Source organism: Mobula hypostoma, chromosome 24 (genome assembly GCF_963921235.1).
Source record: "Mobula hypostoma chromosome 24, sMobHyp1.1, whole genome shotgun sequence".
Lineage (NCBI taxonomy): Eukaryota > Metazoa > Chordata > Chondrichthyes > Myliobatiformes > Myliobatidae > Mobula > Mobula hypostoma.
Window position 1 is genome coordinate 12,917,391 of NC_086120.1, and position 72,089 is coordinate 12,989,479.

Sequence of the window (72,089 nt, forward strand, 5' to 3'; positions counted from 1 at the left end):
CGGCTTTTCAATTTCAAACGCGGGGTGGGCTCGAGCCCGATGGCGGTTTGACGCGACCCCCCCCCCCACCCGCTTCGCGGAGTGGCTGGAGACACTCGCGCGTGGTCTTTAGAATGAAATAGACGCTGTATGTGTTTGTATTGTTTTATCAAGAGTTTTCACCATACGATGTTAATGTGGAAGAGTGAACAGTAAATGGTTAACCTTACTACGACTCTGTCTTCATTGGCTCCGGCTTAACTTGCTGTTTAGTCGGAGTTTCAACACACTGCCCAAGAACACCACAGGAATAGAAGCCTGACGATACATGTTTTCCAACTTGTGCCTGATGGACGGTGGGGGGAAGAGAAAATGACCAAGTTGGGAGGAGTCTTTGGTCATGTAGGCTGCTCCCTGGCTGCAGTGTAATTTTGTGACAATTATCACAATTCACTTTTAAGTGTTTTGAGGTTTAAAGTGTTACAGAAATGCAAGGTCTTTCTTACTTATAGTTGAGCAAGGATAACTTAAAGAAACAGATTTGAGAACCAGCCAAACAGAGTTCAGAATTTTTGATGAGAGTAATATATTCACTCACAAACATGTTCAAGCTGCTGTGATTCCCATTGAAATTATCCATTTTCATAAATGCAGGACATGTACTGAGGCTGAAGACTATAAATAAAGAAAAGGTTACAGCAATAACATTTAAATAATGTTTAACGGGAAAATGGTTCTGCAAGAATAATTCCAAAGATTTGTACAGTTGACAATGTAATCTCATTATGTAGATTTCAATGTAGGTTTACAGATGACCAGAGAAATAGCAATGGAACTTTTATGCGTGACTCTTAAATATATGAAGGTGTTATACACTAAAGTGATTGTTTTAATTAAATCGCAGTCCATGACATGTTGTAAAATATCCTCTCTGAAAGCACCATAATGCAAGTGCCTTGAATTTACGTCTAGATCTATAAGTGTCACTTTGCTTCACTTAGTAATACTCTTCCAGCCAGAAGGTAGGAGCCACTAAGAGTAATATTGAGGATGTAATGCAGGGTAATGTAGTTTCCATTTCTGGATCTCTTTGTTTTAATCTCAGGAGACAAAATATCCAATATCAACTAATATAAAGCTACAGACTCCATTGGCCACCTCAACTACACCTCCTCCCACCTTGTCTCCTGTAAGAGCAGCATCTCCTCTCTCAGTTTCCCTATCTCCACTGCATCTGCTTGCAAGATGAGGCCTTCCACTCCAGGACTTCTGAAATGTCAGTCTTCAAGAATTGCAGCCTTCTCCCTGTTTTAGTTAATGGAGCTCTCACTCTTGTCTCCTCCATTTCTTACACGTCTGCTCTCACACCTCTCTCTCTCTATAGACAGAACAGAGACAGAGTGTGCCTGGTCCTCACCTTTTACCCTACTGCCCTTCATATCCATCACATTGTCCTTTGCCACTTCTGCCAGTCCAATGATTTACCCTCTGCTCCCCTTCCTGCTTTCTGCAAGATTTAATCTCCCCATGGCTCTCTCATCCACTCATGGTTTTCCATGCATTCCTCCCAATCCCCTGGGTCTTTCTCCTGCAACTATACAAGATGCAGCATTTGTCCCTGCTCTTCCTCCCTCACATCAGCCAGGAACCTATACAGCACCTCCAAGTGTGGTGCAGAAATTCAATTTGCACCTCCTCTGTCCTCATCTATTCCTTTTATTGCTTGAGATGTGCTCTCCTCCATTGGTGAGACCAAGTTTAGATTAAGCATCTGTTTTGTCGAGTACCTGTATGTTGTTCACAACGGCCACCTTGAGTTTTCTGTTTCAAGTCCTTTTCCTGTTCACGCACATTCATTCCCTTCTCCACTGCCACAGTGAGATGAATTTCAAATCAGAAGAATAGAACCTTATATTCCACCTGGGCAACGTAAAGCCCAATGGTATCAACATTGAATTTTCTAGTTTCGGGTCATGCTCTCCTTTGTCACCTTTTTTGTCCCCCCCCCCATTACTTAGACTCATCAACTGGTCCCATCTACACATTACCAAAATGACTATCTAAATGTACTTCTCCCTTTACTCATCTGTCCTGTCCCGCTCAGCTGTTGCTATCTGCCCAGCATCCCTCCATTATCTAGTCCACCTATCATCTACCTGCTTCACTCTTTAACCTTACCCCTCCACTCCCCCATCTAGCTCCATCTGCCTGTCATCCTCCCCTCTTGACCCGCTTCTCCTGCTCCACCCGATTCCACCCATCACCTTTCACCCCCTGCCTCACCCCCTTCTGTAACTTCCATGTTCTGTTTATCTTCACTCTACATCTCAGTCCTAATACATGGGCTCAGTCTGAAACATCAGCCACCCCTTTGCCCCCACAGATACTGCCTGATGCACCGAGTACTTCTAGCAGTTTGTTTTTTTTTCAGCAATATAGGTTAACACTGAGTGCAGCCAGAAATTCTGTCATTTAGGTGGAATATTATGGTAGGGTTACTGCAGTCATTCTGTAAAGAAAATGAACAATCTCAGTGATCACTCTTCCCCTCCTATATAAAAAAGGCTTAACTAAAGCGGTCATTTATCTCATTGTTGCTTTCAAATTGGTGACCACATAACCATGTCAATGGATTTGAAAAGCAATTCATTACATAAGCTGCTTCTAAGAAGTGTGATAAAGCACAATATAAATGTCTGCCCATTTTGCCTGCCTTTCTATCTGGTTGTGTAGCTGTGTAATTGAAGTAGATAATAGCCCTGATATTTCATCAACCTGAATGAAATTGCTGTTGTGCTTGCATTAATAAAATACAGACACTGCCTTAATGGTGAAAATGTTGAAACATTCTCTTTATAACATGTAAAAGGGGAGGAGAGATCTCAATTCATGCTCTCCCAGTTAAGCCTTACATGATTACAAGACGTTGTCATCTATTCTCCCGTCTGGAACTTCTTGTCAAAAATAGAATCACCATAAAATGCTTCCTGTCATAATGGGCTGGGTAGAGGCGAGTGTAAGAAATATTATGAATGCAGATGAAGATTACTGAATTTAGGTTCACATGTTTCTTGGAGCATCTGTTTCTATTACCCAACATTGCATCAAGGTGAAATCTTACACCTTGGAATGGAAATAACATGCAGAAAGGGACCATACCTACAACAGCTATGCACTGCAGACAAATAGAAACACGGACACAAGGGACAATAGAAGCTGAAATAGATAGATAGATAGATAGATAGGTAGATATACTTTATTAATCCCGAGGGAAATTTGGTTTCGTTACAGCCAAACCAACCAAAAATAGAGCGTAAATATAGCAGTACAAAACCCTCCAACAGTCAAACAACAAAATGCAAACTACGCCAGATGGAAAATAAGTCCAGGACCAGTCTATTGGCTCAGGGTGTCTGACCCTCCACGGAAGGAGCTGCATGTTCGATGGCCACAGGCAGGAACGACCTCACGTGCCACCAAGTGTTGTATCATGGTGGAATGTGGCCGAAGTCCAACAGTAAAAAGTTCAATATCCAGTCTGCAAACACGTTCCTCGATCGTAATACACCCCGGATTGCACCATCCATTGTTAACCAGAACAGTAAGCACCGAACTCCTTTACGCTTACCGCTCTCAGTGCACTTCCGGTCAGCCGGAATGGTATTACCCACCAAACTCCTCTTCTCCATAAACCTCTGTTGTCTCGACCCGGTCCTCTTTCCTCGGCTTTGTGATCCCCCTCTGCATCCTCTGTGTGTTTTCCTCCGGATTTCAGCAGGGGTGTCCGCCGCTCTGCTCGCTAAACCAGCCGGTATTTGCTGGTCCGTGGACTACACAATGCGACCTTGCTTCTGTCCCGCGTGTCGGGATGTAACCATTTCCAGCGCTAAAGAAAACCCAAATAAAACTCTCTCTACCAGCATGTTAGAGAGGGTGCAGCTTCGACATGTTACCGTGAGAAAAAAAATACAAAAATAACGTAAATTAGAAAGTAAGAAGAAGAAAGTAAGAATAGATCGGAACGGCTGTACCAGGCTGCATGCACGACTGGTGGATGCGCACAAAATCTGGAGCAATAACAAACTTCTGGAGGACCTCAAAGGGTCAGGCAGCATCTGGAAATGCGCAGATGGACATTTTATCTAGAATAGATGGGAAGATGAGAGGTGGAGGTAATGGAGAGCTGCAGGAGTGGTGTTGGGTCTGAGTAGGAAGAATTTAGTAGAGCAGGTGTAAAGAGTCAGTGAGAGAGCAGTTACCTGAAATTAGGGAATTAAATATTCATGCTTATAGGTTATGAACTAGCCAAGTGGAATAGGAGGTACTGTTCCTCTAACCTTATTTGGTCTGGAAATGGAAATCAGGCTTCGCCATTCAATACCCCTTTCTAAATCTGCTGACCAGATCTGAGGCACTTACATTAGGTGCATAAGTGAGGCCAGCATAGGACTGGTCATTCAAGGAGTCAAAATGTTTATTCTAAAACTAGCAGAAGTTGATAGAAAAGGTATTAGGGCAGGGTACTAAAAGGTTAAAGGAGTTCGGTTGGGAGGTAGAAAGACTTAGGGACAGAATTTAAAAGTCTGAGAGCATTGTAGCTCAGGGCACACTAGAAATCAAAGATCTCCTCAATATTCTGGGACATAAACTGGTTGCCCTAGCAACAGAAAACAGATTCTTGGGGAATCAAGAATTGATGCAATGCATTATTTTTCTTTCCTGTGAGAATGTAAAGCAATCTGTTGATGAGCCATTGGTCTGATAGTGTATATGTTCTGATATCGATCAATTTTACCTCCAAAATAACAAATAAGGGAGTTATATCTTTTTATTTAAAACTTCCTCTTGTCTTCAACTACTTCCACCCTGCCATAACAAATAAACTCTTTTTAAAGCATGTTAATAGACCAGCAGACTCAAAACACTGGAGAAACTTGGCTGGTCAGGCAGCAACTATAGAAGAAAATGAAGAGTTAAGGTTTCAGGCTGAGACCATTCTTCAGGACCCCTGATGAAGATTTTGTTGTTCCAGATTCCCAGCATCTGCAGTCTTTCTTGTGGCTCCATGTTAATTGCCCAAAATGTCATTAGTGCCTGAAATGTTTCCATGTCCTCTTTCTTTTCATGTAACCTAATTAAAGAGGAATTGCTAATTAAATGGAATATCATCACAGATTAGAGTCACAGAGTTATAGAATTATACAGCACAGGAACAGGTCTGTCAGTCTGCCTTGTTCATGTCAACCTTTCTGGCCATATACACTAATCTCATTTGTCTGTATTAGGACCACATGCTTCTATGTCTTGCCTATTTAAGTATCTGTTTAGATACCTGTTAAATATGGTAATTTATATGAGGAAAAGCACTAGGAAAATATTTTTGCTCTTTCTTAAATTCTCAGTCCTTTAAACTTAAATTTCATTTATTCAGCTCAAGTATGCCATAGTTTTCCATGCAGTTGACCTCTTTGATCATATTGGTCAGTGGGCTGGTGAATAAAGGGCTCCACTTGTCTACTCATAGGACTACAGCAAATGGCTGGTATGACGCATGTAGCATTTAAACTGCAGTTTAAGGTGCGAGTGAAAATTATTCAATACATTTGTTTGAGTTCATAGGTATTTTGGAATGTCACCACCTATTTATTTCAAAAGTAATGGCTCCCTGTAACGAATGTAGAAACTGATCTAATACTATGTATGTTACAGCCAATAGTTCACTTTTAGAGTGTAGGTGGCATTGGCAAACCATTTGAAGTCTGTTCTCATAGATTGTAGCTTCATCTTAACTTCTCAATTAAATTACAAGCTTGCATTAGCATGATAAATACATATGCAAGTATGAATAAAATATGCAATGCAACAACAAACGACAAACAGATTGAGATAGTTTTATCATAAACGTGCTGCATGAAGTTCATTCTACATTCATTCAACAACACTTGTTGTTTAAAATATAATTGTACCTACTGGCAGTAAACTGCATGACTGTGGTTGAAATGTGCAAATTACAAAGGGTTACACCGCATAAAATCAGGCCTTTCTGCCCAACTTGCCCATGCCAACTGAAATGCCAAACTGAGCTAGTCACGTTTGTCCCAGATCTCTAATCCTTTCTAATCCATGTATCTGTCAAATTGTACCTGCTTCTACCACTTCCGCTGAAGCTCAATCAATATGCCCACCTCCTCAGTTCCTACCTTAAACTTATCACTTCTAGCTTTAGATTCCATTATCCTTGGAAAAAAGCATGAACTTCTACCTTCTGTATGCATGATTTTATGAGCCTCTATAAGTTCACCCCTCAGTCTCCGTGCTCCAGGGAAAACAATTCCAGACTATCCGGTGTCTCCTCATAGCTCAAGCCCTCCAGTACCGTCAGCATTCTTATGAAACTTTTCTGCACCGTCTGTAGGTTAATCACATCTGTCCTTAAGCATGGGGACCATAACTGCACACAATACTCCAAATATGGTCTCGACATAATCTTGTACAGCTGTACTGTAGTAGGTGAAAGCCTGAGGCGTATACACACACACACACACACACACACACACACACACACACACACACACACACACGTATATAGCTAGGGTGTCTAAGACTTTTGCACAGTACTGAATATTATCAACATGAGAAAATCTGCTGATCCGCTGCAGATGCTGGAAATCCAAAGCAATCCACACAAGATACTGGAGGAACTCAGCAGGTCAGGCACCATCTATGGAAATGAAAAAAACAGTCGAAGTTTTGGGCTGAGACCTTTCTTCAGGACCTATAATGTATATTATGTATTATTTCCATTTACCAAATAACACTTACTACTACTGAGCCAATACAAAGCTAAGTACTTTTATTTCTGTTTTCTAACCACCTTCTTATTTTAACCAATATACAGTAATGTGCAAAAGCCTTAGGCACCGTAGCTATATATACTGTATGTGCTGAGGATGTTTGCAGAGTACTGAAAAATATCACTCGAAGTCTTGTACCCATTGCCCCAACTGATGAAGCAAACATGTCATATCATTTCCTCACTACCTTGTTTACCTGTGTTACCACTTTCAGGCAACTAAGCACTTATATCCCTAGGACTCTCTTTTCTACAACAACATTCCCCAGGGCCCTGCCATTCACATATGAAATTGATGTGCTCATTGTCAGTATAAGTTTACATACAAACAAAACCAAAGCAAATGCTCTGAACTAGGCAGAAATACCTTCTCTAACAACTATGTAACAAAATTGCACAAAAATTCTTTTATGAAACAGTCTCAATTATACAGAACATAGAAAAATGGTTAACAAGTGCGGCTTTATATATGAATAAAAAACCTACCATAGTCTTCATTGTTTCACTCTCTGGAAAAAATCTCTCACTGCCCTGGGAATCCATTTATGTGGTACACTTCAAAGGCTGACTTTGTAAAGTATCCTGTGATTCTATTATCCAGTGAGTGAAAAGAAAATTCTGCCTGACTTCCCTTTGTATTCTTAACCTTCTCATTTTTGACCTTCTGTTCGTGAACCCATTCCCTTGATCAATTCTCTGCAAAACCTCAAAAGCATCACTTAGGTCAAACTCAAAGGGCAGGGAGCCCTGCGGATTTCCACCAAATCAGCTCAGAAGATTACAAGTCAAGTACAAAATTACATCCAGAGCAAACTAGGTTCCTGTGATTGTTTGCATTGGTTTAAAATAACTCTGTTGGAAGCCTGCTCCACTTACAGCAGTGACCAAGAATTGAAAAATTAATCAACATTCTGAGTTGCTGCTAATGGTCAGGTTGTGGGATTTTATCCAATAAAGCTACTTGTTTTTAAAGTGCAAGAAGACTAATAAATGTGTTTCAAAAACTTTAACTATACATATAATTAACCAACAATCTCATTACTATATATTGAGGTAAATAGTACATTGCTCCTTGTATGTTAATTTTATGTTGTTTGAAGTAACATGAATTATATACCTTATTTTGCAATAAAATGGTTTTCACTACATTAACAAACCTGCAACTAATTACCCCAATTAAATATGTTAAGAATGCTTTTAACTAGCACAGTTTAGGCACAATCTTGTGACAGTGAAAAGAAGGAATCTTGATCAATCCTGATGAAGAAGAAAGTAAGGGACATAATTGATACAGATTGATAAATAAGGTGGGAGAAAGCAAAAACAGTGCCACCATGCAAATGAGCCAGATGATTTGTCCTTGTGCTATTAAATACCACCTAAATCTATTGGGTCTTCGCAAGGGCGAAAGAAGAGGTGCATTCCCTGGAAGAGCAAGGTATGGGAGTTGACTATTAATCACAAAGCTCTGCGGCAATTCCTTTGACTTGCCAATAGCAGTGTTGGGGTTAGGAAGTTGGTTCACAGAAAAAAAAATCCTATGAGGATAAATTTCCTGCCTTTAGCCCTTAAGGGGTGACTGGGAGACTTAGTTCACAGAATGTAATTTATGGAGTATTTCAAAGGAAGCTTTTGATGTTGTTCAAGCCTTTCAATGCATTGCCTGTGAAAGCCATATTCTTGAGTATTATACTCAAGATGACGAGAAAGCAGCAATGAAACAAAGGGTATACTCCAAATCAGGGGAAAGGGAATTTGTGCCGATGGGGAAAAGGAATTCGTGTAGCTGGGGAAACTGTTGACATGGATGTGATGGGATGTGTTTCTGCTGTGCACTCTATGACTAGGAGTCTCTATTTGAGTCTCAGTTTGAACTAACTCTCCGACTGAGTCTTCTAGCTCTTTTGCAACTGATGAGTCAGTAGATCTGCCAAATCTATGATACTAAGGAATGTCTTCTTAGACCACTGTATTACAAGTCCACAGCATCAATCATTGTGGTAAATATGCTGAGCAGCTAGAATAACCCATGTGGAGAAAACTGCAGACCAACCAACATCTCAACTATCTAAAAGATTGTTATTCAGGGTGTTGAAGCGTTCTTCAAAGCAATTAATGTCTCAGACTTCTTGTGTACTGTGCTATTGGTAGTCCTAAGTGTGGACGTCTGAGATGGTCTCCTGATACCCTGAGCAGTGCTGTCAATAGCCAGTTCTACTCCATTTCTTGAATAACATCAGACCATAAGGTATAGAACATAGAACATAGAACAATACAGTGCAGGAACAGGCCATTCAGCCCACAATGTTATGCCGAATCAGCTAAAAGGAAAAGCAAAAACACCTAAACTCTAATGCCTCCTACCTACACCCTGTCCATCTTTCTCACTTCTATGTGCCTATCCAAATGTCTCTTAAAAGCATCTAATGTATTTGCCTCCACCACCATACCAGGCAGTACATTCCAGCCATCCACAACTCTCTGAGTGAAAAAAACGTGTGTCCCCTGAACCTACCCCTCTTATCTTCAATGCATACTCTCTGGTACGAGGAATTTCAACCATGGGAAACAGTCACCATCCATGCCTCTCAAAATCTTATAAACATCTATCAGATCTCCTCTCAGTTTCTAACATTCCAGAGAAAGCAACGTAAGTTTCTCCAGCCTGTTATGATAGCACATGCCCATCTAAACTAGACAGCTTCCTGGTAAACCTCTTCTGCATACTCTCCAAAGCCTCAACATCCTTCCTATAGTGGGTGACCAGAACTGTATGCAATATTCCAGATATGGCCTAACCAGAGTTTTATAAAGTTGCAGCATAACCTCTTGACTTTTAAACTCAAAGCCTTAAATAATAAAAGCAAAAATTTCATAGGTCTTCTTAACCACATTATTGACCTGTGCAGCCATTTTCAAGGAGCTAAGAACTTGGGTCCCAAGATCTCTCTGCTCAGCAACACTGTTAAAAATCTTGCCCTTAATAGTGTACTGTCTCCTTGCATTTGTCCTACCAAGGAGCAACACCTCACATTTATCTGAATTTAATTCCATCTGCCATTTCTCTGCCCATATCAGCAACTGATCTGTATTATGCTCTATTCTTTGTCAGTCCTCTACACTATCCACATCTCCACCAATCTTAGTATTATCCACAAACTTACTAACCCTCCTATCTACATTTTCATCCAGGACATTTATGTACATCACAAACAGCAGAGGTCCCAGCACAGATCCCGGTTGAACACCATTAATTACAGACCTCCAGCTTAGAAAAATAGAGGGCGATGGGTAACCCTTGGTAATTCCTGAAGTAAGTACCTGGGCCAAAGGGCCTGTATCATGCTGTAGATATTCTATGTTTCTATGAATAAGTCCATTCAATTACTACCTCACTACTCTGTACCATCTATGCGCAAGCCATTTCTGAATCCAAACAGCCAATCCACCACAGACCTCATTCATCTTAATCTTCTGAATTAGCATCCCATGAGGGACTTTGTCAAATGCCTTACTGAAATCCATGTGGACAACATCCACTGCCCTACTCTCATCAATGTCTCTCTTCACCTTGTCCAAAACATCAATCAAGTTGGTAAGACACGACCTGCCACATACAAAACCATGCTGGCTCTCCCTAATTAGACTATGGGTTTCCAAATGCTCATGTACCCTATCCCTAACAAATTTCTCCAATTGTTCCTCTACAACTGATGTGAGACTCACCAGTCTACAGTTCCCAATATTTTTCAAAGGTTCAAGGGTTTTATTATCAAAGTACGTATGCAGAATACAAATCTGAAACTTGTCTTCACCAGGTAGCTATAGAATACAGAAAACCATGGAAGTAGTTGAAAGAAAGACATCAATCTCTCCCCCCCCCCAGCATGAAAAGGCAAAGAAACCCCTCCCTCACACAAAAACTAACAGATCATCAAAGTCTGCAGTCTGCCAGTCGGCAACAAGAAAGAGTGGGTGAGAACACGAAAAAAACATAGAACTGAAAGAGGACGATATTACCTAGAGTTAGTTTGAACTACAATCCAATCAATAAATATCAGAATTTCAACATCTCCAAGAGTATCAGGACTTCAAGAGCAGTGACTGGCCTCTCCAACTGCAGCCACTCCCTTCCTTCTTAAATAAAGGTACAACATCAGCCACTCACCAGTCCTCCTGGAGCTCACCTGTGGCTAGAGAAGAACCAAGATACCGGTCAAGGGCCCATCAATCTTGTTTCTTTCCTCCTTCAATAATCTGGGGCGAATCCCATCAGGCCCTGGGAACTTACCCGCCTTAATACTCATTACAACCCCCAACACTTCCTCTTCCTTGATCTCTAAACACCCTAATGTATTTATACACTTAGCACTGATGTCCTGATCTTCCATGTCCTTTTCCTTGGTAAATACTGAAACAAAGTACTCATTAAGTACCTCATTCATAGTCTCTGCATCCAAGCAAAATTTTCCCCCCTTTGTGCTTGAGTGGCCCCACCATGTCCCTAGTTGTCTTCTTGCTCTTGATGTATGTGTAGAATGCCTTGGAATTCACTTTAATCCTACTTACCAAGAACCTTTCCATGGCCTCTCCTGGCTTGCCTAATTCCCTTCTTTGGTTCTTTTCTGGCTTCTTTACAGTCCTCATGTGCTTTGTTTGACCCAAACTTCCAAAGCTTTACAAATGTTCTTTTCCTATTTCTTCTTGACTAAATTTGTCACCTCTCTGAATATCCAAGGTTCTCTTATCTTTCCATCTCCATCCTTCCTTCTAATAGGTTCATATCTAGTTGCAGAATTTAACTGCCCATTGAGTCTGTTCATCTATTCAATCATGGCTGATTTACTATTTCCCTTAGCCCCATTCTTCTGCCTTCTCTCTATAACTTCTGACATCCTTACTAATCAACAACCTTTCAACCAATGCTTTAAGTATAGCTGATGACTTGGGCTTGAAGGCCATCTATGGCAATGAATTCTACAGATTCACTAGCCTCTGAATGAAGAAGTTCTTCCTCCTCACCTCTGTCTTGAAGCGATTTACTTTTATTACCAGACTGTGACCTTTGATCCTATTGGAATACTATTGGAAATATTGCCTCCACACCCAGTCTAACACGGCTTTTTGGTACTTGGTAGATGTAAGTGAGATTCCCCCTCAACCTTCTAAACAGGCCCAGAGCCATCAAACACTCCTCATATGTTAACCCTTTCATCACTGGTATCGTTCCTTCTATCTCCTCTGGACCCTTTCCAATGCCAGCATATCCTTTATTAGACATGGGGCCCAAAATTGCTCACAGTACTCCAAATGTGATCTGACCAATGCTTATAAAGCCTCAGCATTGAATCCTTGCTTTTATAAAGATGTCTGCAAATGAGATGTACTCTTAAAGGTTTAGCACATTGGTCTCTCCCCCCGGAGAGAGTGCCTCCTTGGTATCGTATTGAGCACTCTGCTCTTTCTCCCATCCCTCCATTACAATGTTTGGATGGAATGGATGGATCCGTTATTTATTTATATATACACATTCTTTCTCTCACTTTCCTTTTTCTCCCTCTGTCCCTCTGACTATACCCCTTGCCCATCCTCTGGGTTCCCCCCCTCCTCCCCCTTTTCCTTTTCCCTGGACCTCCTGTCCCATGATCCTCTCATATCCCTTTTGCCAATCAACTGTCCAGCTCTTGGCTCCATCCCTCCCCCTCCTGTCTTCTCCTATCATTTTGCATCTCCCCTTCCCCCTCCCCCTCCCACTTTCAAATCTTTTACTAGCTCTTCCTTCAGTTAGTCCTGACGAAGGGTCTCGGCCTGAAACGTCGACTGTACCTCTTCCTGGAGATGCTGCCTGGCCTGCTGCGTACACCAGCAACTTTGATGTGTGTTGCTTGAATTTCCAGCATCTGCAGAATTCCTCATGTTTGTGTTTTTGATTACAGCTTGTTTCTCCAGTTGATCTAGTGAAACAGTGCCCCCAATTACCATAGCACCCATGAAGCAATAAAGTTGTAAACTCTGTCAGATCCACTCTACACTTCTGCTTATTCGTTTGTTGTCAATGTCTTGCCGTTGCTGTCCTGAGATCAGTTAATCTGATCTAAGATCACTTAAGGTGGTGATGTCACTCACTCTCACTCACACGAGAGTTTGATAGTGTACATCCAGGTGCAGATCCATGGTCTCGCGAGACTATCAGATGCTCCACACACACACATTGTGCTTTTACAAGCTACTGTCGGCCTGGCACGTGCATTATTTTGGCCGGCATGAAAAATGGATCAATTTCTAGTGAGAAAACGACCTCATCCAGAGGAATCAGTGGTGTCTCAACCTGAGCCTATCTTAATTGAAAGTGACATGCAGAAAGAAGTAAGTGGGGATGAGGATGACAGCAGTTCACCGAAGGAGTGTGAGGGCGAAGTAGAAGAACAAGAAATGGAGGGGGATTTGGAAGAGAACTTGGAAGAAGCTGCTCTTAGTGCTAGTGGGAATACTGTTAGCGATGTTAGCCAGCAGCCTGAGGAAGGACACCGTCGGCCAGCATTGAAAAAGTACCCTTTGCTTCTCGCAACAGTTTGGCAATCAGCGAAGGAGTTTTATTCGTGGCTGGTTTGACTGACTGGAATATTCAATCACGAAATATACTAAGTTCTGCTTCGCATGCAGGCATTTCCTGTGTGGAGGACATGGGTTCCATTCTGAGTCTACCTTCACTGTCACCGGTTACCGCAACTGGTGGAAAGCTACAGCAGCTTTCAAAACCCACCATGTAAGTGCAGCTCATAAGTTTGCTGTGGAGGCACAGGCCAAATTCAGATTGAGAAAACAAGACGGTTCAAGATTGGGAAATATGCTTGACAAAGGAGATGCAAAGATTGTCCAAAAAAATCGTGAGTATATGAGAGCAGTGGTTGAGTCTCTAGCAAGGACAGACAGTGAATGACACAGTGGAATTTCTAGCTCCAATGAGACCCTACCGCGATGCATTTATAGATTTATACAAACTAATCTGCATATCACTGACTCTACCTGTGACATCCGCCTCATGCAAACGGAGTTTCTCTTGCCTCAGATGCCTCAAAAACTACCAGTGGAATAGCAGCGGCGATGCTCGGAACAGCAACTTGGCCCTGTTGGCCATAAACAGCCGGAGGACCAAAGCACTTGACATCCAGAAAATCACTGATGCTTTCACCACCAATCACAACAACAGACGGATGATGCTTCTCTGAAAACATCAATGGTGAGTGCAGTTGATTTTTTAAATTTGGGCCAAGACTAATGCTGATTATTATTATTATTTTGTGGTGGATACCTCATCGTGCTTATGTTTCCTGCAAACCCTAAACTACTGCATTTACTGCTATTAAGCCTACTGGTTTTGCTTAGACTTCCAAGTGGTGATTCTGTTGATTTTTGTTTTAAATTCAGTAGCTGAATTAATTGAGGTATTGCATGGTCAGAGTGTGATTTGTCCATCTCCTGGTAAAGCCTGGGTTGTCTCCAATGCTGTTGACACTGTCACAGTTCACTTCTACATCCGTTGTTTGCCTTTTTTGACTTTAATAACGGTGTATCTTTTGGCATTGTCTGTCTATGTAATGCGAATAGCCGTGGACATTGTGGGTTAGTGTTGTGTTTTTCAGTTGAAAAGCACTCATTTGACGCTGATTGTGGGATTGGTGCGTGATTCACGTGGTGCGCTGTGGGTCGGATGCTCTGTTGGTTTGTTTGTTTATGCTCAGTGTAGCCCGGGTTGTCTCCGATGCTGATAACACTGTCAAAGTTCACTTCTATATTATATTTATCAATTGCTGTTGCTTGTGAATCAACGGAGGCGTTTGTAGTAGGCACATAATGCTTGAATCTGACTTTTGAATGCCACGTGTCTGGCCTTGTGAATACATATTACCAGATAGCACATCCCTCAGCACCATCACTGAAGAATCAGCCCCACCGTAGCACCAGCTTGAAAAAATCTCTGGTGCCACCACTGACCTGAGCGTGTGCCTTATTCAGTTTAAGATCCTACACCGTTTCTATTGGACTCCAGTAAGGTTACATAGATTAGGCTTGAAAGACACCCCTGAATACTGGCGCTGTGAGGTTGATTATGAGGACTTAGTACATGCCCTCTAGTCCTGCCCCAGAATTCAAGAATTTTGGATTATGATACATAAATATATTGGTGAAGTTTCAGGTATTCAACTTCCTTTCTGGGAGACACACTTGGGTTACTTGGGGGATAAAATTGGATCCAGACATGTGTAATGGTAGGAAGACAAATTATACTTAGAGGGTGGAGGAAATTGGGGGACCATCATTTCAGCAGGGGGTCACAGAAACAACCAAAGTGGCAGCTTTTGAACACATGTCTTAAAAACAGTTTGATAGATTGGACATCTATACACAAAAATGGGGCAAACATTTAGGTTTCCTGTGGGGGACATAGTGGTGAAGCATATTGCTGAATGGTAGACTTTTATGTTATTGGAGGTCTAATAGACACACTTGGTTATTACATGGATATTTATTTCTGCCATGTCTGTTTTTATTTTATGGATAATTTCATGTTTTGTAAGCTATGGTTTATATAATATTAACACTGACTCAAGGGTTTGGGGAAAAATTTTCTAGAAATAAAATTTGATATTTTAAAGTTCACTGATGTTAGTGATGGGTTGGTACGAGTCACATATGTAACAAGGTTATCCCTATCCTGAAAAACAGCAGCTGGTGAAAATCGGTGCTTCTTTCGGCATCAATTCATGTTTGGCAATCTATTTTCTGTCCATTGATCCAATTTTGTTTACATTGTTGATCTATCTCTTAATGCAGGATTATAATGCAAACAACACACATTGACTTGTCTTAATTAAAAGACTCCAAGACAGTCGTTTTATTGAAACTCAACCAACAAGTACAGACAACAAATTCTCCTTAGCTTGTGATTTTAGCAAGATAAAAATGGTAGAGTTTGGAACAGCAGTGGCGAAGATCTTGCTTTCTACTGGACTTTTGTATAAGATGATGAGAGGCATTGATCGTGTGGATAGTCAGAGGCTTTTTCCCAGGGCTGAAATGGCTAGCACGAGAGGACACAGTTTTAAGGTACTTGGAAGTAGGTACAGAGGAGATGTCAGGGTTAAGTTTTTTATGCAGAGAGTAGTGAGTGCATGGAATTGGTTGCCAGCGATGGTGGTGGAGGCAGATACGATAGGATCTTTTAAGAGACTCCTGGACAGGTACATGGAGCTCAGAAAAATAGAGGGCTATGGGTAACCCTGGGTAATTTCTAAGGTAAGGACATGTTCGGCACAGCTTTGTGGGCCGAAGGGCCTGTATTGTGTTGAAGGTTTTCTATGTTTCTATATCTTTCTGGTCACTGACAATATCCAAGGCAACAAATCACCAATCATTGACGTGCCATCTGCTGTGCAGGTCAACAATGACAAGTAATGTTTAAAAGATCACAGGATATCTCACAAGAAACATTAATGGGCAAGATCTGATACCTGGGCTGACACAAATTGATGTTCATGCCAGATGATGAAAACAAAGTCATATGTTTTAAGAAGGTCCTTAAAGGAGGAGAATGGTGTAATTTAAATCTCTAAGGGAGCAACGAAGTGATGGTGTAGTTCGTGTTGTTGCCTCACAACTCAAGGAATGCAAGCTTGACTTTTGACTTGTGGTGCTGCCTGTCTGAGGTTTGCACGTTCTCCTTGTAACTGTATGGGGTCCCCAAGAATGCTCCAGTTTGCGTCTATATCTAAGGTGAATTGGCCATTGTGAATTGTCCTCTGTGAGTAGGTGGATGGTAGAATCTGTGTGCCATTAAATGACATGAAAGAAGGGTTACAGGGGAAGAAGTGGGAGAATGAGATTGATCTGAGCACTATCAGGATTTGATCACTAAATAGTCTCCTTCTGTGTCGTGTAGAAACGAAGTGAAGGGATTGTAGACTTTAAAGAGCTTATTACTGAATTTACCATGTGGACATTGAATGCACAGTCATCAGTAATGGAGTGATTAAAGTCAGTGATGTATTAGATACCAGCATTGAAGGAGTGCAGAAATTCCAAAAAGGAATGGCTCATACTCCCCAGTCTGCCTTCTCACTGCTTCTCTTCCTTTGCTTAACTGAAAAGGCATCCTCTGTAATAAACTGAGCTTCTGGGAAACCAGCTATTGTCTTTGCAAGAGAGCAGCTTGCAACATTAGCACTTATGAAAAACCTACATCTTTCCTGATCCCAGAGTTTCATATACCAGAATCAGGCAATCACCACAGGCATAACGTATTCGCTTCAATATGACCAGTCACTTTGCAGTTGGAGAACCTGGCCTTGGCAATTAGCCCCAGGGTTTTTCAAATCATATTGATGTGCTAATTAACAAATTAACAAGTATTAAGAAAGATGACCAAAACTAGAATGTAAAGATTAGTTACAAACTCCACTTAAAATCCTATCAGAAGAACAAACATCTTCCAGGTTTTAAATCATACAAAAAATTGAGTAAAGCATCAGTGAAACACAGGAATTTGTTCTAAATTCACTGTTCTGTTTTTCAATCAATTCAGAACGGACATCTTTGCAAATAGGCTTCAGAATAGCATTGTAATAATTGTTAGGTGTCATTTCTGTCAAGAGAGGTATCAAAAAAGGAACTGAAAAAGAAAGAGGACTACACAAAGAAATATCTTTCATGGCCTTTGGGTGTCTTAAAGCGTATTATAGCCAATTTAAAAGTATTTGCAACTGCTGTTCCACATTGCAGTGATAAGAAGTAGCAACAAGATAGAACTTTATTTGAATTGCCAGCAGTTCCATGCTAAGTTGCAGGTGTGAAGAATCTTGTGACCTCTACCAGCACAGATCTCCAAAATCTATTTGCCAAGCTCTGCTGGAGATGAGAATCAGGAGCTGCACACAATGAGTCGCCACTTACTGGAGCCATCTTGAACACCTCAGCAGGAGAGTCAGGAGAAGGTTCTAACAGGTATATTTCATTCATATCTGTAGTCCAGCATGCCTTCCACATTTCCTTTTTCTTAAAGGGGATCTGCACACACGTCCTGAGTCTGCAGTCCAGGGTCCACCAATTTTGATGATTGATAGATTTTTAAAAATCAGCTTAAAATAATATTGCTTATTGAAGTACCCATGACTGTGACTGTGGATTTCTTGACTGCATACCATTTTCAGAAGCCCAGCAGCAGAACATAATATTGCAAACTCCTGCACTACAGAACATTAGAAAGGAACAGGCAATGGTTGTTCAGTCCCTACTGCCATCTCCACCATCCAATAATCATTGCCCACCAACTGGGACTCCAGCCTTGAACTCCAGGCCAGGTCTTTACGTGCTGCTATTGTGACTCCCGTCTCCCTTTCCCCTACCACCACTCTGCAACCCCGTCTCCCTCAGATCCCACCGTCAGCTTCTGGGCCCTCAGAGGCTCCATCTTCCTCTCACCCCAACCCTCCCCTCTCCACTGACAGCCCCAGCCTTCCCCCTCCCCACTCTGATCCCAGCTCTCATCCGTGCCGGGTCTTTACCATTCCTTCCGACCCTCAAATGTCTGAGGCAGAACGCTCTGTCCTCAGTAAGGGCCTCACCTTTGTTCCCCTTCGCCCACACAGCAGCGAGTTCCACGTTCGCCATGTTGCGGAACTCTTCTTCCGCCGTCTCCGTCTCCGAGCCTACTTCTTCAGCAAGGAGTCTTCCACCCCTACCGATGACCCCTTCTCCTGTCTTCAATCCTCCTCCTTTTCATGGACACCCACTCTGGTCTTCTGCCTGCTCTGGATCTCTTTATTGCTAACTGCCGACGGGACATCAACTGTCTCGACTTCACCGCACCTTGTTCCCATTCCAACCTTACTCCTTCCGAATGCTCTGCTCTCTACTCCGTCCGCACTAATCCTAACCTTATTATTAAACCCGCCGATAAGGGAGGTGCTGTTGTAGTCTGGCGTACTGACATCTAGCTTGCCGAGGCACAGCGACAACTCACTCATACCTCCTCTTATTTACCCCTCGATCGTGACCCCACTAAGGAGCACCAGACCATTGTCTCCCACACCATCACCGACTTTATCCGCTCAGGGAATCTCCCATCTACTGCTACCAACCTTATAGTTCCCACACCTCGTACCTCCCCTTTCTACCTCCTACCCAAGACCTACAAACCTGCCTGTCCTGGCAGACCTATTGTCTCAGCTTACTCCTGCCCCACTGAACTCGTTTCTGCATACCTCGACACGGTCTTATCCCCCCTTGTTCAATCCCTTCCTACCTATGTTCGTGACACTTCTCATGCTCTTAAACTTTTTGATGATTTTAAGTTCCCTGGCCCCCACCGCTTTATTTTCACCATGGATGTCCAGTTCCTATATACTTCCATCCCCCATCAGGAAGGTCTCAAAGCTCTCTGCTTCTTTTTGGATTCCTGACCTAATCAGTTCCCCTCTACCACGACTCTGCTCCGTCTAGTGGAATTAGTCCTTACTCTTAATAATTTCTCCCTTGGCTCCTCCCACTTCCTCTAAACTAAAGGTGTAGCTATGGGCACCCGTGAGGGTCCTAGCTATGCCTGCCTTTTTGTTGGCTTTGTGGAACAATCTATGTTCCAAACCTATTCCAGTATCTGTCCCCCACTTTTCCTTCACTACATCGACGACTGCATTGGTGCTGCTTCCTGCATGCATGCTGAGCTCGTTGACTTCATTAACTTTGCCTCCAACTTTTACCCTGCCCTCAAGTTTACCTGGTCCATTTCCGACACCTCCCTCGCCTTTCTAGATCTTTCTGTCTCTATCTCTGGAGACAGCTTATCTACTGATGTCTACTATAAGCCTACTGACTCTCACAGCTATCTGGACTATTCCTCTTCTCACCCTGTCTCTTGCAAAAATGCCATCCCCTTCTCGCAATTCCTCCGTCTGTGCCACATCTGCTCTCAGGATAAGGCTTTTCATTCCAGGACGAGGGAGATGTCCTCCTTTTTTAAAGAAGGGGACTTCCCTTCCTCCACCATCAACTCTGCTCTCAAAAGTATCTCCCCCATTTCACGCACACGTGCTCTCACTCCATCCTCCCGCCACCCCACTAGGAATAGAGTTCCCCTGGTCCTCACCTACCACCCCACCAGCCTCTGGGTCCAACATATTATTCTCCTTGACTTCCGCCACCTCCAACGGGATCCCACCACTAAGCACATCTTTCCCTCCCCCCCCCCCGCTTTCTGCAGTGATCGCTCCCTAATTGATTCCCTTGTCCATTCTTCCCCCCATCCCTCCCCACTGATCTCCCTCCTGGCATTTATCCTTGTAAGCGGAACAAGTGCTACACATGCCCTTACACTTCCTCCCTTACCACTATTCAGGGCCCCAGACAGTCCTTCTAGGTGAGGCGACGCTTCACCTGTGAGTTGGCTGGGGTGATATACTGCATCCGGTGCTCCCGATGTGGCCTCCCGATATTGGCGAGACCCGACGCAGACTGGGAGATCGTTTTGCTGAACACCTACGCTCTGTCCACCACAAAAAGCAGGATCTCCCAGTGGCCACACATTTTAATTCCGCATCCCATTCCCATTCTGATATGTCTATCCATGGCCTCCTCTACTGTAAAGATGAAGCCACACTCAGGTTGGAGGAACAACACCTTATATTTTGTCTGGGTAGCCTCCAACCTGATGGCATGAACATTGACTTCTCTAACTTCTGCTAATGTCCCACCTCCCCCTCGTTCCCCATCTGTTACTCATTTTTATGCACACATTCTTTCTCTCACTCTCCTTTATCTCCCTCTGTCCTTCTGACCATACCCCTTGCCCATCCTCTGGGTTTTTCCCCCCTCCCCCTTTTCCTTCTCCCTGGGCCTCCTGTCCCATGATCCTCTCATATCCCTTTTGCCAATCACCTGTCCAGCTCTTGACTCCATTCCCCCCCCCCCACCGTCTTCTCCTATCATTTTGGATCTCCCCCTCCCCCTCCCACTTTCAAATCTCTTACTAGCTCTTCCTTCAATTAGTCCTGATGAACGGTTTCAGACCGAAACGTCGACTGTACCTCTTCCTAGAGATGCTGCCTGGCCTGCTGCATTCACCAGCAACTTTGATGTGTGTTGATTGTCCATTGATGGTCAGTTTTGAGCTGCATGATCTGTTCTATCACTTTCATTTACAGAGCTACATTAGGAAACTAATGATATCTTCCATTTGAAGACAGGGTTTTAGACCATAAGACCATAAGACAAAGGAACAGAAGTCGGCCATTCGGCCCATCGAGCTGCTCCGCCATTTTATCATGAGCTGATCCATTCTCCCATTTAGTCCCACTCCCCCGCCTTCTCACCATAACCTTTGATGCCCTGGCTACTCAGAGACCTATCAATCTCTGCCTTAAATACATGCAATGACTTGACCTCCACTGCCGCCCATGGCAACAAATTCCATAGATTCACCACCCTCTGGCTAAAAAAAAATTCTTCGCATCTCTGTTCTGAATGGGTGCCCTTCAATCCTTAAGTCATGCCCTCTCGTACTGGACTCCCCCATCATGGGAAACAACTTTGCCACATCAACTCTGTCCATGTCTTTCAACATTTGAAATGTTTCTATGAGGTCCCCCCTCATTCTTCTAAGCTCCAAGGAGTACAGTCCAAGAGTGGTCAAACGTTCCTCATATGTTAACCATCTCATTCCTGGAATCATTCTAGTGAATCTTCTCTGAACCCTCTCCAATATCAGCACATCCTTTCTTAAATAAGGAGCCCAAAACTGCAGACAGTACTCTGAGTGAGGTCTCACCAGCGCCTTATAGAGCCTCAACATCACATCCCTGCTCCTGTACTCTATTCCTCTAGAAATGAATGCCAACATTGCATTTGCCTTCTTCACCACCAACTCAACCTGGAGGTTAACCTTAAGGGTATCCTTCACGAGGACGCGCAAGTCCTGTTGCATCTCAGAACTTTGAATTCTCTCTTCATTTAAATAATAGTATGCCCATTTATTTCTTCTACCAAAGTGCATGACCATACACTTTCCAACATTGTATTTCATTTGCCACTTCTTAGCCCATTCTTCCAATCTATCCAAGTCTCTCTGCAGACTCTCTGTTTCCTCAGCATTACTGGCCCTTCCACCTATCTTTGTATCATCAGCAAATTTGGCCACAAAGCCAGCTATTATATAATCCAAATCATTGATGTACAACGTAAAAAGAAGCGGCCTCAACATGGACCCCTGTGGAACACCACTGATAACTGGCAGCTAACCAGAATGGGATCCCTTTATTCCCATTCTCTGTTTCCTGCCAATCAGCCAACGCTCTATCCACGTATGTAACATTCCCGTAATTCCATGGGCTCTTATCTTGTTTAGCAGCCTCATGTGTGGCACCTTCTCAAAGGCCTTCTGAAAATCCAAATACACAATATCCACTGCATCTCCCTTGTCTAGCCTACTTGTAATGTCCTCAAAAAATTGCGATAGGTTTGTCAGGCACGATTTACCTTTAAGGAAACCATGGCTGAGTTCTGCCTATCTTGTCATATGCCTCCAGGTACTCCGTAACCTCATCCTTGACAATCGACTCCAACAACTTCCCAACCACTGATGTCAAGCTAACAGGTCTATAATTTCCTTTTTGCTTCCTTGCCCCCTTCTTAAATCAATTTCAAGCTGTGCCATGGTCACTTACACCAGTGCTTTGATGGACAAGTGCATCTTCCACAGGGAGAAAGGTCAGGACGAGATCAAGTAGGTTTATCCCTTGAGTTATTTCATAGATTAACTGATGTCTGACAGCTGTTTTGTAAAAAACTTAGTCTGTTCTGTGACTGGAAGTGATGCAAAGCCACTCTGGGTGACAAACATTGAAATGCCCCATCCAGAGAATGGGCTGCACATTCATAAAGCCAGCAGAGTAAGATCTAACTGTTTTGAAGACTTGGATTCAAACTTGACCTTGGTGCTTTCTGCACAGAGTCTACACATCCTCTGTGACCATGGGTGATTCTTTTGTGTGCTCCAGTTTCATACCAGTCCCCAAAGATGTCCAAATTGATAGGCTGTTGGCCACTGTAAATTAGCCCTTATATGTAGGTAAGCCAGAGACATTGTGGTACTGTGAGAGGAGTTAATGAGAATGTAAAGAGAATTAGAATAGGGTTAATGTCAGATCAGTGTAAAATGGCGGTTTATAGTCAGAATGCCCCCAATGGGTTGAAGGGCCTGTTTCTGTGTTGTGTCGCTCCATGACTTCATGACAAGATTGAAATGAAGTCTGGAACATACCTCAAACTGGGCATTGGTGAGCAGGTAATTGTTGAGTAATACTGATAATAATACCTTCCATCACCTCACTGACAGAAAGTAAATTGATTTAAGTAATAATGAGACGGATTGGATTTGTCCTGATTTTTGTAAATCGGACAAAAGGTGTTTGTCTTCGACATTAATTATCTTGACAAGCGGGTAAGTTCCTATTCTTTCCTAATTTCCCACCCTCAAGTAAATTAGGAAAGAAGAACCCTTACAAATTTTAATGCCCTCAAGCCCTCTTCACAAATGCCATCGAATTCTATACATAGTTCCCGCCTTCTCCTTGTGTCCATATGAATTTTTCTTCTTCAAATATTTATCCAACTTATTTCTAAAAGGCTGTTATGTATTCTACTTTCATCACTGCTTCTGGCAGAGCCTCCCATGTTACAGCTGCCTGTACACAGAAAATAAAATTTCCCTTGCAGCTCCATCTGGTTATGATTTTTAGCTTATCCTCCCCATGCATATTTGGCCATTTTAGGTTCTGTATTTCTCTGGCTCTGACCACTGACAATGTCTATAATACTATTACCATTTATTCTTCTTCCAGGCCACCTTGTGCTTTCTGCATTTGTTCTTGTCTACTTATCACTACAACGGTGATCCCTTTTGAAATTGAATCCCTCCTACCTCCACAACTACCCCTTTTGTTCTTTCATCTGCAACTCCTATTCTCAATGTTCATATTTATAGAGTCGCGGTGTAATACAGCACAGAAACAGGCCCTTTGGTCTCCCTGCTACCCACAATCAGTTTCTTCCTTCCAAATGCTTATTAAATGTTCCTACCTCAATCACTTCCTCAGGAAGCTCATTCCAGCTACGCAAAGTTCAAAGTACATTTATTGTCGAAGTATGTATATTATACACAACCTTGAGATTTATCTCCTTACAGGCAGCCATAAAATCCATTTAAAAAACTGTCAGAAACCCAATGTGCAGAACAAAACACAAAATTATGCAAACAATAAAAGTAAGCAAATAACATTCAGAACTGAAGTTATAGACAATAGACAATAGACGATAGGTGCAGGAGTAGGCCATTCGGCCCTTCGAGCCAGCATCACCATTCTCTGTGATCATGGCTGATCATCCACAATCAGTATCCAGTTCCTGCCTTATACCCATAACCTTTGATTCCACTATCTTTAAGAGCTTTATCCATCTCTTTTTTGAAAGCATCCAGAGACTTGGCCTCCACAGCCTTCTGGGGCAGAGCATTCCATATATCCACCACTCTCTGGGTGAAAGAGTTTTTCCTCAACTCCATTCTAAATGGTCTACCCATAATTCTTAAACTGTGACCTCTGGTTCTGGACTCACCCATCAGCGGGAACATGCTTCCTGCCTGCAGCGTGTCCAATCCCTTAATAATCTTATATGTTTCAACAAGATCCCCTCTCAGCCTTCTAAATTCCAGAGTATACAAGCCCAGTTGCTCCAATATTTCGACATATGACAGTCCCACCATCCCGGGAATAGTCCACAGCCATGAAGCTAATCATCATTGCAGCCGAACCAAAGGCCCATTAGTAGCCGGCCATAGCCTCAGTTTAGTGCAGACATGAGTAAACCTTGCAGAGCAGTGAGCTGAACTCTGGCCCCGAAATCCTAAACTTTTCAATCTAGCCCAGTGCTTAATCTGACCAAACTTCAGTGGTTCTGCACTCTCAGACATGGGCCCGGCCTCTTCGATACGCTCTTGGGCCTGGGCCCTACTCCCTTGATTTGGCCTGTACATGACCTTTCCAACTTGGCTCAGTGTTTAAATCAGTCAAACATTGGGTCATTTCTCATTGTTGGACCTAGGCCCTAATGCTTCGATACGCTTTCAGGCCTGGGCTTCTCGGGCTCGATTCAGCCCATACTCGACCTTTCCAATCTACCCCAGTGCTTAGATTGTCCAAATAGCAGGTTGTTCCTTGTATTCAGGCCCTGGCCCTGCCACCTAGAGTCTGCCTCAGCTCAACTCACCTTGCCATGCATTCTCATTCCCCGCTCACAGGCCCGGGCTCCAAAGCATTGATTTGGCCCATCCTCACCACACCACAACCATCCTGCACCTTCTAGACTCATGTATGCACTTCAGAAAATGCCAGACCATACAAGCTGTTTAAAAGCTCGACTCTGAAAGGGATGTTATAGGCTATCGACTGCAGTGATCATTTCTGAGAAAAAGTGATTAACATATTACACTACCTTCTGTGTAAAGAAGTTGCCTCTCAAGTTTCTTTTAAATTTTTCCTCTCTTATCTTGTATCTGTACCCTCTAGTTTAGGACTCCCCAGCCTTGGAGAAAAGATTACGACCATCCGCCTTGTCCCTTCCCCATAGTACTTCTTCGTGGTCACCTCTAATTCTCCTGCACTTCAATGAATAAAGGTCCATCGGGGCCAACTGTTCCTGATATCTCAGTCCCTTTACTTCAGGCAACACCCTCGTAAATCTGTTCTGCTCTCTGAACTCTCTCCAGCTTGACAATATCTTTCCTGTAACAGGGTGACCTAAACTGTGCACAATCAAGAGCGACTTGCGACTTACGACTTACATAACTACGATAAAATATTCCTACTTCTGAACTCGCTGCCCTGACTGATGAAGGCCTTGCTAAGTGCCTTCTATGCTGCCCTGTGCACTTGCAGGACTGCTTTCAGTGAACTGTGACCTTGTACTCCCAAGTCCCTCTTTTCCCACAACACTCAGCCTGCGATTTACTGTATAAATCCTACCTTGGTCTGACTGTCCACCAAAGTGCATCACCTCATACTTGACCAAGTTGAAATCCATTCATTACTTTCCATAACTGATCAAGATTTCTATGCAAACCATTTTAACCCGTTTTACTATCAACAAGAACCCCTCCCCACAAAGATTTCCAGAAGAGCGCACCATATCAAGCTTTACCAGTCTGGTGAATGGCGCACAGTTCACTCTGCTTCCTGTTCCATAGGTGCTGCTTGACCTGCTGAGTCTTTCACAAAATTCTGTTTTTATATCAGGCTTGCAACATCTGCAGCAATGTTCACGTATAAATCATCTCAATGACCTTCCTGAGGGATCAGAGTTCCTCATGAATGCTGCACATGTCAGCACTCTTGAGAAATAAAGCCTTACACTAAATCTATTGCCTTTATTGTAGCTGAGAGCAAGACTCAATCTCAGGCTTCTTCCTTTTTTTGTGTTGTGAACTGAGCCCCAACTAAATCCTTCTTATTCCTTGCCTTGTGTTACTAATACTCATTTTGTTGCCTAGGAGGCTGTATGAAATTGGTTTTAAAATGCACTTGCCGCCTAGCAGAGCCTCTTGTATAGTCCTTTCACGTATCTCCCAAGATATTAGTTTGAGTTTTGAAAGGAAGTGTATTGCCATTAAAAATGCAGCTTGATTCTTGTTAATATTTTGCTTGTATACCTGTTTCAAGCATTTTTCAGCTTCTAATATAGGGAGTTTAAAGAGAACTCTGAAGATTTTTGGACTTGCTGAATCTAGCTGTAGGGTGATATACCATATATAACCCTCTAGGCTCATGATTCTATTGTCAATGAATTTGTTTAAGAAAGCTAGATGGAGACAAACAGACACTTTGAATAGAAAGGGATAGACACAAACACTGTTAAGCATGATGGTCTCTTGAAGCGGACGCAAGATTCTGTTTATCAGACGTTCACTGTCCCTCACTTTCTCCTTCCCACTTAAACTACTGCCTTTCTCTTTCACTCTCATTCCCTCCAGCAACAGACAATCTGCTCGAGAAACTCAGCAGGGTGAGCAACATCTGCGGGGGGTTGGGGGAAGCTAATATTGGATGGGGCAAGGTCCCACTTCAGATCTTTAGCAGATGCATTAATCTGTCTTTACTTCCAGCAATTCGCTGTTTTATTAAGGAGTATTTCACTTCATTAAATTCATGCACTACTGCTCGATGTGTATGGCCATTAAAATAAAAGGAAGATGCTGGCATTTGTAGAGTTTTGAAGACAACATGATCATTCCAAGTTTCTCAGACACCATGAACCAAATGATCTCCAACAGTTTTACCCCAGCAGAAGAGAAACATTTTTGAATATAAAGTTCTAAATCTGCTTTTATCACTTCTCTTCATAACTAACTTTGCCTGAAGATATATTCCAGTGGTTGGAAATGCTATAACATTTGGAGCGTACCAATGCTTCTGTCGTAAGAACATAAGAAATAGGAACTGGGGTAGTTCCTGGGACCTCGGTCTGTCCCACTATTCAGCAAGCCATCACTAGATTTAGTTCATTCACAAGAAGCCATGGACTGTAAAGTGTGATGTGCAGGATTAGGGGCCAAGTAAGGGGCTTGGTTTAGGGAGTGGGTAGATGTCAGTGATTAGGATTGCAGGTAGAGTGAGGGTCCGTGGTCAGAGCTTGGGCCAAGGTGAGAGGTCAATTGTCAGAATGGGTGCCATGGTCAGTGATCACAGTCAGGTTGAGGCTAAGGGGTCACTTGCCAGAACAAGACAAAATTGGTGGTTAGATTCTCATCCCAGGAAATGGGCAGTGAATGCTGCAAGTACTAAGGGCCACAATATAGCTTGGTTGTGTTGGTGACTGATAGGAAGCTGAAGGTACCTGGTGCCTTGAACTATTGTAGGGCAAGGATGTTCAAGATTTTAGACAATAGGTGCATCACAAAATTAGGCCCTAGGCCCTTAAAAGATTGCTGTGCTGTTTATTACATGAGGTAGTTTCATTGAAGAGATAACTAAGTCAAGGGTTAGGGTTGAGCTGAAATATTGAATTATTAAGGAAGAGGGCCACTGATCCAAAGGTTTCAAAGGTCCATTTATTAACAGAGAGATGTATGCAATATACATCCTGAAATGCTTTTTCTTCACAACCATCCACAACAACAGAGGAGTGCCCCAAAAGAATGAATGATAGTTAAATGTTAGAACCCCAAAGCCCCCCACCAGCTTCCCTCCAACCCGCACGTAACAGCAGCAAGCAACGATCCTCCCTCCCCCCCACCAGAGAAAAGAAACATCGGCACCCACTACCAAACACTCAAGCGTGCAGCAAGCAACAGCAAAGACACAGACTTGCAGTACCCCAAAGACTACTCATTCACCCAGTATTCGACATACCACAGCCTCTCTCTCTCTTTCTCTCTCCCTAAGAAGGGAGAAAGAGAAGTCTCCGTTTCACAACAAGAGGGGAGACATAACAAACAACTTGCTGGTATACGATGTTAAAAGTCCATTACGTCACTTTTCCTGAGCTTTGTGCCCAAAGATCTCAGGTCTTCGGGCACACAGCCTTATATTTCCTGACTCCCACAACACACCAGTCTCCTGCCAGGACACAGACCTTTGATCCCCTCCGTCTCCAGAGCCACAAGATCTTAGCCCTCCGAAGGTGCGCTGAGTACTTAAGCGTTGCCCTTTGCGTGCCGAGTAATGGCCAGTCATGAAACCCCAAGAGTGGGTCCTATTCCCGCAATGAAACATAGTCAGCGTGTAACTGCAGGTCAGGGTCTTCAAAAGAACCCTGAAAGAGAAAAATGGTGATATTAAAGATGGAAATAGAGCTGTCTCTGAAGATGCAAGAAGAGGAGTCGCCGTTAGGTGCCATTGATTCTCCGAAGCTCCTCCTCCCCAAGGGGAGAAGGTTAAAGTTTGAGAACATCGGTCGCATTAGAGGGGTACAAGTGATAGGGGGCATGTATGAGACTTACTTGAGAGAAGTAGTTGTATCCCAGGAGTGAACAATGATCATTGTTATGAGAATGCATGAGCTTGTTTCCTTGGCAATGAAGTGTTACATTGAATAAGCATCATCTGACATGGATGTGATGCTATAGTGACATCAGATATGCACATGCAAGCAATGGTAGAAAATAACCAGCTGAAACTCAAGAGTGATATGATGTGATGTTTGACTGGATACAAGATGCTATATATCTGCAGTCTATTTACTTCTTGTTGTCTTCTCATAGCCTATTTTATTGCTGAGTTTAAAAACATTTTCCTCACTTCCTTACATGAGGCCTTGAGCCAATGGTGAATGTCTCCCTGAAGTTCCTCGCAAGTCTGCAAGACCACCTCATAGTCAGTAATCCACGTAAACTACTTCTGTAAATTAAGTGGGATTCATTATATAACCATTAACGGAGGATGGAGAAGATATAATTAACTTTCCCATTGAATCTGATTCATTCAAATAAAGCTAATTAACTTACAATGGCTTCCAATACTCGCTCCTCAGCAACACGCAAGTATTTTCCCAGCAGTTGCAGATTAAAAAAAGAAATGATAAAACCTGAGATGACCTTCTCCATCTGAATATTGTTGTTATATTTTGTAACTTCAAAACAATAGATTAATTAAAGGAAGACACGAGAGTCTAAGATATGGTTCAGGCTTCATCTTTAAGTGAGGCGCACAAGTGTCACGTGGTAGTGTGATGATGTATGCAATAAACGTATTTTTACATGTAACCTGCTATTAATTATTTAAACAAACAAGGATGCTTTATCAACCAATACATATACAAGATTACTCGAACTTTATTGAAATACTACACACAGTTATCAGACAAAATTTAGCACTGATTCATAAAAGGAAATATTAATAATCCACAGAGCTTTCCATAACAATTTACTCTATTTTAAAACTTTATGTTGTTGATAAAACCATCCCACATGTTGGTGCCCCTTTCTAATGTAATACAACCTTCTATTGAAAGAGAAGGTTCTTAGCAGCTAACTCAGTCCTATGCTTTCATTTCTTATAGGTTTCCTAATTCCTCCTAATTTATCCAGTTAAAGCAATCTTTGCACAAGAACTGATTACCATTTTAAGGGAAATAGTTTCAGATTCCTTGTTTGTCTGGAATAAAGTGATTTATTTTCTAAGTCCAAAGTGATAACCAAAGGTTTATAAACTGAATATCAATATAACAGCTCTCCTTTAAATCTCTCCCAAGCTTTTACTTCCCCACTATTATTTTTTTAATTTGTGCACTATGAGAGATCCTAACACAACGGGCTCCATGGCAGACATTTAGTTTACAGTTTCTGCAAAGGCTCACAACATTACCGAAGTGCAAGCAAAGCATTGCTGATCCATTGATGAAAAAAGCTGTTAAAAAATAGGGTGTGGCAATGCAGCGGTTAAATTACTAAACTAGTAATCTAGACAAATAATTTGAATATTGGTGCAAAACTCACACTGACACTTATGGAACTTAAATTCAGTTGGCAGTTCTTTCTTTGAAAAAAAATTAGCTTTAGGAATGAAGGTCGTAATCTTACTGTATTGTCGTAAAAGCCCAAGAGGCTCATTAATGGTTCTCAGGAGAGTAAATCTGCCATCCTTATCCTGGCTCGTAAGAATATGATTCCAGACCCACAACAATATTGTTTATTTCTAACTGACCTCACACTCCACTCAGTAATTTTACACTATGAATAAAATCGGATGGACCATCCAGTACTGAATTCAGACATGACAAAGTCGGCCCTGGCTCAGTCTTCTTGCAAAGATCTGCTCACAGACAGAAAGTAGGATAAATCCAATCTAACTAATTTGCACCCAATCAATCTACTCGGAATTGTCAACAAATTGATGGCATTATCAAGTGACACTTACCAAACATAATGATGCCACATTTGTGTTTTTCTAGGACCACTTCATCAAGCACCAACACAGAACAACAAATTTGAATTCCAGAGATGACACGCGAGGGAAAGTAATAAAAATGGAAATCACTAGAAATCTAAAATTAAAAAAAACAGAAAATATTTGGAAATACTCACTGGGTCAGATTGCATCTGTGGGAAGGGATCTGTTTAATCTGAAATGTTACCTTTGTCTTGTTTTCCACCGTTGTAGCCTCCAGGCCTAACTATATTCAGATATTTACGAAATTAGCTTCCTTCCATTATTAAAGTCACAAGTGGGGGATGTTTGCTGATTTTTGCACAGTGGTTAATTCTGTATAGCTAATCAATTATTTCAAACTTCTGTACAAGACCTGAACAACATTTTGGCATGTGTTTCTACGTGGCAAGTAATACTCATGTCATAGAGGTGGCAAACAATGATCATCCACCATCGGTACAGCATGAGCACAGATTAAGTTCCTCCTAAACCCATAACCTCGATGGCCATAGTAGATGATGGTAGTCTATACATCATATTCTTAGTCCCCTCCAAGTCACACAACATTCTGATCTGGAAATACATCACCATTCTTTCCTCATTTCTGGATCCATATTTAAGTATCATCTACTCAATATCGTTGCAGGAATGTCTTCATATGAAGAACTACAGCTACTCAAGAAGGTGGTTCACCACCAACCCTTCAGGTGTCTGATCAAGTCCAAGGGCTGTCAAGCCAACTTAAGGGCAACTATAGTTTGCCCCATGATATTTACCTTTTCCGTTAGCTCTGGGCCTGAACAAGGAACTCTCGGTAAGGAATCCTCCTCAAGCAGTCTTCATCAGTAGTTAGCACAGATGTCCATTTTGTAACATCTACCTGTCCAAGTACATTTAAAATATTGCTAATGTACTTGCCTCAACCATTTGAACGTAAAGCTGGCAATATTTTCTTTCCTTTATTCATTCACAGATGTTAGGGAAAATTAAACAACCACTTGAGGTTCGGATCTGTTACAACCATCAAAGATTTATTGTTCTGCAGTGGGCAGATAAGTATGTATAGCTGACTCTGACCTAGCCAATCTTATCATAAGGCTATGTCTATCATTGGCTGTTCTCTATTGTTTAATTTTTATCAGAGGTCGATAAGGATCAGCCGTGCTGGTTGGTCTGCAGATTTGTTTCCTGAAGACATTGTATGCACTTTGACAATAATCCAATCATTTCATTGTTATCATTTGTGCTGGAGAAAGTGAAAAGGATGTTCACCAGGATGTCACCAGGTCTGGACAACTTTAAATATAGGGAGAGATTGGATAGACTGGGCATGTTTTCCCTGAAATAAATGTAGCTTGGGGTGGCATGGCAGAAGTATGTAAGAGTTGGATTGCCATAGATAAGACAAATGGCCAAAATCCTTCTTACATGGTAGGAATATCAAAAACAAAAGCATTTAACTTTAATGTGAAAGGAAAGTTTTAAAGTTTTGAAGGGGAACTTTCTAACATACTGATTGATGTCCAAATTCACTGCCAGAGGAAGTGATAGAACCAGATAAAATGACTGGGCAGGGAGGCATTTAGACAGACACTTGAATTTACAAGATAGAGAAGGAGACAGTCCTAATGTGGGCAAATGGGATTATTGTAAATGGGCAAAAAGGTTGTCATGGACGTCTTGGGTGGGAGTTGTCCATTTGCACTGTACAATTCTATGGTACTATTACTGAAGCAATTTCTTTGCATTCTAGATATATTAAATCATTTACATTTACATCCTCAACTTGATCTGGTTCTTTGGATCCGGTTCTAAATACATGTCAAGTAATTTAAATAATGCACACCTTTAGCATTGGTAAAAGTTTGCAGATAATGTGCAAGAGGCAAGAGAGAGAGCTCCAGCCAATATCTTGCAAGGCATAAGGCTTGAGAATAGAGAGAAGTGTTGGGGGTGGGGGTGTTGGAAATGGAGCCATGGTGCATTTTGAATACAATACAGCCTGGAACAGAAGGTTGATCACTGAGCACAGAACTCGATGAATTGTTTATGATGGCCCAAAGCATATCCAGGCCTGAATTCCAAGCCAGTTTTAGTTGACCTTTGCACCCTCAGTACCATCTTGGGATTTTGCAGTGAGGAAGGTTTTGTAACATGGAAAACCTGTTGAGGGTAAAGCCAGGTTAAGCTGGTGTAGTCCAGAACTTACCTCTCTCTTTGACAAACAATAAATTCAGTTTATGATCTGGCTCTATGCCGTAATCCAAATTTTATGCATGCTTCACTGGCAGTACAACATTTATTCAATAAGCCAGTGCATTAGAACAATAGCTGTAAGACATAATTTATGGTACAAACCACTAAATGGAAAACTATTTGAGAACAGAGGTACTTTCATTCAGATGATTAGTCTGTAGGCAAATGGACTGGAACAGTTTGAAAAGGTATCCATCCACTATGTAATGTGTGGATCTATTTCTTTTAGAACAATGACCCCTCTTAGCACAACATATTGATCTGTTGTCTGCACATGCACTATTGTCTATGCATGCACATTATTCTCTCTCTCATTGCAATGTGAATATCTCCTGCGTGCATGCTTTTATTTAGTTGATATGCAATTGTGCACAGATACAACAAATTGGTGAAGAGTACACACCTGAATATCAGAAAATATCAGGAACTGCACCAACAGTTACAGGACAAACCAACGAAAGTTAAAACAGCATGAGAAAGCTATCATGGATGTTAACAGAGGTGTGAGTACAGCATAGTACACAGTGAAAGATGTGATGAGTTTAAAATGAAAATAACGCAGTGATAGCTTCAGTCAGGAAAGTTGACAAATTTCATAGCGCTAATGAAGACTGGGAGTCGTTTATCGAGAGGGTGGAACTGTATTGTAATGCCAACAACCTGGAAGAGCAAAAGAAAGCCCCTACACTTCTTAGCTTAATGGGTGCAAGAACCTACAGTCTCTTACACAACTTAGTAACCCCTGCAAAGCCAGCAAGCAAGACTTTCGATGAAATTGTTACAATTTTACAAAATCACTTGATCTTTAAACTACTGGTAATAGCTGAGGTTTTAGATTTTACAGAAGGAACTACTCAAAAGATGATTGCCTTTCTGAATGTATTACAGAAATGCGCAAACTTTCCCAGTACTGTGACGCCAGAGATGGAACTTTCTAATGCATTAAGGGAAAGGCTTGTATGTAGCATGCATTGTCAAAGCACTCAAATAAGGCTACTGCCTGAAAAAGACAACCTTGGAACGGCATTGTGCATTGCAATATCATTAAAGAATGAGGCAAAGAATGCAGCAGAACTGTAGATAAAGAGGTTAGAATGTGAAATGCACAAAAAGTCTCTGAATGGTGCAAAAAGCCAAAGATATTATTGATGTGGCAAATCCTCTCATGATACAAATGACTGTTGGTTCAAAGAAAGAGTTTGCAGAACATATTACAGAACATATTACAGACAAGGTCACATAGAGAGAATATGCAAGGCAGACAAAAAGCACAACCAAGTGAAAAGTCTCAAACACAAAACTAAGCAACATAGAGTCTGACAAGGGTGAACTGTCATGGCTAGAACTGCATAGAGTAACAGAAGTAGAACACAAAATCATCTGGATCACAATAGATGTGTCTGGTATGAAACTAAAAATGGAGATAGATACAGGGTCAGCTTTGACCATTATTCCAGAAGCTGACTACAACAGACTGTTTTCTAAGATTCTATTACAGAAGATCTCAGTGATGCTAAAGACTTACACGGGTGAAAAAGTGTCTTCCAAATGCAAACTGAAAATAAATTTGACATATGGAGGCCAAACACAACAGACAGAGCTTTGTGCTTGTAAAAGTGGAGGGCCAGCACTTTTTAGACGTGAGTGGTTGAGAAAAATCAAACTAAACTGGCACTCAATTAAAGCTTTCAGTGTGACATTTGCAGCCCAAACAGTAGCTTAACACTACTGAGACGGTGTTTGAGAAGGGGACTGGTAAACTCAAAGTCATGAAGGCCAGAAGTGAATTGAATGAAGCAGCAACACCAAGATCCCATAAAGCATATCCAGTGCTTACACACTACATCCTAGAGTGGATGTTGAACTTCAGAGCTTGATCTGGAATTCTCTCCAAGGTTGAGCGGAACAATTGGGCTATGCCCATTGTCCCAGTGATCAAGAAAGGGAAGGCCGGAGACGTTCGCATATGTGGGGACTTCAAGGTGAGCATCAACAGATTGCTGCATACTGTGCAGTATCCCCTGTCACGAATAGAAGACAGTTTTGCATCTTTGGCAGGCAGGGGGAGAGGTTTTCAAAGATTGACTTGTCACAAGCTTATCTGCAAATGGAGACTGAGGAGTCAAGCAGGAAGCTTCTCACAATCAACACTCGCAAAGGACTGTTCCAGTATAATCATCTCATCTTCAGCGTCGCAGCAGCTCCAGCAATTTGCAAAGGGCAATGGACCAAGTGCTCCAAGATGTCCAAGGATCACAATGTTACTTGGATGATATCGTCGGGACTGGCAGAAATGATGACTTGGGTAAAGTGCTTACCAGGCTGAGTGAGTACGGTCTATGTGCAAAGAGAGAGAAACGTGAGTTGTTCAAGAATGAATTCTCATATTGTGGACATGTCATTGACAAGCCTGACTTACAAAAGTCACAAGGGAAAATTGAATCAGTGCTACAGGCACCCAAACCGGAAAATGTGTCACAACTCAAGTCTTACTTGGGCCTTATAAGCTACTACCACCAGTTTCTCCCAAACATTACTACAGTGCTGCATCCATTGAACACAATGTTACAGACAGGAACAAAGTGAGAATGGTCAGAAGGATGAGAAAAAGCATTCAAGGAAACAAAGAGACTAATGACATTTGATGAACTGCTCACCTATTGTGACCCATCCCTGTCCATCAGATTGGTGTGCAACACATCCCCTTATGGCATTGAAATCATTCACATTATGAAAGATGGATCTGAACGCTCAGTTGCGTTTGTTCCAAGATCACTGGCAAATCAACCAAGAGGCCCTTAGTCTAGTATGGGGAATGAAGAAGTTCCACCTCTACCTCTATGGCCAGAAGTTTATGTTAGGTACATATCAGCAGCCCCTTTGTCTATTTTCAATCCCAGCAAGATAATTCCAATTCTGACTGCGACCTGGTTACAATGTTGGGAACTATTCCTAGGAAACCACTCTTACAGCATAGAGTTCAAGGGTACCAAACAACACTGATGGCTTGTCACGTCTTCCACTGCTGGCAACTGAAGAAGAAAATTCTTCATTGGTGGACCAGTTGCCTGTAACAAATCCTGAAACACATTGGGAAACAAGGAATGACCCAACGTTGTCAAAAGTCTATGAAATAATCATGCAAGGGTGGCCAGATATTAGTAACCTTATGTTTCCAGAGCTCTCAGCAAGAAGAGACCAACTGTTGGTATGTTAAATAACACTGATGTGTAGGTCTTGTGTTGTGGTTCCTCTAAACAGTGCAACAGATTGTTAGAAAATTCACATGAAGGATACCTGGGTACAGTCAAGATGAAGAGTCTCACCTAGAGCTACGCATGGTAGCTGGGAAGAGATAAACACACTGAAGACTTGGCTTAAAGCTGTTCAGGATGCGAAAAGGTTCAAACTGCACCCCCCACAGGCAAGGTTACACCCGTGGGAGTGGCTGTTATCACCACAGCAAACAATACATATTGACTATGCTGGGGCATTCATGGACTCCGTGTTTCTGATTGCTATGTATGCTCATTCAAAGTGACTGGAGGTCATACCAATGAAGTCCTTGACAATGACTGTCCCACTCTGAGGATTATCTTTACCAGAACTAGCTTACCAGAACAAATTGTGGTGACAACGGACCACAATACACGTCAGAACAGTTCAGACAGTTCATGAAGAAAAAAGGCATCAGACATTTCAAGTCAGCTCCTCACCACCCAGCAATGAATGGGTTAGCTGAAAGGTTTATCCAAACTTTCAAGAGGTCCATTAAAGCTATGGATAAGGGAGACATTTCTCTACAGCACAAGATGGACAATTTCCTTTTTGTGTATTGGAACTCTGTTCATGCAACAACAAATCAAACACCTGCAATGCTGTTCATGAACAGGAATCCGAGATCTTACACAGACCTCATGTGAACACCTGGTAGGATACATAGCTACAAGAAGTAGAACACTGATGTACACAGTAGATGTTGGAGATCAAACATGGAGATGTCATGTGGACCAGGTACTGGATGCTCAACCAAAGAACACACCTAAGTCAATTGCATCCAACAAGACGGACACATTACAGTCACCGGAATTATCTTTCAGTGATGATGTCACTGACTGCAAAGTCAGAAACTGACTTATCTTAGACAAACAAAATCAGAATCAGGTTTATTATCACCGGCATGTGACGTGGACTTAGCAGCAGTTCAATGCAATACATAATCTAGCAGAGAAGATAATAATAATAACAATAAATAAAATAAAACAATAATAAATAAACAAATAATTTACATATATTGAATAGATTTTTAAAATAACGTGCAAAAACAGAAATACTGTATATTTGTCATTGTCCGGTCCGTGAAATCCGGATTCCGGTTCACGGTCCGGTCCATCATTCCTTATTCCAGGTTTTCTGGTTTTCCCTTTTTCTGTTGGGTGCTCTGATTGAGGCTGCTGATTCACATTTTGGGCTGGCTACATAAAGAGCTCCTTGGTTCAGCTTCAGCTGCTAGATTGTTCCTGTCCAAACACTCTGTCTGAATCCCTTCTCTGCTCCTTCCTCCTGAAGCCTTGCCTTGCCTGAAGCCTCACCTTACCTGTAACTCTTGCCTGCAACCTTTGCCTGCACTGCTGTCAAGTTCAACTGCTGGAGCAAGATAAGAAACTGTCTATTGTTGTTTTGAACTGTCTCTGTATCCACGCCTTTGCTAGGTAGGTCAGGCTGTTTGCTGCTACCTTGTGTTAGGAACTGCCTCTTCGTGCCCTTGCCTCTGCTGGGTAGATCTGGCTGTTTGCAGCTACCTTGTGTTGGGAACTGTCTCTTCGTGCCCTTGCCTCTGCTGGGTAGGTCTGGCTGTTTGCTGCTACCTTGAGTGAAGATCTGTCTCTCAGCATTTTGTGTATGAGTCCCGGCCCTATGTCCTGTTCCCAAGGAGGGGTCCTGTCTTTCCCTTGGTCAAGGCTCTGCGTTCCTGTCTCTCCCTCGGCCAAGGCTCCGTGTTCCGAGATTCCTGTTTCCCAAAACCACGTCATGTATTCACCTAGTTCTGGAGTCCGAGCCCAAGTCAAGACCTAGGTTCTGGTTCCTTGTCCAGTCTCTGGCTCGGAGTCCAAACCCAAGCCTTGTCATGTCTCGCCTCGAGGGAACCCGAGCCTCATCATGTCTTCGCCTCGAGGAAACCCAAGCCACAAGGAACCCAAGCCATGTCCAGTCCTGTAGCCACGTCATGTCTTTGCCTGGTTCCGGGGTCCAAACCCGAGTCAAGACCCAGGTTCTGGGTCCTTGTTCAGTTTCTGGCTCGGAGTCCAAGCCCAGGCTCCTACTTCTCAGTTCCTTGTCCTGGTCCCCTTGCCTAGCCAATATCCTAGCCCAAGTCTGTGCTCTTGTCCCAGCTCCTTGTCTGCATCCAGTAACGTCCCAGCTCTCTAGTCAAGTCCTGTTCCTAGTACTTCAGTGTCTGTCTTGAATTTGGGTCCGCTCCCAGCGCTGCCCCCCACTATGACAGAACAGTCCAGCCAGACATGGACCCAGCGACACAGACACTGTAGTTTAACTCTCGTTATCCTGGGTTCTCTCCTGTTGAATGTCCCCCCCTCCCGCCCGTAATGTCCATAGTCCGGGGAAGCATTTTGGGTCACCAGGAGGCTCCCATGGGGGGTGGGGGGTAATGTCATGGTCCGTTCCTTGAGGTCCAGAATCCGGTTCATGGTCTGGTCCATCGTTCCTTATTTCAGGTTTTCTGGTTTTCCCTTTTTCTGTTGGGTGCTCTAATTGAGGCAGCTGATTCACACTTTGGGCTGGCTACATAAATAGTTCCTTGGTTCAGCTTCAGTTGCTGGATTGTTCCTGTCCAAACTCTCTGTCTGAATCCCTTCTCAGCCCCTTCCTCCTGAAGCCTCGCCTCGCCTGTAACTCTTGCCTGGAACCTTCGCTTGCACTGCTGTCAAGCTCAACTGCCAGGGCAAGATAAGGAACTGTCTATCGTTCTTTTGAACTATCTGTGTCCACACCTCTGCTCGGTAGGTCTGGCTGTTTGCGGCTACCTAGTGTTGAGAACTGTCTCTTTGTGCCCTCGCCTCTGCTGGGTAGGTCCGGCTGTTTGCCGCGATCTTGAGTGGAGATCTGTCTCTCAGTGTACTGTGTATGACTTCCAGCCCTACATCCTGTTCCCAAGGAGGGGTCCCGGCTCCGTGTTCCAAGTCCCTGCGTTCCTGTCTCCCCCTCGACCAAGGCAAGGCTTCCGGCTTTGTGTTCCGAGGTTCCTGTTTCCCAAAACCACGTCATGTCTTCACCTAGTTCCGGAGTCTGAGCCCGAGTCAAGACCCAGGTTCAGGGTCCTTGTCCAGTCTCTGGCTCAGAGTCCGAACACAAGCCTCGTCATGTCTCGCCTCAAGGGAACCCAAGCCTCGTCATGTCCTCGCCTCGAGGGAACCCAAGCCTCGTCATGTCCTCGCCTCGAGGAAACTCAAGCCACGAGGAACCCAAGCCTCGTCATGTCCTCGCCTCGAGGAAACCCAAGCCATGTCCAATCCTGTAGCCACGTCATGTCCTTGCCTGGTTCCGGGGTCCAAGCCATAGTCAAGGTCCAGGTTCTGGGTCCTTGTCCAGTATCTGGCTCGGAGTCCAAGCTCAGGCTCCTAGTTCCCAGTTCCTTGTCCTGGTCCTGCTTGCCTAGCCAATATCCTAGCCCAAGTCTGTGTTCTTGTCCCAGCTCCTTGTCTGCATCCAGTCACATCCCAGCTCTCTAGTCAAGTCCTGTTCCTAGTACTTCATTGTCTGTCTTGCATTTGGGTCTGCTCCCAGCCCCACCCCCCAATATGACAATTTTTTTTAAAAAGTGAGGTAGTGTTCAAAGATTCAATGTCCATTTAGGAATCGGATGGCAGAGAAGAAGCTGTTCCTGACACAGAGTGTGTGCCTTCAGGCTTCTGTATCTCCTAGCTGATGCTAACAGTGAGAAAAGGGCATGCCCTGGGTGCTGGATGTCCTTAATAATGGACACTGCCTTTCTGATACACCGCTCCCTAAAGATGTCCTGGGTACTTTGTAGGCTAGTACCCAAGATGGAGCTAACTAGATATACAACCTTCTGCAGCTTCTTTTGGTCCTGTGCAGTAGCCCCTCCATATCCGATAGTGATGCAGCCTGTCAGAATGCTCTCCACGGTACAAGTATAGAAGTTTTTGAGTGTGTTTGTTGACATGCCAAATCTCTTCAAACTCCTAATAAAGTACAGGAACCATCTTGCCTTCTTTATAACTACATCAATATATTGGGACCAGGTTAGATCCTCAGAGATCTTGATACCTATGAGCTTGAAGCTGCTCACTCTCTTCACTTCTGATCCCTCTCTGAGGATTGGCATGTGTTCCTTCGTCCTGAAGTCCACAATCAGCTCTTTCATCTTACTGGTGTTGAGTGCCAGGTTGTTGCTGTGACACCACTCCACTAGTTGGCATATCTCACTCCTGTATGCCCTCTCATCACCACCTGAAATTCTACCAACAATGGTTGTTTCACCAGTAAATTTATAGATGGTATTTGAGCTATGTCTAGCCACACAGTCATGTGTATATAGAGAGAAGAGCAGTGGGCTAAGCACACACCCCTGAGGTTTGCCAGCAGAGGCGGCGCTAAGGTGGTGCTAGCTGGTGCTATAGCCCCAGCAGAAATTACAATAGCACCATCGTAGCACCACCAAGAAATTAACTGAAATTTCACATACAAATTGCAGCTGCCTTGCTTTCTCTGTACAGTTTTGAGTACAGCTTGTTTTCCAGTTGATCTAGTGAAACAGCGCCCCCAATTACCATAGCACCCACGCAGCAATAAAGTTATAAACTCTGTCAGATCCACCCTACACTTCTGTTTATTTGTTCATTGTCAACGTCTTGCCGTTGCTGTCCTCAAATCAGTTAAGCTGATCTAAGATCACTTCAAGTGGTGATGTCACCCACTCTCACTCATGCAGGAGATTGATAGTATACATCCAGGCACAGATCCATGGTCTCGCGAGACTAACGGATGCCAGACACACACACTGTGCTTCTACAAGCTAGTGTCGGCCTGGCACGTGCTTTATTTTGGTGGGTTGAAAAATGGATCAATTTTTAGTGAGAAAACGACCTCATCCAGAGGAATCAGTGGTGTCTCTGCCTGAGCCTGTCTTAATTGAAAGTGACACGCAGAAAGAAGTAAGTGGGGATGAGGACGACAGCAGTTCATTGAAGGAGTGTGAGGGCGAAGTAGAGGAACAAGAAATGGAGCAGGATTTGGAAAAGAACGTGAATGAAGCTGCTCTTAGTGGTAGTGGGAATACTGTTAGCGATGTTAGCCAGCAGCCTGAGGAAGAACCCCGTTGGCCAGCATTGAGAAAGTACCCTTCGCTGCTCACGACAGTTTGACAATCAGAAAGGAATTTTATTCGTGGCTGGTTTGACTGACTGGAATATTCGATCACGAAAGATATTACGTTCTGCTTCGCATGCAGGCGTTTCTTGTGTGGAGGACATGGGTTCCATTCTGAGTCTACCTTCATTGTCACCGGTTACCGCAACTGGCGGAAAGCTACAACAGCTTTCAAAACCACCGCCATGTAAGTGCAGCTCATAAGTTTGCTATGGAGGCACGGGCCAAATTCAGATTGAGAAAACAAGACCGTTCTAGACTGGGAAATATGTTTGGCAAAGGACATGCAAAGATTGTCCAAGAAAATCATCAGTATATGAGAGCAGTGGCTGAGTCTCTAGCAAGGGCAGACAGTGAATGACACAGTGAAATTTCTAGCTCCAATGAGACCCTACCGCGATGCATTTATAGATTTATACAAACTAATCTGCATATCACTGACTCTACCTGTGACATCGGCCTCATGCAAACGGAGTTTCTCTTACCTCAGACGCCTCAAAAACTACCTAAGGAATAGCAGCGGCGATGCTCGGAACAGCAACTTGGCCCTGTTGACCATAAACAGCCGGAGGACCAAAGCACTTGACATCCAGAAAATCATTGATGCTTTCACCACCAACCACAACAACAGATGGATTGTGCTTCTCTGAAAACATCAATGGGGAGTGCAGTTGATTTTTTTAAAATTTGGGCCAAGACTAATGCTGATTATTATTATTATTTTGTGGTGGATACCCCATAGTCCTTATGTTTCCTACAAATCCTAAAATATTACATTTACTGCTATTAAGCCTACTGGTTTTGCTTAGACTTCCAAGTGGTGATTCTGTTGATTTTTGTTTTAAATTCAGTAGCTGAATTAATTGAGGTATTGCATGGTCAGTGTGTGATTTGTCCATCTCCTGGTAAAGCCTTGCATCTGTTGATTACCTTATTTGACTTTAATAACGGTGTATCTTTTGGCATTGTCTGTCTATGTAATGCGAATAGCAGTGGACATTGTGGGTTAGTGTTGTGTTTTTCAGTTGAAAAGCACGCATTTGACGCTGATTGCGGGATTGGTGCATGATTCACGTTGTGCGCTGTGGGTCGGATGCTCTGATGGTTTGTTTGTTTATGCTCTGTGTAGCCCGGGTTGTCTCCGATGCTGATAACACTGTCAAAGTTCACTTCTATATTAGATCTATCAATTGCTGTTGCTTGTGAATCAACAGAGGCATTTATAGTAGGCACATAATGCTTGAAACCGACTTCTAAATGCCACGTGTCTGGCCTTGCGATAACATATTAACATAGGGTACATCCCTCAGCACCATCACTGAATAGTTCAGCCCCACTGTAGCACCAGCAAGAAAAAAATCTCTGGCGCCGCCACTGTTTGCCAGTGTTGATCGTCAACGAGGAGGATATATTATCACCAATCCACACAGGCTGTGATCTTCCGATTAGGAAGATGAGGATCCAATTACAGAGGGAGGTACAAAGGCCCAGGTTCTGCAACTTCTTAATCAGGATTGTGGGAATGATGGTATTAAATGCTGAGCTATAGTCGACGAACAGCATCCCGATGTAGGCGTTTGTGTTGTCCAGTTGGTCTGAAGCCATGTGGAGAGCCATTGAGATTGCGTCTGCCGTTGACCTATTGTGGCGATAGGCAAATTGCAATGGTCCAGGTCCTTGCTGAGGCAGGAGTCCACTCTAGTCAAGACCAACCTCTCATAGCATTTCACCACTGTCGATGTGAGTGCTACCGGGCGATAGTCTTTAAGGCTCTGCCAAACCTAATGCCACTCCACAGATCCAGAGGTAATATACTGAAAGAAACAGAGTGCCACCCAAAGGATTGAATCTTTGGAACTGTGAAGTTGTTATGGAGTATTACTGTGAAAACATGTTTATTTGGAATATGGGTTTGTGGAAGGGAAGTTGAATGTTTTGTACATATGCAGTTTTATATTGCATTAATCTAAAGGGGGAGAATCCGTGTCCACAATATGTTGAATTGGGAAGAAGAACAGCCAAATGTCATGGTACATATTGGTACCAACAATATATGTAGGAAAAGGGAGGAGATCCTAAAAACAGACTACAGGGAGTTGGGAAGGAAGATGAGAAGTGGGACCTCAAAGCTAACAATCTCGGGATTACTGCTTGTGCCACGTGACAGCGAGTATGGGAATAGAATGAGGTGGAGGATAAATGCGTGGCTGAGAGATTGGAGCAGGGGGCAGGGATTCAGATTTCTGGATCACTCGGGCCTCTTCTAGGGCAGGTGTGACCTGTACAAAAAGGACGGGTTGCACTTGAATCTGAGGGGGACCAATATCCTGGCGGGGAGGTTTGCAAAGGCTATTGTGGAGAGTTTAAACTAGAATTGCTGGGGAGTGGGAACCAAACTTAAGTGATGAAGGAAAGGGAGGTTGGCTCACAAATAGAGAAAGCTTGGAGACAGTGCGAAAGGGAGGATAGGCAGGTGATAGAGAAAGGACGCACTCAGACCAATGGTTTGAGATGTGTCTGTTTTAATGTGAGTAGTATTATGAAAAAAAGTAAATGAGCTTAGAGCGTGGATCAGCACTTGGAGCTATGATGTTGTGGCCATTACAGAGACTTGGATGGTGCAGGGGCAGGAATGGCTACTTCAAGTGCCAGGTTTCAGAAAGTACAGGGAGGGAGGCAAAAGAGGTGGGGGTGTGGTACTCTTGATCAGAGATAATGTCACGGCTGCAGAAAAGGAGGAAGTCATGGAGGGGTTGTCTACAGAGTCTCTGTGGGTGGAAGTTAGGAATAAGAAGGGGTCAATAACTCTACTGGGTGTTTTTTATAGACCACCCAATAGTAACAGGAGCATCGAGGAGCAAACGGGGAGACAGATTCAGGAAAGGAGTAATAATAACAGGGTTGTTGTGGTGGGAGATTTCAATTTCCCAAATATTGATTGGCATCTTCCTAGAGTGAGGGGTTTAGATGGGGTGGAGTTTGTTAGGTGTGAACAGAAACGTTATTTGACAAAATATGTAGATAAGCCTAGAAGAGGAAGGGCTGTACTTGATCTGGTATTGGGAAAAGATCCTGGTCAGGTGTCAGGTCTCTCAGTGGGAGAGCATTTTGGAGATAGTGATCACAATTCTATCTCCATAGGAGAGGAATAGGAACAGACAAGTTAGGGAAGCATTTAATTGGAGTAAGGGGAAATATGAGGCTATCAGGCAGGAATTTGGAAGCATAAATTAGAAACAGATTTTCTCAGGGAAATGTACGGAAGAAATGTGACAAATGTTCAAGGGATATTTGCATGGCATTCTGCTTGAGACAGGGAAAGGATGGTAGTGTACAGGAACCGTGGTGTACAGAAGCTGTTGTAAAACCAGTCAAGAAGAAAAGAAGAGCTTATGAAATGTTCAAAAAACTAGGCAATGATAGAGATCTAAAATATTATAAGGCTAGGAGAGCCAGAAGGAGCCATGAGAAGGCCTTGGCAAGCAGGATTAAGGAAAATCCCAAGGCATTCTACAAGTATATGAAGGGCAAGAGGATAAGACATGAGAGAATAGGACCAATCAAGTGTAGCAGTGGAAAAGTGTGTATGGGACTGGAGGAGATGGCAGAGATACTTAATGAATACTTTGCTTCAGTATACACTGTGGAAAAGGATCTTGGCGATTGTAGGGATGACTTACAGTGGAATGAAAAGCTTGAGCATGTAGATATTAAGGAAGAGGATGTGCTGGAGCTTTTGGAAAGCATCAAGTTGGATAAGTTACTGGGACCAGACCGGATGTACCCCAGGCTACTGTGGGAAGTGAGGGAGGAGATTGCTGAGTCTCTGGCGATGATGATGCATGCAGAGATCAATGAGGATGGGGGAGGTTCTGGATTATTGGAGGGTTACGGATGTTTTTCCCTTATTCAAGAAAGGGAGTAGGGATAGCGCAGGAAATTGTAGACCAGTGAGCCTTACTTCAGTAGTTGGTAAGTTGATGGAGAAGATCCTGAGAAACAGGATTTATGAACATTTGGAGAGGCATAATATGATCAGGAATAATTAGCATGGCTTTGTCAAAGACAGGTCATGCCTTAGGAGCCTGAGAGGTTTTTTGAGGATGTGACTAAAAACATTGATGAAGGTAGAGCCGTAGATGTAGTGTATATGGATTTGAGAAAGGCATTTGATAAGGCACCCCATGCAAGGCTTATTGAGAAAGTAAGGAGGCATGGAATCCAAGGGGACATTGCTTTGTGGGTCCAGAACTGGCTTGCCCACAGAAGGCAAAGAGTGATTGTAGATGGGTCATATCCTTCACGGAGGCCGGTGACCAGTGGTGTGCCTCAGGGATCTGTTCTGGTACCCCCACTCTTTTTGATTTTTATAAATTATTTGGATGAGGAAGTGGAGGGATTGGTTAGTAAATTTGCTGTTGACACAAAGGTTGGGGTTGTTGTGGATCGTGTGAAGGGCTGTCACAGGTTACAGCGGGACATTGACAGGATGCAAAACTGGGCTGAGAAGTGGCAGATGGAGTTCAACCCAGGTAAGCGTGAGGTGTTTATTTTGGTAGGTCAAATATGATGGCAGAATATAGCATTAATGGCAAGACTCTTGCAGCGTGGAGGATCAGAGGGATCTTGGGGTTCGAGTCCAGAGGACACTCAAAGCTGCTATGCAGGTTGGCTCTGTGATTAAGAAGGCATACGGTGCATTGGCCTTCATCAATGATGGGATTGAGTTTAGAAGCCGAGAGGTAATATTGCAGCTATTTAGGTCGCTGGTCTGACCCCACTTGGAGTATTTTGCTCAGTTCTGTTTGCCTCACTGCAGGAAGGATATAGAAACCATAGAAAGGGTGCAGAGGAGATTTACAAAGATGTTGCCTGGATTGGGGGGCACGTCTTATGAGAATAAGTTGGGTGAACTCGGCCTTTTCTCTTTGGAGTGATGGAGGATAAGAAGTGACCTGATATAGATGTACAAAATAATGAGAGGCATTGATCGTGTGGATAGTCAGAGGCTTTTTCCCAGGACTGAAATGGCTAGCATGAGAGGGCGTAGTTTTAAGGTGCTTGGAAGTCGGTACAGTGGAGATGTCAGGGGTAAGTTTTTTACGCAAGGAGTGGTGAGTTCATGGGATGGGCTGCTGGTGGTGGAGGTGGAAACAATAGGGTCTTTTAAGAGACTCCTGGATGGGTACATGGAGCTTAGAAAAATAGAGGGCTATGGGTAAGCCTAGGTAGTTCTAAGATAAGGACATGTTCAGCACAGCTTTGTGGGCTGAAGGGCCTGTATTGTTCTGTAGGTTTTCTATGTTTTCTGTGAAAGTGTAATGTGTGGATCTATTTCTTTTAGAGCAATGACACCCTCCCATCTGTTGTCTACACATGTGCATTTTTCTCTCTGTCTCTCTGTCTCTCACCAGTTAAAGCAATGTCCCACATGCGGGCTTTTGTTTAATTGATATATAGCTGTCCATAGACACAGTACTCTTCTATGTAAAGAATTCCTGGAATGACTACAGGGGACTCAGGCTATGTCCACACTCGACCGGATAATTTTGAAAACATTGGTTTCGCGTAAAAATGATAGGTGTCCACACCAAGTGTTTTTGAAAATACCTCCGTCCACATTAAAATGGGTATTTGGGTGCATCTCCTCCTACTGGGCATGTGCAGGACACATCTACAGAAAACAAGCGATATGTTTGGTGCCGAATCTCGCTGTGAAAGTGCGTGTTTGTGCAGGTACAGACTAGAAAAACTTAAAAGGGAATTGCCAAATGCCGGACAGCTGTTGGCTCTCATGCAGGAGGACTTAAAACTAAAAAAAACAAATACTGGACCTTATGGAGGCAACTGACAGGGAGTTCACAGACAGTATGACCTGGCTGACGATGAACATTGAAAAACTGACTAACTCTGTTGCATTAATAAAGCACCTTGTTAAATGTATAAAACACGCCTGCGTCAGTGTTATCATCTATTTCCATACAATGTTACGTTAGGCTGTTACACATCTATTGTCAGAGAAGTACTTGCATAAATCGGTAAACCACCTTCATACAAGCAAGGACAGAAAACAGGGCAAAATGAGTATACTTTTTTATTCAGTAAGTTGTGGGTCAAAGTATTTGAGTACATATCTAACTCTTCTGGCTTCAGTCTCATTGCCGTCTGTTCTGAAATTGTTAGGTTGTGTGGGAGGTTGTGTTCAAGAAAACAATGAAATGCTGCACTGCTGCCGCCATCTGTTCAGGCACGTCATGACAGCGTTTTCAGAAATCTCTGGTTACCCCATCCACACTACTCTCAAATTTACACACTCCGGATGGTGTTTTAGAAAAAGCTCCGTTCTTGGGGGAGGAAAATGCCGTTTCAGTGTGGACGGAGAGCCAAAACGAAGAGAAAAAGCTTCGGTTATGGATTTATCCGGTCTAGTATGGACGCAGCCTTAGTTCCCTGGAACTTGTCTTCAGAAAGAAGACACAAGAGACTGCAGGTGTTGGGAACTGAAACAAATTTTTTCTGGAAGAACTCAGCAGCACAAGCAGCATCTGTGAAGTCAAAGGGATGGTTGACCTTTTTGGATCAAGACCCTGCATCAGGCTGCACTACCAGCATTGTCCCACAATTATTCTTTATTCTTGACATTATTAATTAATGTGAAGGGTGTAGGTAGGAAGGAAAGGTCAAGGGTCCATATGAAGGAAGATATTTAAATATGTGCATCTAATTCAATGATGTTGATTAAGAAAAGAAGTTCAGTGGGGGTGGGGTCGGAATAAATTCTGTGCAAACGAGGATAATGCACTTCCTCTGCTTTGCATCAGTTATCTTACTAACCTATTCCTGCTTAACCTCAAGACAGTTATTGATTACAACTGATTGCATTCATATGATAAAGACACTAAGTGTACAGTAGATCTGTGGCAATGTAACTGGACTGGATAACCAAGGACCTAGTCTAACCATCTGGAAACATGAGTTTAAGTCCCAGCACAGCATCTGGAGAAGTTGCTGTATATTCAATTAATTGAAAATGTTTGCAAGTAATGATGATCATGAAACTACTGAATGTTGATATGAATGTCGTCTGGTGTATAAATATGCTTTATTGAACAAAGCTGTTTTCCTTATCTGGGCTATGTGTGAATCTAGAACAGCATGTCTGTCACTTTTTCTCTAAAGATGGTTGAGCAAATTAGAGTTCAAAGGTAATTCTGGTCTTGCTGGTGACATCTATATACTGTGAATTCATAAATGGATACTTTAATAAATACTGATGAATCAAAATATAAATAGAAGTCTATATGATTAGGATATAATTATTTTGCCAGTGCAGTACAAAGCCTTGGAGACTTCAAAGATCAAAGACCAATATTCCTGGTGATGAGAAGGCTGACCTTAATGGGCAGTGTTCTAAACACTGACATAAATGGGGGAGAATGAGTTCCTTAATATCCTGCTTTAACTCATTGTCCAGTGGTGTCAGAATAGGAAATTCAAGTTTAGACATCAAATGAGGTCCTGCTCAGGGCTGCAAAGCAATGTTTGTTGTTGTGCTTGTCTCTGGGGTGCCAATACTCCTACGTGAGTATCTGCCTTCTGCAATGGGAAGAGGCAAAACAAGATGTATTTATCTTTGTCCAATCAATAAATATATCATCTGTTAATAAGACCATAGGATATAAGAGCATAATTAGGCCCATTGCTTCAGTATTTAATCATGGCCGATTATTTTTTCAACCTCATTCTCTCACCATCTCCCTATAACCCTTAATCCTCTTAGCAATCAAGAAACTATCCACATCTGCCTTAAATAAACCCAGTAACTTGCCATCTACTGCCCTCTATACCAATGAAATCCATAGATTCACCTTCTTCTACCTGAAGAAATTCCTACTCATCTCCATTTTAAAGAGACATTCCCTTATTTGTAGGCTGTGCTCTCAGTGAATAGACTCTCCAAATAAGGGAAGCATCTTTTCCACATCCACTCTGTCCACGCCTTTCAGTATCTGACAGATTTCAATGAGATCCCTCTTCACCCATTAAATATAGACCCAAACCCATCAAGCTCCCCACCCCCATATGTTAAGTCTTTCAGCCCTGGGAAGATTCTTGTGAATATTGTTCAGAATATCTCTTAAGCTGTGTAAGAAAACTATTTATCAGAACAGATTTATTTATTTTAGGCATGGATGAGTGATTTCCCAACTCCATGGGGTATACATTAAAAGAATCTGTTGCAGGGTCATCCACCTGAAATGTTGGCCATTTTGCTCCATCCTCAGTTTTGGTCTGACCTGCTAAGTGTTTCCTGCATTTTCTGTTTTATTATGTATTATTAGGATTGGAATTGGCAGGAAAAAGAATTGATATCAAATGTTGAAATCCATAAATTTGCTCATATGAAGTTTTAAAACCCTTAAAAAGCTCCCTGTGATACACACCATTAAGCAACAATCTACTCAAATGTATTAATGCTTTGCTTACTCAGTGAATTACTGTATGTCTCTGACATCACTGTACGATAGGGATGACTCCAGCCTGAGAAATGAGTTTGTACTTGTATGGTACAATAGCAGAAATTGAGCAATTAATTTCAGTAAGATTAAAATGCAAACACATGAGAGCTCTAAACCGCCTGAGGCTAAGAATTAGTAGGAAGTGTGTTCATACTTTCTTGCAGTGGAACTGATCAGTGCATTATCATTCTAAACCTCTGCGGGTTCAATAAGGACAGAAGTCATGCCACCACTATAGTATGCTGCACCCGGGGCTCTGAGCACCTCAGCTTAGGCAAGTCTGTTAGGTTGTATTTTTTTAATATCACTTCTAACAGATGTTTTAAATGTTCTGAACTCCCCTCTCTGTCCCAAAAACCATCCAAATGATCCTAAGAAAACCTAAAGAAAACAAATAAATCTGAGCCGAAACCTCAACGGAGACCTCAGTTCAACTTTATCTTTCTTCACCGTATCTTCAATGCCTTGCCTATTTAAGTGTCTGTCAAATTGTCTCTTTAATGAAGAAATTTCATCTGATTACACCCCTTCCCCTGGCAATGAGTTCCAGATATTAACCATTCTGTGTTTGAAAAAAAAATCCCTTCTGAACTCTTTTAAAACTCCTCCTTCTCACTTTAAATCTATGCCTTACTGTTTTGATACCTGGCAAAGAGATTTTAATTATCTATCCTATCTACATTTCTCAAAATCTAATATTACTCTATCAGGAACACCTTAGCTTCCTTTGCTCTAAGGCAGGGGTTCCAATCTTGGGCCTCAGAAACCTCTTGTTTATTGGTATTAGTTCATGGCATTTATAAAAAAGGATTGGAAAGCATTACTTTAAAAGGAAAGCAAGCGCAGCCTATCCAGTCTCTCCTCAAAACTAAAGTCCTCCAATCCTAGCAACATCCTGGTGAACTTTGCCTACGTTCTCTCCAGTTCAAGCACATTATTCCTTACTATGGTGACCACAACTACACACAATACTCCAAATGAGGTTTCCCCCTCATGTTTTATTTTCTTCCTCTCCAGGCATTAATGGGAAATCAGTTAGGAAATTTGTGAAATGGGACAATAGATTACCTACCACCTGCTTTATATAAAGACACTAATTCAAAATGCATTGTGATGTATAACAAACACATAGAGTGGACATCTGGACAAGTAACAAGATTTATCTTGGAAGCAACTGGATGTCCTTCTAAGGAAGCTTTCATTTTCTCAATGTGTGAACTAAGGGAGAGACAGAGACACCTTTGTCATCTATATCAATTATTGTGAGTTTGCTGGCAAACCAGTCCATTTATTAATTCCACACTTGGAAGTGTTGTGTGGAGACTCAACTGTGACACTATCACATCTTCACTCATTTCATAACCAGCATTTGATGTGAGCTGACAATGTAAAATGCACAATATCAACAGTAAGAAATCACTTATTCTCTTCATTCATCCTCCACTAATAAATTACTATTTAATTATTACAGTAATGTGGCAGATTAGTATTCAGTGTGGTAATTACAGCAACATTAGAGCTATGAAAATAAGCAAATGTCAGTTTTTTACAAACAGAATTGCTGTCCTCAGTTTTCAATTATGCCAGTGTTTGTGATATAGTACTGTTCTCGACCATAATCATGCATTGAGGCAAGTTCATGATCAAATACTTGAGCAGAATTTCATTGGGATGCTGTGAGAGGATCTGTTTCACTTCTTAGTCAATAGTTATATTGTGACCACATTGTTTCAATAAAAGGAGTAAATCTACCCCTTTTCCAGCAAAGCAGAAGATTATGCACTGAATTCATTTTTAAACTTTGATTGAATGGTGTGTGATTCTGTGTTAACTCGTATTTCTAATTAAATCAGACTTACAGAAGATCAAAACGTAGTTCTAGCCATACAGACAATTCAAGCCACTAAAACTGTCCACTTTCTCATGGTGCAACCTTCTTACAATATATTTCTGGGGCCACTGGATCCTACTTCTGAAATATTTAGCATTATGGGGACAGAAATGAGCAATGCCAAAGGGGGTAAAAAATCTTTATAAAGAAGATGCTGGTTAATTGGGCCATTGGATAATTGGGACAGCAGCTTATTTGGGACAACTCTTAAAGAACAAAAACAAATCAAGAAAATACCTGGGATTCCTTTTGTATATTTGGGACACCATACTGCTTAGTTGGGGCAGGAGATGGTCAGTCATGTGCATTTCTCTGGCTGTTAGACACTGCACCATGCTTATAGTGAACAGTTGCCTATGCTGTTGTTATGTTTTCCATTTGGGCTGATGGACGCCGATTCAAAAAGCAATGATTATTGTTAATTTTTTTTTTATTTGAGCAAAAAAATGTTGAAATGATTTGACACTAGCTGAAAAAAATTACCCTACTGAACCAAATTAAACGCCATCCACCTAACTCGCCTCATTGTCAGCTGACAGAGATAACTGGAGTGCTGAAATCTACAATCGCATGCTTGATACATCAAGATAAAATGCGTGAAGAGTGGGCATTACGTGAGGGACAACAGGAATCATTCAAAAAAGAAAAGCATGAAGGTAAGGATCCAAATGTTGAAGAAGCCCTCACGTTTTCCAATGGTTTTCCATTCTAACTAGACAAAGTGTGCGTGACAGGGACCAGTGTTAAAAAAGCAAGTCAGAAGAGCTATCTAAGAAGCCTGGTCACGAAGATTTTAAAGCAACAGATGGATGGTAGTCTTGATGGAAATGTCGGCACCACATTAAATTCAAGAAAACACATGGTGGAAAGGTAGTGCTGATGCTGTAAGTGCAGAAACATGGAAATCTATAAAATTCCTGACTTGCTTCAAAAATTTTGTGCAGATGATATCTCCAGTGCTGATGAAATGGGCTTTTCTTTTATCATGCCATGCCAGATGGTTCCCTTTGCTACAAACACGCAACACTATCAGGATCAAAGAAAGCAGTAAGTCGCATAAATGTGTTGTGTTGTTCAGAGATGTCAAGAACTGATTAAAAGAAATTGTTGGTTATTGGGAAAAGCATTAAACCTCAGTGCTTTAAGGGCTATGAATGGATAGTTTACCAATCGAGTGGTATGCTAGTGTACACTCAATGAATTCCTCCGTCGGTAACCATTGCGAATTAATGCACAGTTTTATAGTAAAGGAGTCACATAGACAGTTTTAATTTGTTCTGTATTTCATTTAAATGCTTAATTTGTTGCTCAGTTAAATGGTAGTTTGTCATTTTTATCCCTTTTTAACTATTTCCATGAAACTTCGGATAAATGGGCAGCGGCTTAATTGGGTCAAAATCTACTGGTCTTGATGTGTCCCAATTCACTGGAATCCACTGTATATGTACACACGAGGTATTGCAAATGCTGGACATCTTGACCAATACATACAAAATACTGGAGGAATGTAGCAGGCCAGGCAGTGTCTATGGAGACAGATAAATAGTCAACGTTTTAGACCGAGATTCTTTTGGTCATAAGCCAGAACAAGAAGGTGGGAGAAGGGGAAAGAGGAGTGTGGTCTCATTATGGCAGTAGAGAAGATGATGGACAGACATTTTGGTATTGGAATAGGAAGTTGAATAGAAATGGGTGACTACCAGGAGATCCTGGGTGTTGTGATGGACAGAGCAAAAGTGCTTGAAGCAACAATCTCCATTGGTCTCACCAAAGCAGAGGGTCCACACTGGGAGAACTGGATACAAAAAAATTACCCTGACAAACTCACAGGTGAAGCATCACCTCACTTATTTGGGGCTCTTTATGTATGTCAAATATATAAAGGATATCAAATACTAGAAGGCATGCATTTAAAGCAAGAGACAAAAAGAGTTAAGTTTAAAGGAGAGTGGAGTAAGTTTATTACACAGAGAATGGTAGGTGCCTAGAACACGTTGCCAAGAGTGGTGGAAGCAGATAGGATAGTGGTGTTTGAAGTGCTTAAATGGACCTTGAATATACAGGGAATGGAATGATCTGGATCATGTGTAGGCAGAAGAGATTTAATTTAGCATTGTATTTGGTACAGGCACTGTGGGCTGGCAGACATGTTCTTGGGCTGTACTATTCTATATTCTGTATCCTATGAGGAAAAAGCACGATTGTCTTCTCCAACAATTAAAGGATCCTTTAGTACCCCAAGGAACAGTAGTTCGGGTCATTATATCCAGACACTAGTGCTCATAGAACCACCCTATGATCTTTTCAGACAGAGTTGCTTTCTTATCTAGTGTTGGGTCTATCTTCAGATCTCTGCTTCAGAGATTTGCCAGATTCCTCTACTTTGGACTTTGTCTTTGTGGATGAGGACTAGAGGAAAAGACGGTGAATAGCAGGTTTTCCAGATGGGGCATGTAAAATAATGTTGTTATTGTTTTTATTACGAGGTGTAACAGCATAAAATCTAGAAAAAAGCAGATGCTGGGTAAACAATAGGTTTGTGGTGTTAATGAGCCAAAAGCCTGACACTTCTCAGAGGTACAACCATTCTCCTGGATGAGTCATAAAGATGGTCCTAATGCCTGTCATGCTCCTAATCCTTGCATGTCAGCTAATGCACAGCAAGTGTTACCTTGTTTGATACAGAGCCCCCTGGGCAACACACTGAAAGAATAAGGAGGATTAGGAGCATTACTTTGTGGTCCTTTGTCTTGTCACTTTAACATTCCAGTGCTCAAAGATCATGCCACTCATAATTTAAAATGTAAGAAAAAAGCAGCTCACTGTTTTAAGAATGATTGGATGAGCTGTACAAGATTCACAGTAGTTTGCAGGGAGACTAGTTACATCTTATTGATATCACAGAACTCCCACAGAAAATGGATAATTCCATTCAGTTCCAATAACACAAAGTCTGCTCATGCTATTTGTTCCTCTTAGAAATTTTTATCTCCAATTCCTCAATTGATATTTATCATCTGTCCTTTGGAATTTCTTTAAATTGTCCCATTGAACGATCAATGTTGTAACTTATCCAAATGGAAGCCAAGCAAGTTTCTTCCATTTCAATAAGCAAGAGTTTGCAAAAAGTGCATTTACCCACAAACTATGCGAGCCCAGAAAATGCAAGTGTTGTTGAATTTTAACATCCACTTAAATCCTGTCAATCAATCAAACCATTTGAACAAATAATATTAATGAGCCCCTGTGAAGACTGCTTACGATGTTTCACCTGAATGGAAGAAGCTATGTTTCAGTACTCTGTTTTTTTCTGGAAAAACTGAATTCCATTATTTAGTTTGCTTGATTGGGGAGCTCTCCAATTTCCTCTGTCAATTCTGCTCAGTAGATTGTCTACATTGTCATTCCTCCTGTCAATGAAGATGTCACTGAGCTAGATTATGCATAACCCCAGTGAATATTATCAGCAAAGGTCAATCAACCTTAAATTAACTTATCTCTACAAATGTGAAGTACAGTACTTCATTTTTATATGTTGTTACAATGTTGGCAATGCCACTAGGTACAAAGTGATTTTTCCCCTAATTTCTTGAGAAAGTGGTGATATTAATGATTGAACTAATTGTCTGAGTTTCTTAAAGTTTTGGTATTCCCAGAAGGGATATTTGGGGAAATTCTAGGGTATGAATGAAAAGCTATATACTGTATCTCTAAATCAGGATGGTGTTGGCTTTGGAAGGAATTTAAAGCTGATGACATTTCTGCTGTTCATCTTTCTCAGTAATATAGGTCTTATTCAGAATAAATACTTTTAGTGAGTTGTTGCAGTGAATACTGTCAATGATACGTACTGTAGCAGCACTGGGGCTCTTGTGGAGCATTGTGTGTGTCAGGGAAACCGGATCAGATCACATATAACTGAGTGCTCACACCTAAATTAATGATGAGCACTATGCCACAACTGCAATGCACACCCTTGTATGGTAGAAATTCTTTGAAAGATAAGGACCCACATTTTCCATTGCACTTGCAGCTCCAGTATATCTGCTGTTGAGAAGTTTTGCTTGAACTTCCAGATGATGCTGGGCCTTGAATGCAGATGGTGGATGGTGCAGATTCCAATTCAGATTAGTTCATTGTCATAATGTACAGGGTGTGATGGAATTATTGCACACATGAACATCACAGAGGAAACAGTCTCCAACAGTAAATACTGCAATGAGAACAAAACAACAGAATGACAAAACAATAGTGTTGCAGTTTGAAGCAGAAGGTTGATTAGAAATGGTGGAGCTTGGTTGGTCTCCATACTGATTGGTTTAGACAAAAAAAAACTGTCACTATTCAGAGCCAACCTGGATATTTTCCAACTCTTGCTGTAGACTGGCATGGACTGCTTGACTATCAGAAAAAAATTGTAAATTTGAGCAAGTGCAATCAATCATTGTTAACCAGCAGCTGCACTTATGATAAAGAGATGCTCAGTGATGAGGCAAATGAAACTAGTTGGGTTGAGATTTCGTCGTGGTGGCTGATGGAGAAACAGCAATCTGCCATTGCCCCAACTTTAATTATCTTACTATTTCCAACCTGTCTTGAAACTTTTTTTAAGTGTGATATTCTTTCATTGTGGCTGGAAGGAGTGCCAGAGGTACTAAAAAGGATGATTTTCCTGCCTCTTTGGATTCTATTATGGAATTGCTGCAGTCATACACGAGAAGCCTCTGAGAAATTTCAACAGTTCAGCACTGAATTTAAACAAATACATGGTAAATTGGACTCTATTCAACAAACTCTTAATGTACACGACAAACATATTAAAGATAATGAGGAAAATTTGTTGGCTCTGGAAACGGAAGTGGATGAATTGCAGAAGCTTTGTGAAAAGCAATCAAAGTCCAACGAAAATTTAAGACAGAAGATTAGAATAGAAGTAGAAGGAACAACTTGCAGGTTCTGGGTCTCAAAGAACTAATCAAAGGTAACCATCCTATGGAGTCTTTGCAAACTTTTTGCAAGAATTATTTCCGGAGATTTTGACGTCTGTGCCTATGATCGATCGAGTTCACAGATCTCCTGCATTTAGATCTCCTAACCAAGATCATTAATAATTTGCTTTCATGAATTTAAAACAAAGGAACTCCTTAATTTGTGAATCTCGTCGAAGAGGCATGATTGACTATAATGGTCGCAAGATTAGAATTGTTGAAGATTATTCACCTGAGGTTATGCAGGAACATGTTAAATTCGAAGAACTTATGTCCGAGCTTTTTAATATGGGTTTCAAGCCTTCCCTTCGCTACAAAGCCCGACTCAGAATCGCACTTAAAAACAGTTCTTTTGAATGGTTCCTCTCGAAAATTGAAGCACAAAAGTTTTTAAAATCTGAAGGTTAAATCCGAAGGCTAACTGTTTAGTTTCTCCTGACATGGAGATATAAGATTAAATGAGAAACTTCTAATTCACAAATCCTGTCGAAGGTGCATGTCTGGTTATAGGGTGGAATATTATTATTCTCGAAGGTTATTCGCTTGAGGTTATGCAGGAGTGTGCTAAGTTTAAACAAGCTCTGTTAGAAAAAGCTAATTGCTTAGTCTGTTTTTCCATGAGGATATAAGATTAATGTTCAATGTCTATCTGTATGAATAATTGTATCTTTTACTTTTGGTGATCCTTTGTAACTAATTTCCTTTCGTATTTTTTAACACTGTATTTTTGATATACGAGAGCTGAATCTCTTGTTTGGGTATTGTTTAGTCTAGGTTAGAATGTAAATAACCTTGAAACTAATTGGAGCGATCACCAGGTTTTTTGGGGTTTATTTTGTAGATGCCGACTTTCTATTGGTCGGTTTTCTTTCTTCGGGAGGTGGGCGGGGTTGTGGCTTTTTTCCTAGAAGTTGTTTCGAATTTTTAGCCAACCTGTTGCTTGGTCACCATTTCTCAAGGTTTATGGCTTGGTTTTTAACTTACATTTTAACCTTTCCTTTAAATAATATTAATATGGATCAGACTATTAATTTACTCAGTTTTAACGTGAAAGGCTTAAATCACCCTGTTAACCGTAATAAGATTTTTGCTTGTATTGAGAAATGTAAGATCCCTATTATTTTTTCACAAGAAACTCACATACGCAAATGTGATAATCTACGGTTTTTTAGCTGTCGGAATGGACTTTGTTTTCACTCTTCTTTTCAGGCCAAATCTAGAGAAGTTTCGATTCTTATAGATAATACACTTTCCTTTGTCCAACATAAATACTAATGGACGTTTTGTTGTAGTCTCAGGAAAACTAGATAATAAGTTAATAGTATTTGCCAATGTGTATGCCCCAAACATAGATGACCCATGATTCTTTGAATGTTTTTTTTCATTTTTTACCAGATCTGAATCTTTATTCTTTGGTGATGTGAGGAGATTTTAACTGTTGGCTAGACCCAATTTTAGACCGATCATCTTCTAAACCAGTGTCTCTTAATAAATCCACTTGGTTTATTCAATCCTTTTCATTGAAGTGTGATATAGTTGATGTTTGGCATTTCTTACATCCCTTAGACAGGGAATATTCATTTTTTTTCCCATGTTCATCACACATATTCCAGCACTGATTATTTTTTTTGATAGTCAAATGATCTCATCAGTTTATTCCTGTGAATATAAAGAGATTGCTGTTTCAGATCATGCTCCTATATTTTTATCGTTAAAACTCCCTGGTGTTATTCAAACCAACAGATTCTGGCGTTTTAATACAGCTTTGTTATCTGATAAGGAATTTTAAAAATTTCTAGAGAAGCATATTACTTTGTTTTTTTTTGAAGAGAATTAAAAGGAAGGGACTTCTAATCTTATTGTATGGGATACTTTCGAGACCTATATTAGAGGACAAATTATTTCTCATACTGCCAGTGTTAAGAATAAAGCTAATAAAGAAAGAATTGAATTAGCCAATCAATTGAAACAATTAGATCAAAAATATGCTATGGCTCCAGATCCTGTCTTATATAAAAGATGTGTTGAAGTTAAAACTAAATATGATCTTCTGTTAACATATCCAATTGAAACTCAACTTCTTAAAGATAAACTTAATTTTACATTCACAGAGATAAATCAGGCAAAGTGTTGGCCAACTAATTAAAAACTACAGTAGTTAAATGACAAATTAAAGAAATTTTCAAAACTAATGGTGATAGGACAAATTATTACTCTGAAATAAATGATACCTTTAGAGAATTCTATTCTAAACTTTATAGTTCTGACTCCCCTAAAGATAACACTATAATGAACAATCTTTTAGATCAATTAAATATCCCCGTACTTTCTGCAGATAATTGCAAACAGATGGATCAACCTATTTCTTATGAGGAAATCACCGAGGCTATACGTTCATTACATTTGGGGAAGGCTCCGGGTCCAGATGGATTTTCTGGAGATTTTTATAAGGCTTTTTCTTCATTAATTATACCGCAGTTACACTTAATCTTTCAAATTGGGTAGTTTGCCTCAATCTTTTTATGAAGCTTCTATCTTGCTTATCCTAAAAAAGAACAAGGATCCAGCTAAATGTTCTTCATATAGGCCAATTTCATTACTTAATGTAGATACCAAAATTCTTTCTAAAGGTCTGGCTCGTAGGATTGAAAATATTTTACATTCTATTATTTCTGATGATCAGACTGGATTTATTAAAAACTGACATTCCCATTTTAATATACGCTGTGTATTAAATGTTATTTACACTCCTTCTCAGGAGATATTGGAATGTGCAATATCCTTAGATGCTGAGAAGGCCTTCGATTGGGTTGAATGGAATTATTTACTTAAAACCTTAGAAAATTTTAAGTTTGGACCTGATTTTATTCAATGAATTAAATTACTTTATTTATCTCCTTCTGCTCAAGTTCTTACAATTTTCAAAATTCCAAACCATTTAAACTTCCCAGTGGAACTAGCCAAGGCTGTCCGTTGAGTCCTTTGCCTTTTGATTCAGCTTTAGAACCCCTTGCTATTGTTTTTCAAGAATCTACTGATATCTGTGGTATTTGAAGGAGAGGTATCTATCACTCACAAAATCTTGCTTTGCGCTGATGATATATTGTTTTTTTATCTCTAACGTTGAGATTTCATTATCTTGTGTACTTTCTTTACTCTCCCGTTTTATCCAGTTTTCAGGATATAAATTCAAGCTGCATAAGAGTGAATTATTTCCTTTAAATAATTTGGTACCAATTAATACTAATCTTCCTTTTAAAATTATAAGAAATCAATTTACTTATTTGAGTGTAACAATCACTATGAAGTACAAATACCTGTTTAAAGAAAATTTTCTTACTTCATTGAACCATTTAAAAAAGATATTATTAAATTGGTCGTCGCTTTCAATATCGTCAACTGGATGAATTAATTCTATTAAAATGAACATTCTACCTAAATTTATATATCTTTTTCAGGCTTTACCCATTTTTATTCCTAAATGCTTTTTTGACTCTCTTGAATCTATTTTATCCTCCTATATATGGAAAGATAAACATTCTCGTTTTTAATAAATTTCATCTTCAAAAACCTAAAAAGTCTGGAGGTTTAGCCTTACCTAATTTTAGGTTTTATTACTGAGCAGTTAATGTATGATATCTTACGTTTTGGATATATTATATTAATCGTGTGGACTGTCCGGTATGGGTTTCTTTAGAAGCTAATTCTGTTAATAAATTTTCCATTATTTCTCTTCTTGGATCCTCACTTCCTTTATTTGTAAGTAAACTAACTGATAATTTAATAGTTAAATATACTCTGAGGATCTGGATACAATTTAGAAAACATTTTGGTTTATTAAGATTTTTCCTTTGTAGTCCCATTTATTCTATTTTTTTTAAACCCTCCATGACTGATTTAGTTTTTAAAGAGTGGGACAGGTTGGTATTAAATGTTTTTGGGATATGTTTGTTGGAGGAAATCTTTTTTCATTTAAGCAATTGTCAGCTAAATATATCCTACCCAAAACTCACTTTTTTAGATATCTACAAATTAGAAACTTTCTAAGATCTCAATTATGCACATTTCCTGTAAGCTCAGATAAGAAGTTACTAGACGTAATTTTTAATTTGACACCTTTTTATAATGGTTCAATATCTAATATTTATGGTATGTTACTGGAGATGAGGAATGTTCCTTTAGATAAAATTAAGAATCTCTGGGAACAAGACGTACAGATATCAATATCTGAGGAAACTTGGAATGAAAATTTTAAACTGGTTAATATGTCATCGCTATGTGCTCGTCATTCCTAAGGTGGTACATAGAGACCATATGACTAAAGATAAACTATTTCGTTTTTATTCGGATATGTCTCCCGACTGTGACAGATGCAATAACTGAGGAGCTTCATTAATTCATATGTTTTGGACTTGTCCATGTCTTGAAAAATATTAGAAGGAAGTTTTTCAATCTTATTCTTTGCTTTTCAAAGTCAATTTTAAGCCAAATTCTCTGATGGTCATAGTCGGTATTGTTGCAGGACAAGATATCAAGTTGAAGACATCTGATTTACATATTTTGGTCTTTAACTCTCTTATAGCTAGGAGGGTGCTTTTGTTTAAATGGAAAGATGTTTCTCCTCCCACTCATGCTCAATGGTTATGCGATGTTATGTCATGCTTAGATTTAGAGAAGATTCGTTGTTCAATTTCTGAATCTCGTCAAGGCTTTCAAACATTGTGGGGATCCTTTCTGAATTATTTTTAATACTTTCAAAACCCTCGATTCGTTGTTTAAATTTAGATGTTGGCTATTGTTAATTTCTATTATACGAGAAGGTATTTTACCTTTTTTTTTCTCCTTAATAAATAGCTTCAGTCTTGGTAGGGGTTAGACTTTTTTAAATAATAAATTAATATATTTCGATATAACTTTGACTATCCTGCATGAATACGGGGTAATGACATTGTTGTTATGAATAGATATAATGTAATTGGTAGTTGTTTTTATCGACCTTTATATATACTTTCTTGTACTCTGTATTCTATGTAGAAACTAATAAAAATATTGAAAGAGAAACTAGTTGGGTTAGCGATATATTCTGGGAGATGCATTGGAGATGTGACGTGTGGCTTCCAACTAATGAAGTTTCAAGATTAAGGAATGTACTTATTTGAACATAAAAGTTTCTCAGAGGTTTTAGAAGGATAGACGTTGTCGAGGAATCTAGAGCAAGGTGGCATAATTTCAGAATAAGGAATCACACACTTAGGAATGGACACAAGAGCATCTGCAGATGCCGGAAATCCAAGCAACACTCAGAAAATGCTCAAAGAACTCAGCAGGCCAGGCAACATCTATGGAAAAGAGTAAACAGATGATGTTTCAGGCTGCGACCCTTCTCCATACTCTTTTCCATAGATGCTGCCTGGCCTACTGAGTTCCTCCAGCATTTTGTGTGTGTCATTTAAGAAAGGAGTTGAGGATGGAAATCATTAATATTTGGCATTCTGCACTACAGAGCTGTCAAGGGTGAATCACTCAATACTGTGAAGGGTGAGATAGAGAGCTATTAGGTCTATACTGAAATAAAGCAGGTGTGAGGAATGGACAGGAAATTGGAAGTGAAGCAAAGATCCAGTTAGCCAGGATATTACCGAATGGCAGAGGAAGGCCAATTCCTCCCCCCCAGCCCTTTTTAATGGCTTTATATAAGTAACTGTAGTTAGTCATTTTCCTGTGTGATTTTGAAATTGGTTAAATTTCTACTTTTGTTTTTTGAATCAAAGAAATTCACTTCAGCCTTCTTGCTTGCAGGTATAGATAGGCCCGAGTTAACTTTAAAAGCTTAGGCTGAACTTTGTCCTCCTGAGCGTGCTGAGAAAGGCAAGACCAGCAGCAAAGTACAGACACTATACTTTTAGAGGATACCTTGTCAATATTTTCTAACTCAGAGAATATTACATTATTAATGTTCTGACCAGTTACGGTGATCAGACATGATGATCTGCACAAATCCACCTTTCAAAGGCATATTCCAACCATCATATTTAATGAATTTTGGAGCTGTAAACACAACAGAACTCAGATATACGACCAACGTGCTAATCAGTAATAACCCGCACAGGAAACCCCTTTTTTTTACAATGTCTGATACATATAGAGTGAACGCTTAAATCAGCAGGTTGGTGTTGCATTTATGATAGGTCATCCTTTTGTACTGTATTTACCATTGTCATGTTCCTAATACTACTGACTCACTGAGAGACTTTTGGAGAAGAGGAGTTTGGTGGGTAATACCGTTCCACCTGACCGGAAGTGCACCGAGAGCAGTAAGCGTGAAGGAGTGGGGTGCTTACTGATCTGGCTAACAACGGATGGTGCAATCCGGGGTATATTACGATCGAGGAACGTGTTTGCAGACTGGATATTGAACATTTCACTGTTGGACTTCGGCCACATTCCACTGTGATACAACACTTGGCGGCACGGGAGGTCGTTCCTGCCTGTGGCCATCGAACATGCAGCTCCTCCCGTGGAGGGTCAGACACCCTGAGCCAATAGACTGGTCCTGGACTTATTTCCCATCTGGCATAGTTTTGCATTTTGTTGTTTGACTGTTGGGGTTTTTTGTATTGCTATATTTACGCTCTATTCTTGGTTGGTGCGGCTGTAACGAAACCAAATTTCCCTCGGGATTAATAAAGTATATCTATCCATCTATCTATCTATCTATCTATCTAAATATGCAAATCCCCCCCAGTAGTGGGTGTGGGTGAGAAGGAGGAACAAACCTTGTTTAGCTGTTGTTGTTTTGTTGCTTGTTGTGTTCTGTGTTGTTCTGTCGAGTATTGTGGGCATAAATTTTTGGCACTAGAATGTGTGGCAACACTTGAAGGCTGCCCCAGGACATCCTCGGATGTGTTGCTCGTTAAAGCAAATGGCGCATTTCACTGCATGTTTAAATGTGCCTGTGCTCAATAAGTCTGAATCTTGATCTTCAATCCTTTCTCACTAAAACTGGACAGATAGCAGAACAAAGTGAAACGTTGACTTGTCCTTTTGCCTTATCACACACTCATGCACAAGTTGGCAAGAACCAAAGTTTGCCACTTTTCTCTTTTCCTCTATTGAAGTCCAGAATTTTGCACGCAGACTTTACTTATACTGAATGTGGGTCTGCAACCTAATCCTTTGACATATGATACTGCTGTTCCACATCCTACCTTGGAAAGCAAGGTATGGTGGAGACATTATAGGAAAGCTTCCAAGATTCTTTTCTCATCATCATTAAGCATTTCTATAACACCATTCTTCCTAAACTGTATGTGAGATGGAGGTGGGAAAATAACTGATAGGCAGCAATTCGACTAGGGTATAGTTAAGATGCAAGTTTCATAAATCTATTGTTGTCAAAATCAAGTCCCAAGACTGTCTCATAGTTGAACACATCAGTCACATTTCTGCTTTTTTACAGTGGGAGAATCATAAATCTTCTTTGCCATTAATAGTGTCTTTTTTGGTTTTCTGGATGATCTATAACAGTGCAATGTTTCTAAATAGTCCTGTATATCAAGGAGGACCCAGGAGAGGCAACCACGTAGAGAGAGTTCGAAGCCATGATTTATGCATCACTTTTTCTTTTTAAGGGAATTTTTTTCTAAGCTGCATTGTGTCTCCATGGTGATTCCCAGTAGCACTGAACTCCTGCGGTTTTAAGAAATCTTATGTAAACCTTCAAACAAATATCTCTGTCTTCGATAATCAGAATCTTATTTCCAATTTTAATCAGCAAAATGTCTGTCAGAATATCAGTGAGTAAAGTTCATAGTTGGTCACTTCAAAAATGGAATTAGAAAAAGTATATTTGCAATCAGAGACCTTTTGGTTAATAGCGTGAAGTTACAAACTGTAACACGAGGAATTCTGCAGATGCTGGAAATTCAAGCAACACACATTAAAGTTGCTGGTGAACGCAGCAGGCCAGGCAGCATCTCTAGGAAGAGGTACAGTCGACGTTTCAGGACAAGACCCTTCGTCAGGACTAACTGAAGGAAGAGTTAGTAAGAGATTTGAAAGTGGGAGGGGGAGGGGGAGATCCAAAATGATAGGAGAAGACAGGAGGGGGAAGGATGGAGCCAAGAGCTGGACAGGTGATTGGCAAAAGAGATATGAAAGGATCATGGGACAGAAGGCCCAGGGAAAAGGAAAAGGGGGAGGGGGGGAAACTCAGAGGAAGGGCAAGGGGTATAGTCAGAGGGACAGAGGGAGAAAAAGGAAAGAGAGAAAAAGAATGTGTGTATATAAATAAATAATGGATGAGGTACGAGGGGGAGGTGGGGCATTAACGGAAGTTAGAGAAGTCAATGTTCATGCCATCAGGTTGGAGGCTACCCAAAGGGAATATAAGGTGTTGTTCCTCCAACCTGAGTGTGGCTTCATCTTTACAGTAGAGGAGGCCGTGGATAGACATATCAGAATGGGAATGGGACGTGGAATTAAAATCTGTGGCCACCGGGAGATCCTGCTTTCTCTGGCGGACAGAGTGTAGGTGTTCAGCAAAGCGGTCTCCCAGTCTGCGTCAGGTCTCGCCAATATATAGAATGCCACATCGGGAGCACCGGACGCAGTATATTACCCCAGCTGACTCACAGGTGAAGTGTCACCTCACCTGGAAGGACTGTCTGGGACCCTGAATGGTGGTAAGGGAGGAAGTGTAAGGGCATGTGTAGCACTTGTTCCGCTTACAAGGATAAGTGCCAGGAGGGAGATCAGTGGGGAGGGATGTGGGGAACGAATGGACAAGGGAGTCACGTAGGGACGATCCCTGTGGAAGGCAGAGAGAGGCGGGGAGGGAAAGATGTGCTTAGTGGTGGGATCCCGTTGGAGGTGGCGGAAGTTACGGAGAATAATATGTTGGACCCGGAGGCTGGTGGGGTGGTAGGTGAGGACCAGGGGAACCCTATTCCTAGTGGGGTGGCAGGAGGAAGGAGTGAGAGCAGATGTGCGTGAAATGGGGGAGATGCGTTTGAAGCAGAGTTGATAGTGGGGGAAGGGAAGCCCCTTTCTTTAAAAAAGGAGGACATCTCCCTCGTCCTAGAATGAAAAGCCTCATCCTGAGAGCAGATGCGGTTGAGATGGAGGAATTGCGAGAAGAGGATGGCGTTTTTGCAAGAGACAGAGTGAGAAGAGAAATAGTCCAGATAGCTGTGAGAGTCAGTCGTCTTATAGTAGACATCAGTATATAAGCTGTCTCCAGAGATAGAGACAGAAAGATCTAGAAAGGGGAGGGAGGTGTCGGAAATAGACCAGGTAAACTTGAGGGCAGGGTGAAAGTTGGAGGCAAAGTTAATGAAGTCAACGAGCTCAGCAAGCATGCAGGAAGCAGCGCCAATGCAGTCGTCGATGTAGCGAAGGGTAAGTGGGGGACAGATACCAGAATAGGTTTGGAATATAGATTGTTCCACAAAGTCAACAAAAAGGCAGGCATAGCTAGGACCCACTCGGGTGCCCATAGCTACACCTTTAGTTTGGAGGAAGTGGGAGGAGCCAAAGGAGAAATTATTAAGAGTAAGGACTAATTCCGCTAGAAGGAGCAGAGTGGTGGTAGAGGGGAACTGATTAGGTCTGGAGTCCAAAACGTAGCGGAGAGCTTGGAGACCTTCCTGATGGGGGATGGAAGTATATAGGGACTGGACATCCATGGTGAAAATAAAGCGGTGGGGGCCAGGGAACTGAAAATCATCGAAAAGTTTAAGAGTGTGAGAAGTGTCACGAACATAGGTAGGAAAGGATTGAACAAGGGGGGATAAAACCGTGTCGAGGTATGCAGAAACGAGTTTGGTGGGGCAGGAGCAAGCTGAGACAATACGCCTGCCAGGACAGGCAGGTTTGTGGGTCTCGGATAGGAGGTAGAAACGGGAAGTGCGAGGTGTGGGAACTATAAGGTTGGTAGCAGTGGATGGGAGATCCCCTGAGCGAAAGAAGTCGGTGATGGTGTGGGAGACAATGGCCTGTTGCTCCTTAGTGGGGTCACGATCGAGGGGTAAATTAGAGGAGGTATCTGCGAGTTGTCGCTGTGCCTTGGTAAGGTAGACGCAGAATGGGAGATCGTTTTGCTGAACACCTATGCTCTGTCCGCCAGAGAAAGCAGGATCTCCCAGTGGCCACAGATTTTAATTCCACATCCCATTCCCATTCTGTTATGTCTATCCATGGCCTCCTCTACTGTAAAGATGAAGCCACACTCAGGTTGGAGGAACAACACCTTATATTCCCTCTGGGTAGCCTCCAACCTGATGGCATGAACATTGACTTCTCTAACTTCTACTAATGCCCCACCTCCCCCTCATACCCCATCCGTTATTTATTTATATACATATGTTCTTTCTCTCTCTCTCTCTCTCTCTCTCTCTCTCTCTCTCTCTCCTTTTTCTCCCTCTGTCTCTCTGACTATATCCCTTGCCCATTCTCTGGGTTTCCCCCCTCCCCCTTTTCCTTCTCCCTGGGCCTCCTGTCCCATGATCCTCTCATATCCCTTTTGCTTATCACCTGTCCAGCTCTTGGCTCCATCCCTCCCCCTCCTGTCTTCTCCTATCGTTTTGGATCTCCCACTTTCAAATCTCTTACTAGCTCTTCCTTCAGTTAGTCCTGACGAAGGGTCTCGGCCCGAAACGTCGACTATACCTCTTCCTAGAGATGCTGCCTGGCCTGCTGCGTTCACCAGCAACTTTGATGTGTGTTGCTTGAAGTTACAAACTGTGTTGATTTTCACCATGTTCCAGCCAGGCCATAGATTTAACTTCTTAGACAATACTTTTTCAAAAGAAAGATACAATTCAATATGACTGCTGGTTTCAAAATGAATCATTGCACAGGAACTTGGTGTAAAAATCACAGGAATTGTCTGTGTTTTTAAGAATAAAAAAATGTACATGTTAAGAGGATAAAGATGTGTTGGATGATTACAAACACATCTTGCAAAGTATTTCTTTGAAAGTGAAAATGTACCTGGTTATGTGGCTTGGACAGAGCAATGGCAGATGGAATTTAATCTTGGTATGTTGAGGTGATGCACTTTGAGAGGGCTGATAAAGGTAGAACGTGCACAAAGAGAGTATTAAGCAACAGAGCGACCTCAGCATATAAGTCCAGGAGCCCTGAAAGAAGCAGCACAATTAGCTAGGCCTTGTATGAAATGCAAACTTTCAAAAGAAGGAAGGTTATAGTATAGCTTTAAAAACCAGTGGTTAGGTTGCAGCTGGAATATTGTGAGCAAGGTGGATTACTACAATGTAGGAAAGACATAATTATGCTGGAGAAGGAGAAGGGGAGGTATAATTGGGATTTCAGTTGTGAGGCAAGACTGGGTGGCCTTGGATTTGTTTCTATAGGAGCAGAGAAGGCCGAGGGGGCATCTGCTACAGGAATTCAACAATATGAGGGAACAGAAGGCATAGTTAGCTGAAGTTCAAAGTAAATTTATTATCTAAGTACATACAGCATATGTCACCATTTTCTTGCAGGCATTCACAGTAGTACAAAGAAATACAATGGAATCAGTGAAGAACCACACACCAAGACTGACAAACAAGCAATGTATAAAAGAAGAAAAACTGTGCAAATATAATAATAATACTAAGTAATAATAAACAGGTAGATAAATAAATAAATAAATAAATAAGGAAATAATAATACTGAGAACGTGAGTTGTAGAATCCTTGAAAGTGACCCCATAAGTTGTGGAATCAGTTCAGTGCTCAGGTTAGTGAAGTTATCCACACTGGTTCAGGAGCCTGATGGTTGAGAGGTGGTAACTGTTCCTGAACCTGATAGTGTGGGACCCAAGGCTGCTGTACTTCCTTCCAGATAGCCTGTAACAGCAACAAAAACTCACGAAAATAGGTTTAGGGTAAAGGGGAAGTGGTTTTGAAGCGATCTGAGAATTTTTTTCTTCCACTCATAAAGTGGTTGGAAATTGGAGTGCACTGAGTTCTGCTACTCCTATATTTAAAAGGTATTGAGATGTATGAATCAAAGTTCAAAGTAAAATTGTTATTACAGTGCATGTAGGTCACCATATGCAACCCTGGGATTTGTTTTCTTGCAGGCATACACAGTATTTCCAAGAAAGATAATAGAGTCAATACAAGCCTGCACCCAACAGGACGGTCAAACAGCTAACGAGCAAAAGACCACAAACTGTGCTCATTCAAAATAATAATAATAATAAAAAGCAACAAATGTCAAGAACGTGAGATGAAGAGTCCTTGAAAGTGAATCCATAGGTTTTGGGAATAGTTCATTGATGGACCAAGTAAAGTTGACTGTTTATCTTCTCTGGTTCAAGAGCATGATGGTTGAGGAGTAATAACTGTTCCGAAACCTGGTTGTGTGGGTCCTGGGGCTCCTGTTCGTTCTTCCTGATAGCAATGGGGAGAAGAGAGCATGGTCTGGGTGGCTGGGTGCTTGGACATGGATGCTGCTTTCCTGCTACAGAACTCCGTGAAGATGTGCTCAGTGGAATCAATGAGGCATAGAAGAGTACAGACCAAATAGGTAAGGGAGATCTGTGTAGGTCAGTCCTGAAATCTGAAAATGCCTGGTATCCACTATGAATTTCACAGTCAATCCAATCCAAGCATAAAGAAGATGGCAGTGAATAATGAATAGTGGTCAGGTGCCCAGAGGTCAGGATAGAAAGATGTGGCCAGAATGTTGCAACTTAATACCACCACCAGCCACATCTTTCCCTCCTCACTCCTTTTCCCTTTATGCCATGACAACGTTGTCCCCACCTCCTTGGTTTGCACAATCATCTTCATCCATCCCTGCCCCTTCTCAGGCACTTTCCTCTGGCAACTGTATAAGTTCTAAAATCTGTCCCTGTACTTCCTCCCTCTTCTCCATCCAAGTACCTTGACAGCTCTTCCAGTTGAGATAGTGTGATATGTAGTGCTTGATATGCCCTCCTGTATATTAGTGAAACCAAGGGCTGAATAAGCAACTACTTTGCCAAGCATCTGTGCTCGGTCCACTACAGCCATTTGGAGATCCTGGCTGCAAGTTATTTCATTTCCACTTCCCATTCCCATGAATTCTCTGTCCTTGGCTTTCCCTAATGCCAGGGTGAGGCCAACACAAACCAAAGGTACAGCATCTCATGTTCCACCCGCATAGCCTGCAACTCATCAGCATGAACACTAAATTCTCCAGTTTCAGGTACCTGCTCTTGCTTTTGTCTTTCGTCTTTCATCATGATTGAGCCCATTCCTCATACCCCAGCTAAACCCTCTCTCCTCTTCTCTTTCCTCTCTTCCACCTACACATCACCCACACACTCTCCTCACTGGGTTCCCTCCCTCACTGTTCGCATCTCCACTCCCCTTCTGCCTTATTTGGTTTCACATTCCACCTCCTTTCCTATCAGTTTCCACTATCTGCAACCCTTTGTTCACTCCATCTCTCACTTCCCAGCTTTTGTCACTATTTCCACCACATTCTTCTTTACTTGCCCACCATCCCACCTCACCTGGATCCACCAACTCTTTCCCAGCTGTTGTGCCTTTCCTTCACTCAACTCCTTAAGTTGGCTATCTTCCCTCAACTTATTCAATCCAGATGAATCAGACTCAGATTTATTATCACCACCATATCTTGTGAAAGTTTTTAACTTTACAGCAGCAATATAATGAAATACATGATAATTAAATATAAAGAAGAAAACTGAGTTACATTTAATATACTGTATATGTCTACAAACTAATGATAATAATATCCATTTAGAAATCGGATGGCAGAGGGAAGAAGCTGAGAGTGTTCCTTCAGGCTTCTGTACCTTCTTCCCAATGGTAACAATGTGAAAAGGGCATGTCCTGGGTGTTTGGGATCCTTAATGATAGATTAATGCCACCTTTCTAAGGCACTGTTCCTTAAAGATGTCTTGGATACTGTGGCGATTAATACCCATTATAGAGCTGACTAATTTTGCAAGTTTCTGCAAATTATTTCTTGTGCAGTAGCCCAACTCCTCCCCCACCCTCCCCACACCCCCACCCCCTGCCACCATACCAGACAGTGATGCAGCCAGTCAGAATGCTCTCCATCTTCATTTGTAGAAGCTTTGGAGTGTTTTACTTGACAAACAAAATGAAATCCAGCTGCTATCTTGCCTTTTTTATAGCTGAATCAATATGTTGTGTCCAGGTTTGGGCCTCAGAGATACTGACACCCAGGAACTTGAAATTTCTCACTTTCTCCACTTCTGATCCATCTGTGAGGACTGGTTTATCTTCCCTCATCTTACCCTTCCTGAAGTCCACAATCAGCTGTTTGCTCTTGCTGATGTTGAGTACAAGGTGTTGCTGTGACATCACTCAACTAACTGGTATATCTTGCTCAACCCAAAACATCAACTGACCATTTCACCTTTCAGACACTGGCTCACCCATTAAGTTCCTCCCGAATGTGTTACTTAGCTGGATCAGGAGGGAATGGATCTGAGCGAGAGAGCAGGTGTTCATCCAGGTGGATGCTCTTCTGGCTAATTCAATAGCTGGCTTATGTGTTAGCTGGCAGATTGATAGTCAATTGAGGTCTGGATGCATTAAGGTTAGGGTTAGTGTTGATGAGTAACTGGGGTGAGATTGACCAGAATTAAGGAAGAATGTTGATCAGTCAAGCATTACATGTTAGATAGCTTTCCTTTAAGAGAACATGCTTGAAGTGTTTTACTAGACTCAAACTTGGAACCTACTCTGGGAAAGGAGCTCCAATGGTACTATTGGGTAGGGACATCCAGGATTTAGACTCAAAAATTATGAAGAGACTGTGATTATATGTCAACACCAGGATCACATTTAAACTGGAAGAGAGGAGTAAGTAATGTAATTCGTATTGCCCTAGTCTTTCTCAGTGTTGGCACACTACTGGTGTTGCCTAAATGAGCAACCATATGGTGCACTCATCAGCCACTGTGAGCTGCAATATAGGTTCTGCTTAAGGTAAAGGAGAAAGTTACAAACAAATAGGTTGCTCTGTCTAGGAGGTTGTTGTTCCTTGAGTGAACACTTTACTCATTCAGGAAACCAGACAGTATCCCATCCAGACTTGGACCATGTGGAAAGAGGAAAGGTTTTGCACATCAAGGACTGAGTCCCTGTCTATATGATGCCCTGTTTCTGACTTGTTCTGGTTGCCAGTCTGGTTGTTCTGGTTGACTGGTCCAACTGAGATTTTGATCAATTG